At 38.0% G+C, this 52,053-nt stretch overlaps 1 protein-coding gene and 1 pseudogene across 1 annotated transcript; both read left to right on the forward strand.

The window, feature by feature from the left end:
• Nucleotides 1-9,063: 9,063 nt before the first annotated feature.
• On the forward strand, nt 9,064-51,187 carry Ace2 (angiotensin converting enzyme 2). Its single transcript, XM_048336789.1, has 18 exons — nt 9,064-9,511; nt 18,586-18,744; nt 21,634-21,727; nt 22,140-22,283; nt 23,905-24,017; nt 24,651-24,756; nt 26,703-26,800; nt 31,114-31,283; nt 33,371-33,597; nt 35,924-36,068; nt 37,766-37,864; nt 38,564-38,686; nt 39,342-39,514; nt 40,633-40,691; nt 44,438-44,538; nt 45,833-45,949; nt 48,127-48,321; nt 50,343-51,187. The coding sequence occupies exons 1-18, from the start codon at nt 9,326-9,328 to the stop codon at nt 50,449-50,451; spliced, it is 2,418 nt and encodes an 805-aa protein (XP_048192746.1). The 5' UTR covers nt 9,064-9,325; the 3' UTR covers nt 50,452-51,187.
• LOC125344175 lies at nt 13,921-15,114 on the forward strand (annotated as a pseudogene).
• Nucleotides 51,188-52,053: the final 866 nt, after the last annotated feature.

Below are 52,053 nucleotides of genomic sequence, written 5' to 3' on the forward strand. Positions count from 1 at the left end.
TATGGTAGAGTCTGAGGCTACAGAAAATTCTTGCAAATCCAAGAGCATATATCCATGTAGGCATGGATACAAATCAATTTTTAGATACTTTCAATGGATGTCTTCAATTTTTTACTTTGAGATGAGTCCTTAAAAGTTCCAATAATAGGATCTTACCAAATGATATATCCACTCTTGTGGACAAATGAGGTGATACTGTTACCTCATAGTTTTTCAGTCTTTCCCACTTGCTTCGGTGTGAGAGAGAGAACAAAGGAGTCCTACATTCTAATAAATGTTAACATCCTTGGGGACAGAACCAGTCTTACAGGGTAATCTAGAAGAAACTTTCAAAGCCCCAATTAAGATTCCTTCTCTGGTACTACAGACTAGACGGGCAAGTTTCACTGTGGGCCTCAACCTGGTCCTACAAGCTCTCCAAAGATTCTGCTATCTTCTAGCCTTGAAGTTTATATCCTCTCAATTAGCAGTGAGGTTAATACATTCTTATCTGTAGGAGGAAAATGTCAAACATGGGCACAAATGGGCAAGAGAATTCTAAGTAATGTTGAGTCATTATCATATACTCTGTGCCATTCTATCGTTGCAATAAACATTTATCTCTCAGGATGTTAGCAATATTCATTTTGTAATGAATAAAACTCTTAACAGTTAAATATTAGTGTCAGAGATTAATTTTGAATTTGTACTATATTAAGCATATATTCTACATTGAACCAGTCATTCAACCATTGATTATGAATCAAATGTGATGCATTTAAACCTGGGATGATATAATTATCTCATGGAGCACAGAAATGAAACAATAAGGGCTGGCCAGAATTCTGGGTCATATAAGTTAGAGATTCCCAAAGGTCTTGTGATTCATAGTCTTACCTTATATTTCTGTAATTGATGTTAATTAATTTATTCTGAAGTAAACACACCCATACCAGACTTGTTGGTAACAGGTGTGGTATCTATACCTGGGGCCTTCAGCTCATACTTATTTCATCATCATTCTCTTGATACATTGTCACTGTAAAAATGAATGTATCCAATATTACTGCCAGAGTATCCTACCCTCTTGGTGTATGTCTGTGATTATTTGGCTGTCTCATCTTTGCTGAAGTTCATAGCTGGCTATGAAGACCATAGTTAAGGAATAGTGGTGCCTCAAGCAATGATATGAACTCTTTATCTTATTTTTTTTAATTGAAACTAATACTTGTATATCTTTATACTCTTAAATAATCTAATCAAAAAACTAACAATTTCTATCTCCTCAATCACTATTTACTTCTATGTGTTAGGACTTTTGTCCACTTCTATTTATTTTGAAACATGTCGTAGATTACTTTAACTAATGGTTTCCTAAACTCTGTTTTCTTGCTCTTTATTGAATTTCTTTCCATCCTACCAGGCCCTTCCCAGCACAATTTCAATCCAGTCTTCCCCAAGAGTGACCTTTGTTTTCACAGGTGCGGTGAAAAGATACGGGTTTTGTCTTTCTGGATCTGGCTTATTCCACTCAACATAATGACCTCCATGTTATACACTCTTGATGACATTCTTACATTACCTCTTGAATTCGGAGTACCAACAGATTGTGAATAAATTGGCAATGCTATAATTAGCAGGCTCATTAAAAATAAAAGTAATGACATAAGCAAAAAGAGTTCTATTGCTGTCATTTCATTCATTGACACCTCAGTTTCATAGTCATCAGTGAGCTTAGGGATCAAAATAGTTGTAACATGAAGATGGTTACACAATATCAGTCTCCTCACCTCTGTTGCTATAAAACATTTATTTTACCCTGAACTATCTGGGTCAAGGGAATGACTAACCAATATTGAACACTTAACTTTGTTACACAGAAATAGTATGATTTTGGAAGAAGTGGCTTAATGGAGGCAATTATTTTCTTCATCTAAAAAAGTAGTAACAATCTTTTACAGTGTCATTTTGTAGGCATCTAGCTATCTAACTCAATGCCTCACGTACAATAATCATGCTATTTTTTCTCATCTTCACCAATATTAACTGGAATCATGCTCCAAATCTCATCTTATATAGAAAAAATAATGTTTTTTTTCAGTTGATACTAAACTAATTCCATCACCTCCTGCGGGTGGACCAATAAATACATAGTATGTTACATTAAAAATGAATTATATCTCTGGGTGCTGGTGGCTCATGCTTGTGACCCTTGCTACTCAGGAGGTTGAGAGCTGAGGATTGCAGTTTGAATCCAGCCCAGGAAGAAAGGTCGGTGAGACTCTTACCTCCAAAAAACCAACTCAGTGCTAGAAGTGGCACTGTGGCTCAAGTGGTAGAGCACTAGCCTTAGCAATAGAAGCTCAGGGATAGTACTCAAGCCCTGAGTTCAAGCCCAAGGACTGGCAAAAAAATAAAAATTACATATTTATGTCACATATACAGTACACAACTGAGCTACTTTCCTCCTCCTCATTTCTACTGAGTTTATATACAGTGTCTTCATTCAACAAATATTTATTGTTTGCCTGTTATGTTATTATATGACAGCCATTTTTCTAAGCAGCTAGGGATATAGTAGTGAAGAAAACAGAGAAAAATCTCTGACTTTTTGAAGCTCATATTCTAGTAGAAAGAGTCAGATGGGAAAAATAAATTGGTGGAATGTAATTATCAGCATAAGGTAGTAGATGGTGATATCTGCCATGGAATGAAAGATAGGAGTTGTCCAAACAGAGCTAATATATGTGCCTGTGCTTGATGTGGGGGAGGGAGCCAGTTTAACAAGGTCATCAGATAGCTTGAGCTCTGTGCCTTGACTTATTAAAGAAGAAATTCATACCATTAAAAAATCTGATTTGTCCCATTGGCAAAAGTAAAAGCTAGAGTTAGATAAAGTTGAGAAGTTATAGCCATTGCCAGCATTCCTAGGACTGACCTTGGAGTTAGTGCAGCTGGCTTTATCTGGGACTGTTCCATTAGGTCACTGTAAGGTCTCCTCTTGTAGTGAGGTAGACAGAGTCTAAGTAAGGAGGTTGAGAATGAAGTCAGTAAGTAGATCTGACTAAGACCTACGAGTGAGATGAACAGGACAAATCTTATATATGAAGAGGGACATAGACAATGAAAGCTCCAAAATGTGTCTTCTAGACCTCAAGATACTTTCTGTTGATCACTCTCGGTTGGATTGTAAGGCATGACTCTTACACTTAGTCCCTAGGTAAAGTAGGCATGATGTATGATTAGTTCTGTGTAAAGAGGCCAGTAAGTGAAAGCTTATTCTAAGATATCTGGCAGCAATTAAGCACTGACCAACATATAAAACCCTTTTTTTTGTCCATCTTTAAACTCCAGCTGAGAGGTAAAATCTGGTTTCAAAATGACTTCTATGCTTTGAATGCCTGCCAATGCTGCATCCTTGACCTGTTTTAGGTCTAAGCCATTTGAATGTGGCTATCTTTCATGTTAGCTTCCTTCCCTGCACCTGCACTTTACTTCAACTCAATCACTCTGTGTTCCCAAGACATTTTTTTCCTACTTAGTTGTAAACTAGTGAAGGCATATGATGCTCTGGCCAAGTTTCTGAAATTCAGCTGTATCACACCTTCAATTCATTTCACAGATGGTTTGATTATTTCAGCAGCTCATCTTCTCTTTTTTTCTCGGCTAGTACTTGAGCTTGAACCCAGGGCCCCACACTCTTGCTTGGCTTTCTTGCTTATTGTTAGCAAGGATTGACCACTTGAACCACAAATCCAGCCTGGAATTTTGCTAGTTAGTTGGAGATGATGTCTTGCAGACTTTTTCTCCAGACTGGCTTCAAACTGTGATCCCCTAGGTCTCAGTCTCCTGAGTAGCTAGGATTGCATCCCCCCCTCATCAATATATCCCACTTCTCAGACCTCGACTAAGTAATAATTTTCATTATGAGGAAGTAAGATATTTTCCTTTTGGTTTTAATTGTAAAGATATTTGCCTAACCATCTCTACCTGACAATTCTCAAATGCATTTCTCCATCCTTGACTTCTCGATCTCCAGACTTGTCTACTCAGATAATTTCTCAACATCTTTATTTGGGTTTCTAACAGGTATCACAAATACTGAACTCCTAGTCTTTCCACCAAACCTGTTTTATCAGTATTCATCCCCATCTAAATTGATATCAAGCTCATCCTTCTATTTGTTTAAACCATAAACACTGGCATGACCCTTCTATTGTTTTAAATATATTCAAATCCATCCAGGTCTTAGCTCCACTGCCAGCACCAAGCCACTACCATCTCTCCAGGGGATAATTGCACTAGTCTCCTCATACTATTCTCATTGCTGTGGTATCACCCCGTTTGTAGTTTATTCTCCATACAGAAGCCAAACTAATTCTTAAATATGAGATCATGTCACTGTTCAATTCAAACGCTATTGTAGATTCTATCACTTAGATAAACCTTTCAAATTTTCAGAAGCTAAGTGCTTTTATTTAAACTTAAGAAGAAACAAGCCTAAGAAATTTAACTTAGAAGCTTAGGGCTTCTAAAGTCTGAGGTAAGAATTTACATTAGCATCTCCCTTTCTTTACTATTATCTGATATTTTGTAGAATCTAGGTAACAGAATAAGTTAGGAGTACTGTGGCAAAAGATGAACCATCATAAATTCTGGCCAGTCATAATCAGTACAACCCCCATGGAATGCACCATTTATCCTTACAAATTTGATCTCTGTTGAAAATATTTGTCAAGTTGGTTAATGAGATTGCTTTGTGGTTAATCAGGTGAACAGGAAGGAGCTTCCAGCTTTCCTTTAAGCAGAAAAGCCAACTTGTTTATTTATTTATTTTGGAAACCACTTATACATTCACTACACTGTGATAAACATATAGTCAAAATCAATTGTAGTAAATGTAAATAATTCTTGGCCACATAAACTATAAAAATTCTCTATGCTTTGTATTCTTGATATCTAGAAGTGTTACTCAATAAATTTTAAGGCAAAAATTGCACAAAACCTCCTTTCTTCTTCAATGTTTGCAACTTGGGGAACTGGAAGAGGTATTTGCTATAGCTATTTGGCAACATCACCATTTGTGACTCAGTTGGAAGTACAAAAAAAGATGAGCAGTAAGGGAAATATGGATCTCAAAGTCTGTGCACTTTGGTCAGAGAGGGGAAAACACCCTTGGATTTGAGCCTATGAAAATGGAGCTTTCTGATGGAATTCTATGTTTATCTAGTTTCTATTTATGTCTTAGCAGAGAGATAGCTGATGGAAAACTAGGAGAGGATTTGTGGTGGGCAGGGCCACTAGAAGTTGATACTCTAAGAAGTAATAGTGAACTTAAAGTGTGCCTAGACAGCAGAACTAATAGCAATAAAACTATTTGGAACAATTTAATATAAAGCTTTATAGTCAGTGTCATGCTATATAGTCTAGCCAGTAAATAATGTTCAAGATGGAGACTGAATCATCTGAAAAAGTAAAAACAAAACAAAATAACATCCAAGCAACAATCCATTCTGATTAGGATGGATTCTATTTTAGAAAAAAATTGACTCGAAATGTTTTAAAAAGGAAAACTGGCTCAAGCCTGTAATCCTACCTACTCAGGAGATGGAGATCTGAGAATCCAGGTTCAAGGCCAGCCCAGGCAGGAAAGTCCGTGAGACTCTTACCTTCAATGTAGCCACCATAAAACTGGAAGTGGCACTGTGGCTCAAATGGTGGAGTGCTAGCCTTGAGCTGAAGAGCTCAGGGACAGCGCCCAGGCCCCAGAGTTCAAGCCCCACAACCAACAACACCAACAAAAAATGTAAAATTGGTGTAATCAAAGCAGTGAATTTTAGTTTTGCTTGTTTAGGTCTGCTTATTTTCAGAACACTGAATACTGATGAAGACTTACTAGTCCTACATGAGATTAGCAGGCAACTGCACCTGTAACATCACAGTGAGAAGGTATGTATCTCTTTATAACCGGGAATTCACATTACTTATTAGTTGTAGAGATTTAGGACAATCAGGAGAAAACTAAGCACTCAACTTCCTTAGTTAAAAGGACCTAATTAGTTCTACCTATACATGTTTTTGTGAAGGTTCCATATATAGAGCCTGGTACAAACCATATGCAGTAACAAATACAGTATTTGTAAGAATTATGAGCTTAGAGGGAGTCGCTTACATTCATGACATTTTCTTCTCCTTCAAGACAGCAGTGATAGACTAGGTTTTCTTTCTGTATATAAGACATTTGATACCAAGATCTGTCCCTAATTAGGTAATCAGTGCACCTGCCATTTTCCCCAGGGCTAAGCTCAAGCAGACCATCTGGCTGACTCTCCTTTCCTTTAATAAATGACTCTGCTCATTCTATTAGTCAGTTCCTCCATCCTATAATTTTATCCCAGGATAACAGACAGAACACCGCAGTACAAGTGTGTGTGTGTGTGTGTGTGTGTGTGTGTGTGTGTGTGTGTGCCAGTATGAGGTCTTGAAATCAGTGCCTCATGCTCCTTGCTTGCTCATGGCTGGTGATCTACTAAATTGCCATATCTGACCTATTTCTGGTGTATTTCTAATAGGCCAGACATACATTTTCCCAAGTATATAGTACTCAGGGCCTCATGCTTGCTAGGCAGATACTCTAGTACTTGAGCTATGTCTCCAGTCCTTTCTTCTCTTACTCTTTTCCCTCCTCGTAGTGTTTTGCCAGGAGCTGGCCTTGGATGGAATCCTCCTACTGATACCTCCCCTATAGTGGGGAATACAGACATGTATTATTATGCCCAGCTCTAAATATATAAATATATAATATATATTATAGTTTTGTCAAGTGTCTCAAAGATGAGCTCTTCCTTGTGTGAAACACATCCTTACCTCCAAACCTTTTGAATATTCAACAGCTTTCTTGTATGTCCAGTCTTCTTGTTCTTTTTTGAGGGTCCTTATTTCTTTCCCAGAGATATAGCATGCTTTCAGGGCAGTTGTTTTTCTGGGTCCCATCCTGTAAGTCTTTTTTTTTTGTCACTCATGGAACTTGAATTAGGGTCCAGGGTGCTGTCCATGAGCTCCTTTCCTCAAGGCTAGCTTTCTACCACTTTCACCACAGCACCACTTTTTGTTTTCTGGTGATTAATTGGAGATAAAGAGTCTCACAGGCTTTGCTGTCACCGCTGGCTTTGAATCGTGATCCTCAGAGCTCAGCCTCCTGTGTAGCTAGGATTATGGGCATGAGCCACCGGCATCTAGCCTCTGTAGGTCTTCAGTGGATTTTTTTCCATTCTCGTAATGAGCTTAGAGATCATTTCCAGGTTACTATCAGAACACTGGCATGTTCTCAATAGAGAGCAAAGACAAATTCTAGCAAGTCAGTTCTTGCAGTTGGCAATCATGAGCTGGTTTTCCTACAGAATCACTGTAAGAAATTCTCTCACTTCCTTGCTTCACAGTTTCCTGGCTTTCAGTATTTTGTTGCCTTACTGCTATTGCAGGCTTTGTGTCCATCTATTTTTCGCATGGATTATACTTTCTACATTACAATTTGATCATATCCATCTTATTTTGTAATTCAGTGAGTTAGATTTGGAGGATTTCATTCACCTTACCTGTTTACTCCACATATTTTATCCAGAAAGTTATCTGAATAAAGCTGCGTTTCAGGTTTTATTTATGTAACATCTTTCTTCTAATATTCAGGTTCTGTTCCCCTTTTTGTTGCCTATTTTTCTCCTAATGTGTGTGAGCTGTGAGTGGATTTCAGCACCCTTGAATATGTAAGGAATCTTACTGACATTTCTGGACAGATGTTCCTTATTTTATTTTCTTTAAACATTTGTTTATTATCATCATCATCATCATCTTAAAATTTTTTTAACTATTTTATTTATCCAAAGGTTAATGAATATTAAATTACATTTGAGGAATGAGGCCACACCTATCATTTTTACTAGAGCATCAGTACCTCTGCTGTCTTTTAGCTGTGGCTCTATTATTGCTTTTAAACTACTATGCTATTACTTAGCTAAGGGCTAATCAGTCTGTATGGATCCATGTCCTGGCTCAACCATTTAATTACTGAGTGATATCTGACAATTTATATAAGCTCAGTTTCATAATCTGTAATATGACAGTGAAATATATGCCTATACATTTGTTGTGCTACTTAAACAAACTATTATAACACAAAGCATTTTGAACAGTTGTTTTTTTTTCCTCTTCTATAATATATACAACTTTGCAATAAAATTTAGTGCATTAGTAGACTTTTTAAGGCTTGGTTATTACCATTTCATCTGAACCTGGAAGACTTGTTTTACTAGGTGAGGAAATGTTTTCTCTGTGTGAAGGTTTCATAATCACAATGAAGCAGGCCTATGCACCTTGCCATTTAAAGTGGCTCCTTTCTTTTCTCTCAGACATATTTGCACTTGGGGATCGAGGACACCAAGCCAGCACTTGAGCTTCATCAGGATAAGCACTAAACTTGCTTTGCATTCTATATTGCCCTGATGGCATGAGCGTGGATGGCCACATGGATACTCTTCAGATTTCTTACCATGTGGGGCACTATTATTTTCTTAGGATCTTGACTGAGTTTTAAGCAGGTAAGTGAAGGGGAAGGTGGTATTCATGAACTCAACCATAGAACCAATGTTTAACATGGTCATTTCAGAAATAGAAAATGAGCCTTTTTCATGTTTTCCAAAGCCAACTTAAGAGAGTTAACCTGTAAAATGGATAGAGTCTTATACTTAAAAAATGGCCACAGGAATTAGAATTGATCAGAAAAGAAAAGGAAATTCCATAAAGACTAATAAAGTCATTTATTTGGAAGAGAAATTTTCCCAAGTGACAAGTTTCTGTAAAAATATGCTTGAAATAAAAATAAGGGAAATAAAACTGATTATTAATGGAATTGTCAGAAAAACATATAAATGACAACATTACCCCCATAATCCTTATTTCTAACCTCCTTACATTACTGTAAAATCATAAAACCCTCAGTGTATCTTTAACAGCTTTTTAGGAACATATTAACCAAATGTCCAAGTTTTGATTTGGCCATAAAGTGCTTGGAGAGCTAAGGTTTTCTAGGATTAATGAATAACATGTCTTTATTTGATTTACTTAAAACTCTTTCTAAAATGTTTATATATCTGTCATTTCCAGGATTAACTTTGTATTGCTTCCATGGATGGTTTAATACTTTGTTGTTCCTTTCTTTCTTTCCTTTTTTTGTCTTTCCTTCTCAGTCAGTGCCCAACCCAAGTTCAAAGGCTGATGAGATAGCAAAACTCACGAGATTTTACTCTAGGGAAAGTTGTTCAGTGGATGGGATCTTGGCGCTCGGAGAAAGATGTCACGCTCCTCCTGGCTCCTTCTCAGTCTTATTGCTGTAACTGCTTCTCAGTCTTCCATCGAGGAAGTGGCCAAGACATTTTTGGACAAGTTTAACCAGGAAGCTGAAGACCTGTCTTATCAAAGTTCACTTGCTTCTTGGAATTATAACACTAATATTACTGAGGAGAATGCCCAAAAAATGGTGAGTTCTCATGGCTACACAGGAGCTGTTTGTTGCTTGTAAGTGATTACTGCCTATAAAACTAAATAGGGAAACCAAAGAACTCTTTTAGCAGTGAGGATGTATATTTACCTCTGATTTTTTTATTTTAGAATCCCAAATGACTAAACTTAATTGACCTTGGAGTTCATTTGGAAAATTGTTACAGAATAACTTACTGGTTACAGTCCAGATTCCAGAAATAAGTGAATAGCTTTTATAAAGTTAACAGATTATTCTCATCATAGTCAGTCTTTGAAAGCATTTTATGGAAATGTCATAGTTATTGAGTTAGTAATTTTCACTAGCCAGTAATGTCAACAGAAATTTATAAAGATTCCAAATAGCATGTTAAGTGAAAAATACAACCGGAGGTTTACTGTAAGCACTAGTAGACAGTTAAGCTACCTGTGGGTTAGGTGAAACTGGATTTGAAAGTTCTTGCATTGTCACAAAGCTCAGAGGGATTTCCAAAGGTCATAAAAGAGCCCTCCAAGAAAAATGATAGAAAAATCTCAGAATGCTCGGAGAAAGCACGCTACTTTGCTGGAAAAGTACAAAGGTTTAATAATTTCCTCCCACAGATCTCAAAGCAATATTTTTAATGTATTTAAGTGGTGGAAAATTGAATGATCAGTTACGATTTTTGTGTTGGCCATTCAGCAATATTTTGCTTAAAAAATATAGCTTGAAAGCTTATTTTTTCAAATGGTTATGTGTTGTATATTTAAATCAAATCACTGACATCTACTGAACAGAACAACTCAGAACTGTTGTGTCATTTTCTGTTTGTTTTTTAGCTCAAGGAAACAGGAAAATTTGACACCTCAAGATGTTTTGTTTTATCTCACATTTTGGCCTTACCTCTTTTTTTATACCATTTTGTCTCAATTTTTTAAATTTTTTTTGTTGGAGGTAACTGTAGGTAGGGTATTTGGTATTTCTCCCTATCCCCAGCTGAATGGTACATTGTGATAATAAAAGTGCTAATACCACAACTAAGAACACTAAAACCAGACCACTTATATTCACATCCCAGGTAAACTTGAACTAGTTCATTAGACTCTCTTGATTTTAGTTTCTTCAGTATTGACAAAGTAAAAAATACTTATATGTGCCTTATTGGGTTTCTTTTTTGTTGTTGTTGTTGATTGTGGTGCTTGAACTCAGGGCTGGGTCATGTCCCTGAGCTTTTTCACTCAAGGCTAGTGCTTTACCACTTGAGCCACAACACCACTTCCAGTTTCCTCCTGGTTAAATGTAGATAAGAGGTTCATGGACTTTCCTTCTTCTCTCTTTTTTTTTTTTGCCAGTCCTGGAGCTTGGACTCAGGGCTTGTGCACTTTCCCTGGCTTCTTTTTGCTCAAGGCTAGCACTCTATCACTTGAGCCACAGTGCCACTTCTGGCTTTTTCTGTTTATGTGGTGCTGAGGAATCGAACCCAGGGCTTCGTGCATGCAAGGCAAGCACTCTACCACTAAGCCATATTCCGAGCCTCAAGAGGTTCATGAACTTTCCTTCCCAGGCTGTCTTTGAATTGCAATCCTCAGATCTCAGCCTCCTAAGTATCCAGGATTACAGGCATGAGCCACTAGCCCCCAGCTCCTTATTGGGTTTCTGTGAAAAGTAAATATACAAAACCACCTAAATAGTGCTTCTTGCTGTGGACGCAAGAGAACAGTAAGACATCATTGTTATCAGTGATGGGGAGATCTTGTTTTTGGTGGTACTTGTTTGCTAGACAAGTACTCTATCACTTGAGCCACACCCCTCAATATGAAGATACTCATATATGAAATGAACCTTGGAAACTTGAAGAAACATGTACTATTACTGTTGGGAGCCTGATGTAGGTAGTCATGTAATGGGATGAATTGTAGAGATGTTTGTGGAAATCATTTTTGGATCATTAAAGTATTGTCATTTTTGATTAAGGTTGTAGTGCAGAGGTAGTATTTTATTTATTTTTAATGTTATCAAGCCCATGTCAGTCAGTGGCTCGTGCCTGTAATCTTAGGTACTTAAGAGGCTGAGATCTGAGGATCAACGTTTGAAGTCAGCTCAGTCAGGAAAGTCTCCAAGATTCTTATGTCTAATTAACCACCCAAAAGCCAGCAGTGGTGCTGTGGCTCATGTAGTAGAGTGCTAGCTGTGAGCAAAAAGGCTCAGAGGAAAAGTCTGGGAATGCCTGGATAATCTGGGGAAGCAAGAGGCTTTGTTGGATAAGCATGAAGGTTTGATCTTATCTTTTCTCTCACAGATTCCCAAACCAGTATTCTTACACATTTAAGCAGTGGAAAACAGAATTAGTTTAAACAAGATTTTTATGTCACTTATACAGCAATAGTTTTCTTCAAGCTCCAATTCCCAGGGCTGGCACAAAAAAGTGTTATTTATTAAATGGTATAGGAGTTCATTAAAGACCAGGAAATCAGAGCAGAAACCACTATAAATAGTTCAGTTGGAGACAAATGTGAGTATTTTTAAGGAAAAGTGAGAATATTTAAATTCAGTTAGCAGTAAGGGGCTGGACATCTTCCTCAAGAAGTGGTGAATGGTCCCGTACTTATTCAGGAACACTTGCATGCTAAGAGAGAAACAGTGCAAGACAAATGACTTCTTCTTCTATTTCTGATTATGTGTATTAATATTATGTAAGGTACTGGACTGTGCAGATGTCACAAGAGGTACCAAAACGAGCAGGTTTCTGAGATATGGTATTCTATAAGGGTGGCTAGTGCATTTACACTGTGATTGTGTCTGATTTAGTAAGTGTAGACTTCAGGGGCAGCCTGGGTTCAAATGCTAGCTCTGAATATAAGCTGAAGGTTCATTTGCCTCACCTGTAAACCAAAGATTATTATAATAGTACTAGTAATATAGCATATAGTATACAGGAATACTGAGGTTAATGAATGTGTGATGTGTGTGCATGTATATTGTGTGTAGTCATGACACTTGATGTGGTCTGGCATTTAGCCTTCTCTACCTTGCTAGTGGCAATAATAATATTATTGTTCAAGAGTTTTCTATTCTACAAAGTCCACAGTCTCCCTGCCATTTCAAGTGAGCACCTTTTTTTGTAGTTTGCAATGCTCAGGATGGAACCCAAGGCATTGTATATGCTAGGCAAGCACTCTCCATCCTCAGATCTGGTGTAGTTGTGAATAAAGATGTCCCTTTTGAAAAAAGCCAAATATAGGAGGATCCGGAATCTCCTACCTCTGAAACATTTCTGAAATTCACAGAAGAGCTGCTGGGAGCATATGAACTTGGGGGCCATGTGGTTCCCAGAAACAGCCATAATGTTCCTTTGCCTGCTTGTTGGCTTGTAACCAGCAGAGAATTCAGGGTCAAGAATTAAGAAATATCAACCTTTTGTGTATTTTGACAGTAAGCCTTTTCCTGCACAAAGGGGAGAATTTGTTCCCATAAATTTACATACTGCTGACTTTAACCCTACGTTTTATTTACAGAGTAGCATCTGTTGTTATAAGACATGTACTGACTCATTAAATTAAAACAACAATGTGGATTTATTTTAATAAGACTATCTGTTGAGCTAGCTAATCTTCTTTGGAGTTAACTATAGATGAACTCATTAGGAAGAGAAAACAACTGAAACTCTGATTCCCAGTGCTTTATATCTTTTAAGCAATAACTCACTCTGAACGGAAACAAGATATTTTGAAATTACTATTGATATTTAAATGCCATATTGTGTCTATAATCATGATTTTGTTCTAGGTTTATTGCCTCAAAGAAGTTTTACAAACCCTGAAAAAGTAGGTTTTCCCATATCATTGACACATAGGCAAGTATTCAAAAAATAAGATACCCCAAATTGTAACCAAAGAATAATTTCACCATAAAATGTGAAAAAATGGTGTATAGTAAAATTACATAAATTATGGATAGTCTAGAAAATCCAGGTTTATGTTTATGCTGGTTGTTTCTGGTAGCTGACAAGTCATCAGAAATCTCTTTGAGCAAAAGATTTAGAGCTCAGGATTATCTCTTAAAGATTTTAGGTTGGGTTTTTTTTTAACTGTATTTTTTTGTGTTTTCTTTTTTGGTACTGGGGATCGAACCCAGGACGTTGCACTTGCTAGGCAAGCGCTTTGCCACTGAGCTACATCCCAGCCCTTCTTAAAGATTTTAGTTGGATAATGACAGCAGTAGTTAACATTGTTTAGAAGGTTGTAGAAATAAAACAATGTTATTCCATACCTTTGGAAACACAATCCTGGTGGTCATGTTTATATCAAAGGATAATTTCAAATGTGTACACTGTTCCACCAAAAACATCAGTCAGAATGATTAAAGGGTTTCAGAGAAATAGAGAGCTACACAAAACTTCACTCAAAAAAAAAAGAGAAAAGGAAAAAGTGTCTGACTTGGAACGAGAAAGGAGACTGTTCCCAGTTATATTGACCTAATCTGTATTCTAGAGAGAAAAAAAACAGGCGAAAGCTCTACAGAGATCAAGAGAGTAAATAGAAGGAAGTGATATTTATACCACAGGTGGTAGAGCTGATAAGACTCATAAAATTGGACCATTTTTTAATAAAACGTGAAACATTTAAAACTAGAAAGAGGGTTTTGAAGTATTTAAGTAAGCGTGTGGTTTGTAGATTCACTGTGAGTTAAGGAAGTATGGCCAGTTTCACTGATGGACTCAGTTCTTCATCCTTTCCCATAATAATGTGTGAGGTCGTGTCACTCTACAGTGCCATCCCACTGTAGGCCATGTGACTGTGCCCTTCATTTATCTTGCTTTGTGTTAGAGGATATGATGAAAGAAGAGGCTTAATGGACTTGAATTATGGGGCTTGTCCTATGGACCTTTGCCTCTGCCAAGAGAACTTGCCTGGGCTAGCTAACTAAAAATGAGAGACACGTGGAGCAGTTGCCCAAGCAGAAGCCAACATCCAGAGTTGTAAGCAAATCCAGCCAAGATAAGCAAAGTTACCTGCCAACCTCCAGTGATTCTGGGCACATAAGTAGTAAACACTTCTGCCATTAAGAGGTTTGGTTACTTATTGTACAATATTATTGTAACAATAGATAACAGACACAAAGGGAAATTTGAGCTGTATGACATGTCTATGATCATATGCTATCAAGGTAACATTATTGAGGACAATCTGCTATTCTCATATTGTCCTCTTAATGTAAATTTCAGGAATCAGGATATTGGGCTAGACAGCCTACAGTCTGACTTAATATGGTAATCCTTAGATTAAGTTGTTCAAATGTACCTAAAAATGATAAAGGACATCAAATTTGGTTAATATAATGACCTGAAAACTTCCTACCTAGAGTGTGGCAGGGACCACTAGATAGGAGTCAGTACAAAAAGATTAGTTTGAAACAGGTTTCCAATGCTCTCTGCTATTGTGGAATGTGTGGTTGACTCAGTGCTTGTCTTCTCTTCTTATGAGACTTTGAAGTTAAAACAATTTTTAGCCAAGGAACAAAACCAAAATCATCCCTTTTTCTAATAGATTTGGATGAAAACTGGTAATAAAACCACATACAACTCCAAGAGAAGATGTTGGAGAAGAAACAAGCTGGGTCTATAAATATTTGAATATGACATATCACACATATTTATACACTGTTGGGTCACTATCACTTTAATATATCAATCTGAAACCATAACCACTGTCTGGACAGTTAGACATGTTTTATAGGAAAGATGATTTTTCTACTTGTATTAGTGCTTCTGCATTCTTATATTGTTTCAATAATACATAAAACTTTTGTTTGAAAAAAACCCAGATATCAAAGAATTCAGAAGTGCAGTGAAAATTAATTACCAAATTCTTATCACATGCTACATAATAAATTGTTCTCTTCCTTTATAACAAATGCATATAGAATATTCACCAATTAAACTGTGACTAACTTCTCAGTTACATAATACTCTTTTATATGGATTACCCCTTTAAAAATCTTTCTAAAGGGTAAATACATTGGAAATTTGAAATTTTAGTTCTATTAAGCAAAGAGAAAGATAATTAAGCATTTCTTATTTGTTAATCCAACTCAAATCTGCCCTTAACTTGCAAAAAGAGAAACTCAGTGTTCTCAGGAGAAATTGGAGCCTCCTACAAGCAGCTTCAGATACTGTTGAAATAAATACATTATTTGCAACAATGAAAATGAAACAAGGAAACCTGTTGGGAATGCTTCTAGGGTTGGGAGGGAAGCAGGGAATATAACAGATAAAGTGAGATTGCTTGAAATACAGTGTAAACATGTATCCCAATGATGTAACAATGAACCCCCTTCATATAACTAATACAAGCGATTTAAAAAAAGCAGTTTCCAAAAGACAATGACTAATTCTTTCAGTAGCAAGGCCATAAGTTCTCCAGCAACATATGAAGTCTCTGGATCATTCTTATCCCTGGAGAAAATAAGAGGATCCCATTACTAATACAGGCATCATGGTTTACTGTTCTAGTATTTAGCAGTGACTACTATAGCTACCCCAAACTATTGCAGTGAGTGGTGCAGACAGTCCTATAACTATTTCTTGATGAGTTATCAAAAGCTATAAAGAGAGATCAGGAGGCCAACGTTTATTCTCTTGATGGCCTTTAGGGCTTCTTCAGTTCCTTTGAGCTGAGGCCAACAGGGTCTTCAGGCATGACTGATTCCTGAACCTACAGGGCTGGAGTCACAGTGAACTCAGAACTGAACTGCTATTGTATACCTAAAGAAAGAATGTTGACTTACTCCCTATCTCTGATGATCCTGTCCCACACTTCATTACACATATAACACCCACATACAAAAGCAAGAGTGCAGAAAGATTATTGTGATGTAAAATGGAATTCAGAGGTAAGCACTTTTTCCTCATAACATACAATTCAAGAAAAAAAGTGTTACTAAATGATTTAAATTTTAAAATCTTAATCCATCTATCTAAAATAGAAAAAAAATGCTGAGCACCAATGTCTCACAACTCTAATCCTAGCTACTCAGGAAGCTGAGATCTGAGGATTATGGTTCAAAGCCAGCCTAGGCAGGGAAGTCATCTCCAATTATCCACTAGAAAACTGCAAGTGGCACTGTGGCTCAAGTGGTAGAGCACTAGCCTTGAGCTGAAGAGCTCAGGGACAGCATCCAGACCCAGAGTTCAAGCCCCATGACCGACAAAAACAAATAAACAAACAAATAAGCATAAGGATAGGAATATGATATCAGTACAATTATGGACAGAGTCAGAGAGTGTTTTCATTTCTTGTGGTGGCACTGAGAAACATGTATTTTGTCCCCAAGTCCCCCAAACTAGCTGTGAACAATTTTGCTGTTACAGTTGCTTCTTTCTTGCTTTTGCACAGAGGTAGTGTGGAATGTGGCCTCTTTTATCTACTAGTTTCCATCAATCCCGAGAGCTATGGGAACTGTGGTATATGTTTCATTTCACCTATTGTTCAGGTCCAAAACTACTCATAACTACTAACCACAGTCTAATCTGATTGGTATGTTTGGATTGACTTTGATTTCCTATATAACAGGTAATCTATCTGTTTTATTAAGGCTCAGGAGTCTTAGGTAAAAATGTGGAATGAATTCGTAAGAATATTAAAAAGAAGAGCTTAATATTATGTTCTCTGGGGCCCAAATGCAAGGCAGTGTAAAGTAAATTTTTTTTCCAGTCCTGGGGCTTGAACTCAGGTCTTGAGCACTGTCCCTGGCTTCTTTTTGCTCAAGGCTAGCACTCTACCACTTGAGCCACAGTGCCACTTCTTGTTTTTTTCTATGTATGTGGTGCTGAGGAATCAAACCCAGGGCTTCATGTATGCGAGGCAAGCACTCTACCACTAGGCCATATTCCCAGCCCCGTAAAGTGAATTTTTGGTGGTATAATGTATAACATTTGCAGAGTGGTAGTAACAAACGTCAACTCAGCATCAGAATTCACATGTATAATATAATAAAACATGTTCCAAGACTGGGGCATTTGAAGAAATATGGGTTTTTCAAAATAGGCCAAGAATAAAATTATTACTATAATTTGGAATACAAATTTTATCAGAAATCTTACTTGATAGTAAATTATCTTGGACTGGAGTAAGAAAGGTGAATGATGGGAAAGATATAGTATGTTCTGTAGATCCAATTGTTCTTCCCATAGCTCACTCCTCATTCATGCAAACTAGAAGGAAGAATAAGATGTGCCAAATACATTCTATAGAACAATGGTCCATAGTATTTGCTTTAGATGTAAACACACGTACTTTGATTCCCTAAGGCTTTCATTTGCTAGATATGTGACCTAGAAAAGCCTGTCCCTTGTTCCCCTCATTTCTGAGGTAGAGATGCTACCTCTTTTATAAGGCCCAAAGCAGTATCATGCACAAAGTACTCATTCATTTAAGACTTTGATGAGTGGAAATGAATTGTTGCATTGAGAGAGGGCTGCCCATGGAGGCTGAGACATATATAGTAAAATCATGCTTCCAATATGAAAGGGGAAAAATAGGGGAGCAGGTATATCCTGGTATCCTCCTTTGCTTATTGATTTTCTTTGCTAGTAGAAAATCACCATGGCTACCAAATTACCATTTTCTGAGAAACTTTCTTTTGAGAACAAATTTAAGATCCGAATCCCTGTGCTGTCATGATACCTAGGAGTGTACTATGACCTGCGCTTCATTTCCCATGGCTCTCATGGTCAGGAGGGACAAGATTCCCATTATGTCCAATCTAGGCTTTACTGAGTTCTCCTTTTAGAGCACTCATCCTTGAATTCTTAGCCAACTCACCCACGTCATAGCACTAAGGCCATAAGTTTCAGGGCCTCACAGTGTGAGTTATCTGTGAGAATTCACTTCCAGTTCTGGGGACAGGACCCTTGGGAAGAACTAGGCACTTGGCCAGAAAGAAAGTGGCCTAAGAGTGGCCTGGTCACTCTTAACCTAAACCTTGACCTTCAGCAAAGCAGAGGAACAGGCCACTCAGGAAATGGTAGATGTCTCACCAGATGGTTCTTTAGACTAGATCTTCTTCCAACTTCAACTTTTTTTTTGTACTTTCAGAATGAAGCTGGGGCCAAATGGTCTGCTTTTTATGAAGAACAGTCAAAGCTTGCCAAAACATATCCATTACAAGAAATTCAGAACCCCATTCTCAAGCGCCAATTGCAGGCCCTTCAGCATAGTGGGTCTTCAGCACTCTCAGAAGACAAGAACAAACAGGTATGTTTGTGAACGTTTGAGCACTGGCTCCAAGAGTTAAAACGTTTGGGAAATATTGAACACTAATATCACTCATGGCCTCTTCCTTAATCGACAATGATAGTGGTTCAGACATTAAAATGAGGGAGGGGGTAACAATGCTTAAAAACAAATGTACTCATTACCTTACTTTTGTAATTGTCACCCCCCCCGTTCATCACCTTTACAATAAATTAAAAAAGGAAATCTGTGCCCATATAGGGTGATCATATAATTTATCAACCAAACTAGAATCTTTTTTATTTGTTTATTTTATTATTATTATTTTGCCAGTCCCGGGGCTTGAACTCAGGTCTTGAGCACTGTTCCTGAGCTTCTTTTGCTCAAGGCTAGTGCTCTACCACTTGAGCCACAGCACCACTTCCAGCTTTTTCTGTGTATGTGGTGCTGAGGAATTGAACCCAGGGCTTTGTGCATGCTAGGCAAACACACTACCACTAAGCCACACTCCCAGCGACCCCCCCCCCATTTTTTTTTATTTTTGAGAGTGAAAAAAGACTCTGAGTTCTTATCTGCACTGATATGAGAAGGAATATGACATTTTTCACTCCATAGTCTATGCCTACTAAGGCAGTGTAGGACTATAGATTTTCATTTTGAATTCTTTATACCCACATGTCAGTGAAGTTTCCAAACTTCTTGCTCTAATAACGCTGTATTTTTGCACATTAAAATTCTCTTCTAAGTCTGACCAAACCCAATAAGGCTTATATTCACCCCTGTTTAATCGCTAGCATCCTATCCCTCTAGCTCAGGAGTCAGCTAGCTCTTTCATGTCTACACGGGGATAGATAGAAAATACTTTAGGTTTTGCAGGACATATTGTTTGTTTCACAACTGGTCAACTTTGCCATTAAAGCAGGAAATCAGCCATAGATAATACATAAATAAATAGATGTGGCTGTCTTCCAACAAAAGCTTATAAAAACAGGCAGGAGACCACAATTTGCAGACCCCTGATATATACTACTGAAATATTTTTATCTAAAATATTCAGTTATTTCAATCAAAGTCTACTTTCTCAATTACTTGTCTTCTGGAACTCTCTATGTCCTAATCTGCATTTATAAAAATAGAAATACATGATAAAGACAGAGATAAAACCATATGGTATTTGTTTCTACAAGTTGATATTTATTATTCTACATTCTTTGGGGCTAGTTATTAATCTACTTTATCTTGTCCATTGTATATTTCTTTATCTTTTCCACAAAGGAAACCATGAGAAACCTTGTCCATTTGACTCTAGACAGTGTAACCCAGCTTAGAATGGGACTTGAACATTCTATTTTTAAAAGAATAGTTCTAATGTGTAGCCAAGATTGAAAACCACTTAACTGCAAGAAAGAGCTTAAGTACTTGAGAAGAAGGGAAACTCAAGAATGCATGGGTTCAATGGAGAGTAAGAACAGGGGAGGGGAATGAAAAAGCAGAAAGACCATGAGGGGTTTGGTGACATAGTGAAATTCAGGTTTATTGGTTGCAGTATGGGATCTTATACAAGTTTTAAGCATTAGATCTATTTCATGTCTTAGGTTAATGACTCTAACAGAATGAAAGAGTAATAAAAGAGGGTATTAGGAGAAGAGGAAACAGCACATTTAATCCAGCACTTCTTATATCATTTGTGGGATAGAATTATCCCTCCCTCTCTTTCTCCCTTTTCCTTCTTCCCCAAATTCCTTCTTCCCTCTATTCTTCCATCCATTCTTGTTTCAGTCTGTCACACACCACTACTTGGTTAAGTTCTTGATTACTGCTTAGATGTTATGGAAATATCAAATGTTTAAAAAGTTGAGAAACAGGGCTGGGGATATGGCCTAGTGGCAAGAGTGCCTACCTCATATACATGAGGCCCTGGGTTCGATTCCCCAGCACCACATATACAGAAAATGGCCAGAAGTGGCGCTGTGGCTCAAGTGGCAGAGTGCTAGCCTTGAGCAAAAAGAAACCAGGGACAGTGCTCAGGCCCTGAGTCCAAGCCCTAGGACTGGCCAAAAAAAAAAAAAAAAAGTTGAGAAACACTTACTTTCTGAATTTCTATACTTATTGCAGGATGAAAACAAACTAAAGTTAAAATTATTGTGGTATAGACTGTCCTTTGTGATGTGGCCCCTCCATACTTCTCCAGTCTCATGTTTACCATTCCCCACAACAAGCATCGACTCTCTAGTTTTATTGAACATCTCACCACCTCTTGAAAATGCCATATATTTTCCAACCTCCTCTCATCTTTTGGGCTCTGTCTTCTGCTTCTCTTATCTACCTGATCAATTCCTACTTTGGCACCACGGATCTAAGGACCCTTCCTCTTGAAGCATTCTTGAATTTCTACATTTAAGTTCCTCTTTCCCTACCTCCCAGCCAGCCAAGGTTGCCACACCACTTTTCAGTGACAGTCATTCTGTCACCAACTACTTGTTATTCTGTTACGTGGTTACTGATTTCAGGATTGCTTTACTGTGTCATGATTTTGAGGTCTTTGAGAGCCAGTGGGTTTTTTTTTTCATTTCAGAATTGTCAGAGTGAATAATGTAGTAGAGGTTCAATAAATTCTGAATTAAAAAATACATTTCTTCATTAGATAATGGATGTGGAAACGTTCTTTGGGTTTTGGTAGATCTGTTCATCTCAATTATTTAACATATATTTTGTGCTTGTAGGCTTTATCCTAGTTTACAGTAGGGGAAATGTAAGGGAGCTATTGCTTCCCTCCATACGTGAAGGTACTTAGCAAAGCAGATGAATTGTTTTGATACATCAAAAACTACATGACCAAAAGGACATGTTATATTAACATTTCCTTAAAAGATTTCCATTTCTAATATTGCTTATTATATTTATTTGCAGTTAAACACTATTCTAAATAAAATGAGCACCATCTATAGCACCGGAAGAGTTTGTAACCCAAATAACCCACAGGAGTGCTTATTACTGGAACCAGGTAAGTTATTAACTTGGAGTAATGAGTATGAGAGTTAGGTTTTACTCTCAAGTTTTAAAAATGAGATTGACTTTAGGTGATTACATTGTGCTTTTTGTATAGGTAATCCAAAGATGATAAGACTTCAAATATGTGTGTCAGCACACAAATGTTTTTAACTTTGAAAAACCACATTGTAAATTCTATAACATTCAAGTTAGTAATTAAATTATTTCAGTGGTACATTTGCTCCACAGACATATTTGGACTTATAGTAAGAGCAAGGAAATTAATCACAATATTTTAATTAACTACTTTATGACCTGGTGTCGGCCAAACTTACTTTTAATTCCTTAAAGTTCCTATAATTGCATATAAATGGATGCTTTGCAAGTTCAAATTTAATTTTCTCTTGGGGGCTTTGCGGTAACAGGTTTGGATGACATAATGGCTAAGAGCACTGACTACAATGAGAGGCTCTGGGTATGGGAAGGCTGGAGGTCTGAGGTTGGCAAGCAACTGAGACCGTTGTATGAAGAGTATGTGGTCCTGAAAAATGAGATGGCAAGAGCAAACAGTAAGTGTGCTGGTCTGTCGACATTCTCTAGCTCTCTGTGCAGTTATTGCTCAAGCATTACCACGCCTTTCCTTTCATGGATAAACAACAACCACTTGTTAAACAACTCAAGCTACCTGTCTCAAGAAGAAACTACTGGAGAATAAGAAGGTCCATTGTTATGCTCTAGTTGAAAGAGCTAAGGAATAAGATTCAACCATAGGATCTCAAATGAACTATCCAGGATTATTTCTCAGACAAGATGAAGACAGAGACAATATCCTTTATCTGAACCCTGGCTACAGTTCATTCTCAAAGGTCATTTGTTTGTCGACCTCAGGGTGATTACTTTAGACTAGAAACCATTTGTTTTCTGCAAGTGTAATTATAACTCAAGCAGTCATAAAATATCTTAACATAGAAAGGAATTTTCATAGTGTTAGACTTACTCTCCTGCATTAATGAGCTGAAGTCATGATATTATGAATAACTATGTGTTGGTGATTTGGTGATTCACTGCCCCTTGGGTTTGAGTAAGAAAAGCATTTTTGCTCATTTGTTGTTTCTAATATCTCCTATTGTCACTTAAATTCATATTCATAAGCCTTAAGCAAGTTGCAGGTGATAGCTTTTATTTTTTTTAATTTAATTTTATTGTCAAGGTGATGTACAGAGGGGTTACAGTTACATACGTAAGGTAGTGAGTACTTTTCTCGTCAAGCTTTTCTTAATCTTCAATAAAATCTCATCTACCCATATATTTCGCTCATCTTCCTAATCATACATTGACAGTGTGCATGCAAAAATAAAAATGGTTAAAATACACATATAGGATTTATTAGTGAATACTCTAACACAAGCTTGTGTTTCTCGATGGTTTCAACACTAAGTGAAGCCCATAGGGGTGTGTTACATATACATACAATGCACAGACAAACACAGGCCCACTGTAACAATGTCTAAGATTAGTTTGGACCATATCTGAAAATACAAGACACTGAACAAGATGAGGATTAGAGAATGTAGTGATTCAATTACATTGGCATTTTCTGGTGTCAGTCCTGGTGCTTAAACGCAAAGCCTGTGTGCTGTCCATGAGCTGTTTTTGCTCAAGGCTAGTGTTTTACCACTTGAGCCAAAGCTCCACTTCAAGCTTTTTGGTGGTTAATTGTAGGTAAGAGACTAATGGGCTTTTCAGCCCAGGCTAGTTCTAAATGGAGATCCTCAGCTCTCAGCCTCATGAGTAGCTAAGATTACAGGTGTGAGGCACCAGCACCCAGCCCCAATTTGTTCTAAGAATTATATACATTTAAATATATACAGGTTGGAGGCATTGCTCAAGTGGTAGGGCACCGGCCTGTAAACACAAACCCTGAGTTCAAAGCTCAATACCACCAGAACAACCAAACATGTTATTCATCTGTACAATGAGGAATATAATCATGACACACGGATTCTGTGCTTATTAACTGGGGTAATTTAAACTTCTGACATAAAACATGTGCTTAACAGAACTGTTTAGTCTTGTCAATAAAAATGTGATAAACCTTTATATTTTTATTAACTTCCCAGCAAGACTAATCTATGTCATCTGTATTCTCTCTTCTTTCCCTTATGTTCTCTTTCTCATTTGGCAAAACAGATTATGAAGACTATGGGGATTACTGGAGAGGGGATTATGAAGCACAGGGAGCAGGAGGCTATAACTATGACCGCAACCAGTTGATTGATGACGTGGAACGTACCTTTGCAGAGGTAACTGAGGAACTGTCTACAGGAGAGTGACAATGGCCAGAAGTCCCCTGGATTGGTCTTAACATAAGGCTTAACCAAGCCGTATAGAATTTTAGAATATTAGGGATTGAAAATATCTTTTTAGAGTAACAGGACAGCCATTAGAGATAATCAGAATTGCTGTTTTCCTCTCAGTTACTTATTATTAATAGTAATTATAATGAATAGAGATCATAAGAAGGAATGGTATTATGATGTGAGATATCTGAGCTTAACAGTCTTTCTTTGTAAGCAGAAGTGTAGACTCTGCTTCTTTTTGTGGGACAACTGATTCAATATTTCATTGGCTCTGCTTAAGAATGTTTTTATAGGAAGAGTCTCATAAAAATAAAGTAGGTAATGCCTTAAAATGACTTTTTTGCAACTTATTCCATTTTTGAATCTCTGTTTGTTCAGGTATCCTTTTGGATGCAGTCAGTGGTGCTAGTCATCCTAATATTGGTGGAAAGGGATGCTTTCAAACCAGAATATTTGAGTGGAGAAAAATATTTTAGAGAAATTCTGCTTGTATGAAGCAGCTCTTATTTCTAGAGTTAGGCATTGGGAATTTAAATTAGCTACTGTTGGTCTTAAACATTTTTCTGGATCTTTCAGATTAAACCATTATATGAGCATCTTCATGCTTATGTGAGAACAAAGTTGATGAATGTTTACCCCTCCCGTATCAGTCCAACTGGATGCCTTCCTGCTCATTTACTTGGTAAGAAACGCTGGGAATTCTTCCTGTTCTTTACCATCTTAGTGATTTTCATAAGTAACATGATCTTTTGGAGTAAAGCTTCTAACATAAAACTTTTTTAAAAATTCCACGAGTAAAGTTAGTAACATAGAAGTCACATTTTGAGTGTCCTTCGGCAGAAAATAAACATTAAGTCCTTATTATATCACTATTTTTATGAAGGGTCATTATATTGGCTCTAATCCAAAGGATAAAAGGAAATTTGAAAGATAACTGGAAAAGGAATTCCAGGTTAAAACAAACATGGAAATAAGGGAGAAAATTTTGAGGATTCAAGCTGGTTGACTAACCTCTTTAGGAAGAGTTTTGGATTTTAGGATCATATTGTTAGATGAATGAAGCTTGATAGACTAGTGATTAGGAGTGAGCGAAGGCTTTCTAGAATAAAAGTATGATCTCAGGGAAAGCCTTACGAGTCTGTTATAAATGGTGTCAATAAGTCTTCCTGAAAAGTACTAGCTTTAGAATTACATGAGTAATAAGTAAAGGAGAGTGGTTATTCTCTCTCTGCCCATGGCATCCAAGGCCAAATAAAATAGAGATATCAGAAAAGTTTGTGCCATGAATGAAAACATAGCGTCACTTTCATAGTCGAGCAGACATTTAATGCCTTTTATCCATTTCCACTACTTCCATGCTATGAAGTTACCCAGAATATGTTCATTCTTATACAAGATGACCTTACAGATCTACATAAATAACCAACCATCATATATGACAGAGCATAGTACTAGCACAGGATATATGTATACATATATATATATATATTACACTTTAGTGACTTATATTGTTGTAATCACGTATATTATGTATATATACACTGTTTCATCAACTTCACATTAAATATACTATACAGATTTGTAGCCATTCCTTCAAATCCCACTTTTCTTATCCATTGGATAAGCTATCCTTTATCTAATTCTCATGACCAGAGCAGATATTTCAGGTAAAGCTTAACAAACAGAAAAAATGGTATCATGTCTGCCTTTATTGTAGACACTATCATTTTATCAATTTAGCTGAAGGTTTGCATTTTAGAAGCCATGGCATATGACTTGGGGGCCCTTTTGGTCTTTTACTTCAGCCTGATTTACATATTTCTATGTATTTCTATGATATATATGTTTTTAAAAATTGTTCTCTTTATTAGCATACATTAACTGTACCAAGGGGCTACATTAATAATTTTCATACAGGCTTGTAAAGTACTTCAATTATATTCAACTCCACTTCAGCCTCTCCTTTCACTATCTCTATTACCTTTTATTTATTTATTTATTTAAAATAAACTAACTGGAGTATTCATCATATAGGCATACTGCCTTTTGGTGCTCTTGATAGTAGATTGAAGTTTTCTATATCTGTGTTTCCTTTTAGAGTTTCTGACATTGGAATCCAACGTCACACTGTTAGAGATGCTTGGAAAGTTACCCAGTTAATTATGTTACTATAATAATAAAATGAAACTTAGGTTTTTCAGAATTTTTAAAATAATAACCTTATATGATCATTTTAAATCCAATATGAGACATTTGTACCACAGTGGGATATTATATAAATTTCTAATCTATAATTGCTGTGTATTCCATATACTTAATAAATTGTACCTTTGGATAGTAATTTAAGATGGAAGAAACTGGGTTGATTCACTAACAAGCTTTGCATAACCACATACTCTCTTACCATTTTAGTGATTTAGAGGAGACAGAAGAAGGAAATTCTGGAATTTAAAATAAGAGAAAGAATAAAAGGAAAACAGTTGCATTTAAAAGCAAGCAGAGAAACCAGAGTATTTAGAAATGCTGAGTGGGTTTCTTTGCAATTCAACCTCATACACCTTATAAAGTTTGGACTGTATTAATGCTGTCATTATCATATTACTAATGTGCTTTCTTTGTCTCAAATAGGTGATATGTGGGGTAGATTTTGGACAAATTTGTACTCTTTGGTAGTTCCCTTTGAACAGAAACCAAACATTGATGTTACTGATGCAATGGTACAGCAGGTAGGAAGATGCCTTTAAAACATTCTCAATTCTTAATTATATACTTTGTGTGCCTTCCTTTTGTTTGTATCTCTTGTGAGTGAAATCATGATAATAAAAACATTCAAGTTAACTTAACTGTATTTTTCTGGGAGAGTGGTTTCCAATATCAGTGACCTCAAGTACCTTGAATAATAGGTATAGTATTGATACTGTTGCTAACTCCTCAGTCCTTTGTGAATAGTAGCAAGAATATTATATTGCATGTTAAAATCATTACGGTTAAAATATTAGAATCATATAAATAATTCTCTTTCTTTTTTTCTTTTACTTTAGCAATACTGGGGTATGACTGTGAGGCCTCATGTGTGTCAGGCAGATACTCTACCACTGAGCTACACTTCCATTTGTGTGTGTGTGTGTGTGTGTGTGTGTGTGTTGCTTATTATGATTATGGGGTCTTGCTTCCCATGCAAGCAAGTGGCTGGTCTGTTGCCTATTTTTGGCTTTTCATCCTATCTAGGGTAACAGGTAAACATGACTGTGCTCAGATCTTAGTTAAGAAGGGGCCTTGTGAACTTTTTTTCTTCCAGGGCTATCCTTGATCCTTGGTCCTCCCAGTCTCAGACTCCTAAATAGATAAGATTACAGAGTTAGTCACTGGAAATCAGCTTCTTTTTTTTTTTTTTTAAGCCAGCCCTGGGGCTTGGACTCAGGGCCTGAGCACTGTCCCTGGCTTCTTTTTTGCTCAAGGCTAGCACTCTGCCACTTGAGCCACAGCGCCACTTCTGGCCGTTTTCTGTATATGTGGTGCTGGGGAATCGAACCCAGGGCCTCATGTATATGAGGCAGGCACTCTTGCCACTAGGCCATATCCCCAGCCCCGGAAATCAGCTTCTTAAAACACCTTTTATTACCACCATGATACAATTGTTTAAATTCTCTTTCCTTTCTATCAATGCAATCATCTTTTAATTTTAATTACAGCTTTCCCTTTATTCAATTGAATTCTATGTTTCTGTGTAGAATTACTATTTATACTTCCATTTGCTTTCAACATTTCTTAAGAAACTAAACATTTGTTTGTTAATAGTTTTAAATCTGTAAATAGCAATATAATAATGTACATCTTTATATAACATGTTTCAGGGAAATGTTCACAGAAGAATAAAAACTTAAGGCTGCAACTCCTCCAGATTCTTACAGCTTTCCTTGACCCTTTTGTAGTTGAACAGCATGCATACCTTTATGTCAGTCCATGCCATTTCTAAAGTGTTTTCCCATCCACCACCTCTTCTAATGTTATCTATGAAATTGTCAGGACAGGTATTATTAGAGTTCCATGCTGTAAATGAGGAAGCTGAGGCTCAAGCAAATGATTTTTTCCAAAGTTACATGGATAGTGGCAACTAACAATCGAACACAGAAATTCTAATATTTTTACTTTATATTTCTCTCTACTCATTCATTCATCAATCCATTCTTCATTCAAACTACTAGAAGAAAACAGAAGAGAAATGTTTGAGGACGTTTAAATGGGAATGTATTTGTTGACATTCAGAGGCATGGGAAAAGAAAGCAAAAAGCAAAACAAAAAATTTAAACATTCTTCCTAGCAAAGGAAACAATCTACACAGTGGAATCACCACTCACAAAATGGTAGAAAACTGTATGTGACATCAATACAATATATGACAATGTTTTTAATTAATATCCAAAATATATAAGGAACTTTAAAAAATGGGCCCTACACTTAGACATTTTTGAAAAGAAAGTATACAGATAATCAAGTTTTATGAAAAAAATATTTGTCACCAATCATCAGGGAAATGTATATCAAAACCACAATAAGATATGATGTCATTCCAGTAAGAATACCTAAGTGTCAAGTGATACTGAGAATGTGAACCAAAAATAATCCTTTCACACTGACATTGGGCTGAAAATTAACATAGCCAATTCAGAAAACAATATAATACTTCCTCAAAAAATCAATAGTAGAACTACTATATGGTCCAGAAATTGGACATATACCAAATTATGGGAATATATCCAATGGAAATGAAATCAGTGTGTTGAAGAGAAATCTGTACTTCCATATTTATTGCAGCACTGCTCATAGTAGCCAAGAAAGTGAAGCAATGTAAGTGTACCAATAGATGAATGGATAAAGAAAATGTAGCACACATACACAGTTGAATAATATTCAGTCATAAAAGGAATGAGTCCCTGCCATTTGCAACAATATGGATAAAAGTGGACAATAAAAGTGAACTAAGCTAGGCACAGTAAGTCAAGAACTACAGGTTTTCACTCATATGTGAAGCTAAACAAATGAATCTTATAGAAGTTGAGAGTTGAATGGCAGCTCCTGGAAGCTGAGGAGAGTAGAGGGGAGAGAAGGATGGGGGCTAAGTTATCAGTCACCAGAAGTCAGAATTTCTAGTATGCTATTGCACAGTTTAGTGATTATAGATAATGGTAATGTATTGTTTATTTTCAAAAGCTAAAAGAAAAGATCTCAAGAATTTTCCAGAAATGAACTGGCTAAGTTTATAGCTAAGTGGTGTTTAGCATGCATGAGGACCTGGGTTTGATCTGCAACACTGCATATAAATAAATAATAAAAAATTGTAAATGAGGAGGTAGGTATGTTTACCATGATCTGAACATTATACAATAGATACTTGTATCAGAACATCACAAGGTACTCCAGAAATATGTACATTTTAATACCTTTATGTATTAGTTAGAAATCAACTCAAATAAGATTGTCACATTCATCAGTATCAATTGCCTTTAATGCTGGGCTTTGTGAATACAGAAAAGAGTGTTATCACTGAGCTCCATCTCCAGCCTGACATTAGGCTTTTGAAATTTAATTAAGAGAAACAGTCTCATATTTTATTTCTCATTCCCAGGGTTGACACAGGAGAAAACTAACCTTGGCTGATGTTCAAGATCAGAGAAAGTTTTTCCATGTTACTAAAAATGATTTCTGAACTTCTTTTCAATTACACAAACTTAATTTTTCTGATGTAGGCCTTATGTCCTAAGCAAGGCTGGCTGATTCCTGAGGCATCTGTTTCAAGAAGAATTGCTAGATGGCAGATGCCTATTGCTGTCTTTCTCCAGTTCTCACATCCCATGAAGCCAAAGCCCAACTAATAATTGGCTTCTAGGCCACCTCTGGACCTTCTTGTTCTAAAAGCTGGTGCCTTTATGTCCACTTAAGTGTGTGTGTCTTCTATTAATGCCCCAATCCCTAATTAAACCCTTGATTTAATCAATTTTTGAAGGCTTGAGTTGAAGTCTTTAGTGAATAGAAAGTCATTGGGTTTTTTTTTTTTTTTTTGCTTGTACTTGAAATAGGACACAACAACAACAAAACCATAGCCTGGGTGTGTAGCTCAGTGGTAGAGAACTTGTCTAGAATTCCAAATAGTGGGAAAAAATTTTTTAAATGATCACATGCAATCTCACTTACTCTACTGCTAACATTTTCATGTACTTCCTCGTCAGGAGTAATACCATATAAGTAGTTTTTATATTTTATTTTCTCTTAAATTATATTTTATAATATTGATAAAATCCTTTAAATATAATTCAGGTGGCCACACAATTTTCCCTCCACAATGGTGTTATTTTATTTATTTAATCATTCTGATGATTATTTCTACAGTTTTTACTATTAAAAAGTAGTACTCAGGGGCTGGGGATATAGCCTAGTGGCAAGAGTGCCTGCCTCGGTATACCCGAGGCCCTAGGTTCGATTCCCCAGCACCACATATACAGAAAACGGCCAGAAGCGGCGCTGTGGCTCAAGTGGCAGAGTGCTAGCCTTGAGCTTGAAGAAGCCAGGGACAGTGCTTAAGCCCTGAGCCCAAGGCCCAGGACTGGCAAAAAAAAAAAAAAAAAAAAAAAGTAGTACTCAATCTAAGTCAGGTACCAGTGGCTCACGCCTATAATCCTAGCTACTTAGGAGGCTGAGGTCTGAGGATCTTGGTTTGAAGCCAGTCCAGGTAGAGAAATCTAGATTTGGCAATGTGACTCATGTGGTAGAGTACTACCCCTGAGCACAAAGAGGCTCAAGTACAGTACCCAGACCCTGAGTTCAAGTCCTAGGACCACCAAGAAAAATAGTACTCAATGTAATACTTTGATTTAACTTCTGGTAATTTCCTAGAGAAAGGATACCCAAGACAAAGAGTATAAACATTTCAAACATGTCCATATATGCTGTTAAATTTCTATATGGGCATATTATGCTAATGGATGGATTCAACAGAAATATTAAATGCTGGTATCAAATACTTTTTATTTTCGGCTTCCAGGCCTGGGATGCAAATAGGATATTCAAGGAAGCAGAGAATTTCTTTGTATCTGTTGGTCTTCCTAAGATGACCCAAGGATTCTGGGAAAACTCCATGCTAACTGAGCCAGGAGACAACCGAAAAGTGGTCTGCCACCCGACAGCTTGGGACCTGGGGAAAGGTGATTTCAGGTAACTGGTCTGATATTGATAGTGCAGATACTTAAATGGGAGTCACTGCAGTAAGGGATTACTTCTCTGATTCTCTGGGTGCAAAAGAGACAAGCTAAAGCTCCTTGGAGTAAGGCTGGGAGTCCATGAAAGTGTATTTGGTTTTCACAAGAATGATTTCTAACAGGCCCTAACTGAACCTTTAGCCAATATGCTTCATTGGAAATGCTATATGCCAATTCAAGTTGCAAAGTCATAAAGGGAGGCAAATAGGTGAATCAGAATTTGATCCTTCCCTTTATGCTTTTCCATAGTGGATGAGCTCGATAAGTGGATGAATAATCAACTAGGATCAAAAAAAGAAAAAGTGATATGTTCTAAGAGGCGAGACACAGGGATGATTTCTAGGGAGCTGGGAGAAAACACTTGACCACACGTGGAATAGGAGACAGGATCAGATCATTTTTGGTTGGCATTAGAATTGGGCTTTATATGCAAGAAGAGACTGGACAGACAACTGGGAGGAAGATACCAGAGTGGAAGAACATCAGGATCAGGTGCAGATGGTGTGTCTACTAGAGTCAGCAAGAATAATTCTAGTTAGGCTAGAATAACAAACATGTGAAGGATAATCTCTATGATGTGGCAAAGGGACACAAGCTTTGGAAACCTAGGTGTGTCTCTTAATGATTAAGCAACCTTGGACAATGCATTTAAACCTCTTAGGTTTCAGTTTCCTTATTTATAAAAATAGACCAGTAATCCCCATGTTGACGATTTGTGTCTTTAAGCTGGGTTCCCTAGCTCAAATAAGAGAGTTTTGTAAAAGAGCTTTATTGACAGAGAGCTCTCAGGCAAGTAGGAGTGAGGCTAGAGCAGGGAATGGAGATAAGTAAAGATACAATTGCAGTCCCTGGCTACGTAAATCTAGATATGAGAATGAGCCTCTATTTAAAAAAAGCTAAAGCAAAAAAGGTTGATGGAATAGCTCAAATGGTAGAATGCCTACCTAGCAAGTTTGAGGCCTCAATATCACAAAAGAGAAATTATATGTAAGTTTTATAGCATACCCTCTTACATACAGCAATCAATATACAAAAATCAAGTGAGAAAAGCAGATCGGAGTCATATTGGGTTGTATAAAGGAGGTCAAGTGTATGACTGGGCAGTGAAGGGTCCCTAAAGGATATTTATTGCTATTAAGTAATGATGACATAACTAGTATGGTAGGAGAATTAATTTGGAAACCAGGAGACTATGATGCCTACACGTACCTGAATGAAAATACTCTTACCAAGTTGAAAAAGACCACCACCATCTAATTGACAAAGGCAGTTCTTATCTCACTTGGCCACATCATTATTAGACAGTATTTCCAGTTGACTTTCAATGGTCATTTTTCACCGACTTCCAGATTCCTTTTACCTCTCGGTGTTTTCTGTGTCTCTCCTGAGACATCTTCCTTTCCCCAAACCCCAGAGACTGTACTATCCTAAGGCTTTGTCTTTGGCTCTCTTACTTCCCATTCTACTCTTGCTTCATGGGCTATAACCCACACTATTCTAATGACTCTATTCTAATGTTTTCTCAGTCTCCATATCTGGCCCCTTTTGATTATTTTTTGATCCTGACTATATAAAAGTGCTTGAAGTGTCCCAAATGTCATATTCTTTCTCAGGCCTTTATCTCTGGGCACTTCCAGGAATATAAGTTTTCCTTACGAATTCCTACACATCGATCAAGGTCTAGTTGCTCATTGCATCCCCAGTTATGCCCTTCATGGAGCTTCTAGGAGACAGTGCCTATATTCACCCATTGTTATGCCCAAAGGCATAACTTAAACAGAACTTGCCTTGGAGTTTTGTAGCAGAGGGCTCTGTTTATTTTCTCCCTATTAGCGTGTGAGCAGAATAAGAATCATCCTTGCTCATTGCTTTATATTGGGCAACCCATTCACAGAAACATAACAAGTAGATACTCAAAATTCAATTGTAGCCACATTTGGGAAAGAGAACACATGCCACCAACACCTGGTGGCACTCCGCTATAATGATTAACTTGATTCGATGAAATTCAATGATATTCATTTTTATCCTCATTTTGTGTAGAATCAAGATGTGCACAAAGGTGACAATGGACAACTTCCTGACAGCTCATCACGAGATGGGCCATATCCAGTATGACATGGCATATGCCATCCAACCTTTCCTGCTAAGAAATGGAGCCAATGAAGGGTTCCACGAAGCTGTCGGGGAAATCATGTCACTTTCTGCAGCTACACCAAAGCATCTGAAATCCATTGGGCTTCTGCCATCAGATTTTCATGAAGATGATGGTAATTGTTTCATGTTTAGGGAGTTCATTAGTCCAAGATGAGTGAACGTGTTTATTTTCATGTATATGAAAGATTTCCTTTTTGCTACAAAAAGTATGTGATGTGTACAGGTAACTGGATATTGGTGCTGGTACAATGTATCAGAACATTCCAGTTTGTACTTTTTTTTCCAGTGCTGGGAGTTGAATTTCTAGCCTTGCACATGCTAGGCAAATACGCTAACTTCACTGTACCACCAGTCCTGGTTTTATGTTTTTAAATGGGGAAGAAGAGAATCAACTGACCAAAGGTCTTGGGACTCTAAAAATATCAAATAGGAACTGGGTGAGCTTTTTGAGGATACTTAAATAATCCCCTAGAACTGAAAGGCTTTGTCCAAAGTCACTCCTCTAATCAGTGTCTGGCTTCAGAGTAGGTGATTCTTGTTCTGGGTAAAAATTTACCCCAAAGATTAGAACAACAGGAACAGATTCTAAGAAAAAACCATTTTACCCAGTAGTAAACAGAAGATAAGGAGGAAAAGTAGTTCAAAGTCAAAAGCAACATAGAGGCAGATGTAGAAGCAGAGCCCTGATATAAAGGCTTTCCTACAGTATAATGCAAAACAAAGTATGTTTTGAATTTGTGGGGTTCTTTAAAAAGGAATGATGAAAGTACTCAAAGTGATGAAAGGCACCAAAACATTTCTATTTTAGTGGAAGCCATGTTTTACCTGCAGCTTCCCCTCATACCTATGCAATTCCTCAAAGTCTTTGACCAAAGCAGTCCATTTTGCTTTCTGTGGATGGAACACAAAAATGTTCAATAGATCTAATTTTTTCTGTGAATATACTATAGTTTTGGTAAAAGGACAATTAGAGTTTAATACTTTCTTCTCTTCTGTATATTTCTTTCCTCCTATTTTTGCTATGTGTGACATAATGATCAGCTCTACTGGCTGGAACATTTGGTCGAGGAGGTTAAGGTCATGAGCTCCATCCTGTCTAGGCAGTTCACTTTGCCTTGATTACTGGCTTCAGACCCTTGGTGATCTCGAAGGGGCCTGGAAGTAGGCCAATGGAAAGTCATCATCATGTCTTAAAAGCGTTTTCAATCCTTTCTAAGGAAGATGTTAGTACATTTCAAGTACATTGCACGATTTTGGTTATCTGGCAGATGACTTGCTCTGTGGAGTTTATTTTACTGTTTTACCCTTTTGTACTAGGGCTTGAACTCAAGTCCTGGGCTTTGTCCCATAGCTTTTTAACTCAAGGCTGGCACTGTGCCACTTGAGTTCCACTTCTAGCTTTTGCTGGTTAATTGGGATTGGAGTATTACAGTTTCCTGCCAGGGTTGGCTTTGAATCTAGATCCCCAAATCTTAGACTCTTGAATAGCTAGGCTTACAGGTATGAGACACTGGCACTTGGCCTGATTGATATTTTTAATTAAATTTATTTCTTGCTAGTACATAAACTTGTACATGCTAATGGAGTAACATAATGTTTTGTTACATTGTGTAATGCTTAAACCAGAGTAAATATATACATAATGTATATATACATTATATACATATATATGTAGTATGTATGTATATATATAATATGTATATATACACTATATCTATGTAAAATCTCCCGACACAGATTTATCATTTCTCATGGTAAAAATGGTCAAATGATTTCCTATGGTTTTTTGTTGTTTTGTTTTTATAGTACTTGGGATCAAGCCCAACACTAGGTACGTGCTGGGCATGTGAGTTTTCACTGCTGTACATCTCAGCTCTCTTTTAAAATTTTGAAATGTATGGTTCATTATCCTTATCTATACTAGCCTACCCTGTGGTAGCACAATATTTTTTTCCTCTCCCTGGTTTACTGGCTTTGCACCACATCTGCTAATGTTTGCTTATTTACCAAGGGCTCACAGAGGGCATTAAGTAGCAGACACTGGACTAGATATACAGTCTTGAATGAGACATTAACAATCACTGCCTTCGCAGAGCTTTCAAGAATAAACAGAATGACTGGGAAAGTAGATAAAATAGCCCTAATTAACTCCAGTGAGGAGTTACTTTAAAGAAGACAATGGAGACTAATAAAAGACATGAGGATTAGGGTTAACATTTAGATTTTTATTTATCCATTTGGTTCCAGGGCTTCATCCTACTTCAAATCCCTTAGTGGAAAAATGAATACATACATGTTATTATGTTCACTGCCAGTATTTCTTATATAATCAAGTGTATCTTGTAGAATAATATCTTGATTTTAGGCGAGCTATTTTGGACACAAAACATCCCTTGATAGTTTCATCTTAATATTTTTGATATTGTTCCTTTTTTTTAGAAACAGAAATAAACTTCTTACTCAAACAAGCACTCACTATTGTTGGAACACTGCCATTCACATTCATGTTAGAGAAGTGGAGATGGATGGTCTTTAAGGGTGAAATCCCCAAAGAGCAGTGGATGAAGAAGTGGTGGGAGATGAAGTAAGTCTGTGACTATGGCATCATCAGTGTTTTCTCATGATTTTGCTATGTAGCTACAAACATTTGATTCTGGGGGCTGGGGACTCATGCCTATCATTTTAGCTACTCAGGAGGCTGAGAGCGGAGGATCTGAAGCCAGCTCAGGTAGACAAATCTGTACATGAGACTCTTATCACTTATTAACCGCCAAAATACTGGAAATGGAGATGTGGCTCAAGTAGTGGAACACCAGTCTTGAGCAAAAAAGCTAAGGGACAGCACTTAGGCCCTGAGTTCAAGTCCTAATACCAAAACACACACACACACACACACACACACACACACACACACACACACACACACACACACACACCTCTACCTCTATGTCGAGGCCACTAGGACCCACAAATAGCAGAAGGGGCTGAGGAGCTAATGCCCCATCAGTCTTCAACCAATGACTGATAGGAGTTGATAACCAAATACTTCAGCACCCCTGACTTCAAGGTGGCTAAGTCCTGTGGCATGTACTCTATAAAGAATCATGGAGTTCCTCAGTGGGAATAGTCTCCAATTATCTACAGTGGGACCTTCCTTGATAACACATCTTTGTGTGTGTGTGTGGGGGGGGGCTACTTTCCTTTCCTGATCTCACGTCCTTACCTCTTTGCCGGTGTTCCCTGGGATCATGTTCCAGAGAGAATATATCTAACATGACTAGGATTGGGGTTCTCAAGAAAAGCTTCATAGTCAGGATAACTAGGATCTAAGGAGGTCAATCTTGAAAGTTGGTGATTGTGGTTAAATTTATGAAAAATAGAGTTGTAGTCAAGTTAGGGGAAATGGCATCAAAACAGATAGCCAGCCCCAAACACCTAAGCTTCCTTTTAATAAATCTTCTTTGGGAGAAAGGAGTCAGCACTCTCTGATTTTAGTATTTGAGTACTATTGCAGCTTTCCACAATGATTGAAAAATTATTAAGGACAAAAGCATTTCTTTTAAACAATGCCTAATACATGGTTTCTTTACCTATTATTCTGTCTCTTCAATAATTTCTTATCCCTCTTAATTTTAAAGGAACATAGAATTACCTTTATAGTAATTAGTTAATGCATGACATCTAAATGTTCCCTTAGTCATTCACAAACAGAAGTGATGGCTTTCCTTAGTGTTCAGTACAGTTGGCACCAACTGTAAAGATGGCCAAGACACATCTCACTCTCTGGGAGCTCAAGTTTTCAGGCCAAGAAGTGCTATGGGAAAAACTACAGCACAGAGAAATGGCAAAGAAGACATAGCTAGAGAAGACTAAGGGAGGTTGAAGGTTAACCATGTTGTAAGGTGAGTGATAGCAGAGGCAGGCTTTCTAGAGGAGGGGACATTTCAGTGAGCCTTGGAGAGTAATGTTTCAATGTTACCAAGTAACAGCTTCCAGGAGCACAAAAATGTGGTAGGAAGTGTTAGAGTGATGGCGGGTGATGTGCTTTATGAATGTATTTATGTTTTGAAGATATAGTTATTTTCCATTGCTATATTTGGTTGAATTAAAACAATGATATAATCACACAGGGCCTTTATTTCTGATCTTTGTACACAGTTGTTATTTCACCTCTCCAATAGAAATCTGGTTGTAGCAAGAAAGTGCAGTCATTGTGAGCAACTCTACCTTCTCATGATGGCTGACCCACCGTTAATCTGTCTCTTCCTTTTATTCCCAAAGGCGAGAGATCGTGGGGGTGGTGGAACCTGTGCCTCATGATGAGACATTCTGTGACCCTGCCACTCTCTTCCATGTTTCTAATGATTTCTCATTCATCCGGTAAATGACCTTTTTCTTCTCTCTATCTCACGGTAGGGTTTAGGGACAACCTGTTAAAAAGAAACCAATGGAGCTCCACCAAGTGATAATGATATTTCTTTCTCCACTTCTCACTCGAAGTTCAAAATAGATAATCAATCTAAATTCAGTTTAATCCAACATGGTTAATTGAGTTAAATCAAACTTGAGTGAGACATTTCCTGCATTATCAAGGAACCAATAGGCTCATGGGGAGAGAAACAAGAGTATTTTGTTTGTCTTCTTGTTACCAGCAGAGTTCATCATGTATTTGAAGAATATTTTAACATGAAGTCTGAAAGCAGATGTTCTTCATCACCTATTAGTGCCAAATCTTGAATTTTCTGCATCTCAGTTTCTGTAAAAGACAATACAAATGTGAGCTGACATTTAACATAGTAAATAAAATTAAGAGAGTAAATAAATAAGTAAATTTTATTTAACAGAGTAAAATAGTGCTAATGCAGATGATATATAAAATGATAATCATCTGATACATAAATGCAAGTAGATTATGGTGGGTCTATAGAGTTCATGTTTGGTTATTGTGGGGAAACAGTAGTTGGTTAGTAGTTCTGTGGTCACTTGGGCACATAATTTCAATATATGCTCCAATCAGTGACCCTACCCTAGTCATTAAAGATGAGAATTTCTTGTATTGTTTCTTTGTCTCTTATACAGATATTACACAAGGACTATTTACCAATTCCAGTTTCAAGAAGCCCTTTGTAATGCAGCTAAACATGAAGGCCCCCTGCACAAATGTGACATCTCAAATTCTGTTGAAGCTGGGCAGAAGTTGCTGTAAGAAATGCCTCAAAGTGTCAAACCTCTTCTAGAACCCAGTAATACTCATTTCAATGCCTAGTTTTGAATGTGATTTCTTTGTTCCAAAAAGAAAATTCAAGGCCTCAATACTTGCTTATACATAGAACAGATGTTTAATTTGTGATTAGATGGAAACATCAGCCATGAGATGTCTCTGGATCGCCATCTCTTTTATGTCAGAACTACAGAGCTCTGTTTGTAATAATTGGAAGAGATTAAAGGCTTTGTTCTGCCCTTAGATTAGATTATCAGGTCTTTGGTTGCTCATGCCTAATCTTAGCTTCTCAGAAGGCTGAGATCTGAGGATCAAGGTTCAAAGTAGTCAATGAAGGAAAGTCCAGGAGACTCATCTCCAATTAACCACCAAAGTGGAAGTAGGGCTATAGTTCAAGTAGTAGAGTGCCAGCCTTGAGCAACAAAGCGAAGGGACTGCACTCAGGCCCTGAGTTCAAACTCCAGTATTGGCACAAAAAAGTAGAGTGAGTCTATTTGCACCCTAATTTTCTTACCTGCCAGATGAAAATTTAGCCAAGTCAAAGAAAGACAACTCTAGGTTATAGATGTAAATAAATGTACACCTGAAGTTAGTGAAAAAGCCCTGGATACTCTCTTTTTTTTTTTTTTCCTGTAGCAATATGTTGCGTCTTGGAAAATCAGAACCCTGGACTTTAGCACTGGAAAATGTAGTAGGAACAAATCATATGGATGTGAGACCACTGCTCAACTACTTTGCACCACTATTTAGCTGGCTAAAAGACCAAAACAAGAATTCTTTTGTGGGGTGGAACACTGGCTGGAGGCCCTGTGAGTACTGAGCTGACACATTTCGTATCATGCGCTGTCAGCTTCCCGAGTCTCCTTTGGCCCCAGTCTTACGGTGGCTATGACACAACTGAGTATTTGTTCCCTCTATGTAGAAACCCTTGCTGACTCTGTTTTTCAAGGTTTTATTAGTCTCAACTTTACAACACTATAATAATCTCTAGTCCACTGCACTTGAATCTTGCTCTTCAAAGATGATAGAATTTCATTACTATTACCACTTTTCTCTGGCACTTTTCTATTTCTAAATAATTTGTATCTATTGCTCTTTTGTTATTGATCAGTTTTCGACCTTCTCTTCCACCTGCAATTCGACTTCTTTTTTTGTTTCATTTCTTTCTTGTCAACGTGATGTACAGATGGTTACAGTTTCATATGTAAGGCAGTGAGTACATTTCTTATCAATTCCACTTCTATTTCTCTCTTCCTCAGTAAAGTAGTTATCATTGTCTACAGAGCCAAGCAACAATCTTTTTTGGATCATTTCTTATGTGGCCTGTCCCAGAGTTTCTACTTGCCTCATTTTTTTGTTCAGCACACCTAATTTTTCATCTGCATTGTGTTTGCTTTCCCCCAATTCTTCCAAAATTATTCTTTTCATTCTTAAGGATTTTTCCCCTAGAGATGCCTTTCTTGCAGAATTCTATCTTCCTGTCACAATATGGATCACAGTTTTCTTCCACAATCATCCGTTTTTTTGTTACCTTGAGATGAATCCACTGTTTTCTGTTCCCATATCTTCTTTCTGGAATGTCACCTTGTCAGAGTACAAGGTCTATGTGACTGTTAAGAGCAAGGGTCCATGGAGTAGCGGATTAAATGTTCCCCAAAGTGCCTGTACTCACATCCCGACCTTCAATATCATCTTCCCACTTGTCCTACACCTGAGTCTCAAACGCCTTTGTGATTCTGTATTCCCTCTGTCTACACATCAGGCCATGGCTTCCTGTTTCCTAAGAAAGCAGTTACCCATCTCCCATCACTTTCTCATTTTCCAACAGTGTGTTTATACCTTTTTAAAACATTGCTTAGTGGGATCTTGGGAAGGGAGAGTCAATCTGTCATCTATAACTAGCAGTCTATGATTTCTCTTTAATCAGATACTGACCAAAGCATCAAAGTGAGGATAAGCCTCAAATCAGCTCTTGGAGATAAAGCCGTGAGTATTCTCGGTGCTTTGTTCATGGTTTTTGGTGTATTCTTTTCCCTTGAACAGGAGACAATATACCCATTCCATGGTGAGCTAGACACAGAGGAAGTCAAATAGTTCTCTTTAAACTAAAGCCCAAGATTTTACAAAGATAGTCCACACTAACTAGGTAACACCTTTTTTTTTTTTACCTACTACCTTGAAAGTGTTATGAAATCAGTGCAACATCATCTAGGAAGATCGTTAGATATCAAATACTCATCCTTCCAATTGATAATTAGCATCATTACTTGTATTCAAGGAAGAAGTTATGGTTGTATTTTGAGTCATTGGATTTTAGAAGCATTATCTTGAGTTTTTTTAGTTTGCTTGTTAGCAAATCATATCTATATATCTCCTGGCTTTACTCACAGCATGGTCCATGGACCAACCAAAGGCACTTAAATCTATTGATCTGAATCAAGAGAAGCCTGTTACACATGTAGACTCTCAGGCCCCAGATCTGTACCTGCCTAATCAGAGTCCCAAGTGATTTGTATACAAAGACTGGGGAGCTCTGAGTTGGAATACTACTTCTCAAACTTGGCTGCACATTGGAATCACATGTAAGAATTTCAAAATATTAATGCATGTATGGGCTCCAACATCTAGTTTCTATGGGATGTAGCAGCAAGAGTTTCAAGTTTACAGGCCGAGTATAGTTAGCTCATGCCTGCAATCCTAGCTATTCAGGAGGCAGAGATCTGAGGATTGCACTTCAAAGCTGGCCTGACCAGGAGAATCCTTAAAACGATTTCTCAGTGTGTGCTGGGGCTTGACCTCAGGGCCTGTGTACTGTCCCTGTGCTATTTTGCTTAAGGCTAGTGCTGTACCACTTTGAGCCACAACTCCATTTCTGGCATTTTTTGGAAGTTAGTGGAGATAAGAATCTCAAAATGGTGAGACAAAAAACAAAGGGTGAACCAATGCAACAGCGATACTTGCAAGAATGAGGTAGGAGGTAACAAGTTTGACAAGAAATGTACTCACTACCTTATGTATGTAACTGTAATCCCTCTGTACATCACTTTGACAATAAAATTAAATTTAAAAAATCAACTTAAAAAAAAAGAATCTCAAGGGCTTTCCTGCCTGAGCTTCAAACTACTACTTTTGCCTCCAGTTAATCACCAAAAAGCCAGAAGTAGAGCTGTGGCTTAAATGATAGAACATTATCCTTGGGAGAAAAAGCAGTCAGTACTCAAAGAAATAGTTTTCAAAGCTCCTTAGGTGATTCTAATTCCAGCTAAGTTTCATGACCACTGGGTTCGTGTTATATTTTGGGGTAACAAAATGTTTTGTTGAGAATCCGATTACCCCTTTCTTTGACTTAATTTAATTAGCTATTATTCTCTCCTGAATCTCTATCTCAGGTGACCTACCCTGAGGAAGTATACTAGTAACTTGGACTGGGAAAGAAGAGAGGACAGAAAGTCTTAGACAAATAGGGATCAAAGGCCTAAATGGGGTGTGGCAACATGACAGCTTTGCACATTTCCAAGTCATCCTAGGACATTCAGATAAAGCAGTCCAAGGTGCTACAGAAAATTGTTTTCTCACTACGAGGTTCCAAAGATTGCATTTCTACCTTTTTGCTGATCCTGAGAAGTAAAATTTTTCTCAAGATTCAAAAATACTTCTAGGATAATTCTAATAGTTACTTAAGACCTGGAAATATAGGTAGCACTAGAATAGAATTTAAGAAAATAAACCTAAAAATAGAAGTTCAGTGTTTTACAAACTCCTGTTCCTATTTATTACTAATTGTTAGATGTCCTTGAAGTTATTTATTGTTGTCATACTTGTATTAGCTGTTCATTGGCCTAATGAATTTGAACTACTCCCAAAAGATCAAAATCCTTTTCAATTATCTTCTGTTTTTCTTTTGTCTATATTCATGTTCTCTTTCCATGCATCAGGGCTCGATAGTCTCCAAACAGTTTGATGGTTTGATGTCCTGAGGCCAATTTACTACCAAGCTGATGGGAACCAAACTGAACCTTCAGTGTGCATGCACATTAGGGCCAGGCTAGCTATCATTCCAACCAGATCGTGGCAGACTTCAACCTAGTCGATGGCATTATTTGAAAATTCAACATCAATTGTTTTAATATAAAAGCAATAACAAGAATATTATTAGTCACAATATCAATAGTATTATTGCTACTCTTAAAGTGACTCCATCTTCCCCACACTTGGGTGAAATCAAGCTAAAGTAAAAGTGACAATTCTTTTGTGAGACCGTGATCCTTTTTCTCTGAAAGGGAGAGTAGAAATGCGAATCTTGTGCTGCCACCTGCTGGAGAAAAGAGTCAATGCTACTTTTTCTTTGCTTTTTTTTTTTCCCCCCAATTTTTATTATCAAACTGATGTACAGAGAGGTTACAGTTTCATATGTTAGGCATTAGATACATTTCTTGTACTGTTTGTTACCTTGTCCCTCATACCCCCTCCCCCCTCCCCCTTTCCCTTCTCCCCCCCTCGAGGTGTTCAGTTCACTTACACCAAACAGTTTTGCAAGTATTGCTTTTGTAGTTGTTTGTCTTTTTTTTACCCTGTGTCTCTCAATTGGTATTCCCTTTCAATTTCCTAGTTCCAATACCAGTATACACGGTTTCCAATATACTCAGATAAGATTACAGAGATAGTGTAGGTACAACCACAGGAAGGTGATACAAGAACATCATCAATAATAGAAGAAGCTACAGATACACATGGGACGTTGAAAGTAGTTACAACTGTGATATAACAATTGTCTCCATAACATGGAGTTCATTTCACTTAGCATCATCTTATGTGTTCATAAGGGTATAGCTATTGGGCTCTTGTGATCCTCTGCTATGACTTGCTTAAACCTGTACTAATTATTCCCAATAAGGGAGACCATAGAGTCCATGTTTCTTTGGGTCTGGCTCACTTCACTTAGTATAATTTTTTCCAAGTCCTTCCATTTCCTTACAAATGCGACCTAGTGGCAAGAGTGCTTGCCTTGTATACATGAGGCCCTGGGTTCAATTCCCCAGCACCACATATACAGAAAATGGCCAGAAGTGGCGCTGTGGCTCAGTGGCAGATTGTTAGCCTTGAGCAAAAAGAAGCCAGGGACAGTGCTCAGGCCCTGAGTCCAAGCCCCAGGACTGGCCAAAAAAAAAAAAAAGTACTGTTTATTTTTCTTTGCTTTTTAAACACACAAGACCTTTGTTTAGAACTGGAAAACAAGATTACCTCTCTGTTCACAGTGCCCTTTTTTTCTGTGAACCTGAGATTTCCTTGTTCCTCTACAGATCTGAGAACTTAATATAAAATAACAAAAATCCCAGTTTATTTATCTACAAAGTACAGACATTTTAAGTAAAAGCCACAACTTGTGGGGGACTCCCACCTAGACTCCTGTCTTTAGGATGTTTATTTGAATGTATATCAAACCAAAGTGCAAGACAGTGAGCCCAATGGTTGCCGGAGGAGCAGAGTAGCCACCCACCCAGGAGCTACTTGGTGATGCTGCGTCTTCGTTCTCATCCCTGACAGTCTGAATCAGGAACTGAGTGAGTTTTAAGCAGTCCTCCATGTACTGCCGGGGCTCAGGCACATTGGAGGCCACTGACATAATAAATAGCCAGAGTCCTTGGGATGGTAACAATAAAGCTTGAAGAGTATTTAGTTTAAAACATGTCCCATGATCCTTACTGAACAGCATCTTTCTTGTGAACTTGCAGTATGAATGGGACGACAATGAAATGTTCTTGTTCCAGTCATCTGTTGCATATGCCATGAGAGAGTATTTTTTAAGAATAAAAAACGAGACAATTCCTTTTCGGTGAGTTCATTTGCTGGCTTCACATGTTCTCTAGCCAGCCATCCCCTTATTCTCAAATCTGATAGTCTACTTAAGCGTTCTTCTATGTTTAATAATAATCATTTAGACTAATAATAATGATATAAGAATTTCTCTAGGTGACATGAGGAAGCATTCTTCTTTTGCATCCTGGAATTTGGGGCTACCCTACTTAGGGATGGTTGTGGTTTTTTTGACGTGTAGATGACAAGCTCAATGTTCCTCTTAAACAGCTTTTGCCCTCAGCTCCTTAGAGTAGAAAGGAAAAAAAATTCTGCCTTCATTGTGTGTGTGTGTGTGTGTGTGTGTGTGTGTGTGTGTGTTAAAAGTGAATTCTGGGGAAATATGTGTGTTATAAGTGAATAGCTAGAATTTCATAGAAATATGTGATAGAGGGGCTGGGAATGTGGCCTAGTGGTAGAGTGCTTGCCTTGTATACACGAAGTCCTGGGTTCCATTCCTCAGCACTAGAACGGTCAGAAAAGACCTTACTAATATTTGAACAAATATTTGAAACCAGAGAGCGATCTCATGAGGCAGACAAGGGTGAGGCAGGTTCAGCTGAGGTGAGCAGCAACCATGGCCTCTGAAGGAGGGCTGCGCTTCTCTGTTGAAGGAAGAGCAAGAAGGCCGGGGGGGGGGGTGGAGAGAAGAGTCGAGAAGACAAGCAGGAGGTTGTGGGGAGGAGTGAGCAATGAAAAGTCATGTGGGCCTTGAAGCTCATTTTAAAAACCTTGTTTTTTATTCTTAGAAAACAGGACTATTGACTTAGGTTTTGGTTTTTTTTAAACTAGGATCATAGCAACTCTGTGAGCAGTGTCTTATAATATTCTATAGTAAGCCTTACTTTCACCTTCCCCATGGGTGCAAGTGCTTTTTATCCTAGGAGGGGCTGGGTTAGAGAGCATAAACACACCACCTGTGGCGATGGTACTGACCCATGTCTGTCCACCATAGCTTTCTCATGACAGTCCTGGGTTCCTTCCTGATTCTCTCATTGTTTTCACCTGGACATTTTTTCTATCATTGGAAAAAATGTGGATTTTGCATGATGGCAGAGTTACCATTTGATAGTATCACTTTTCTGTAGGTGCTTTCATGTGCTTCAAAGGGTGTTAATTTGTTTGAACAATTAAGTTTTCCCATTGTTTGCTGTTCCACGCCTCTCTGTCTCATGGGCCTCTCCAAATCTCTGTTCCATGAGCAGGGAAAGCCATCATTCTCTTTATTGTGTTCCCTGGGCCACAGGACCAAGGCTTCTTTTGTTTCTCCCCAGGGAGGAGAATGTGAAGGTGAGCAATTGGACACCAAGGATCTCTTTCACCTTCTATGTCACTGCACCTGAAAACGCATCTGACATCATACCTCGAGATGAAGTGGAAGAGGCCATCAGGTGACATTTGGTTTTCAAACAAACCAATAAGGGTACAGGGGTTAGCAAATGTAACAACTCTTGCTAGTCTTTAGTGTACCGGGGGTTGTTCTGACCCTTCTACATGTTTTACCTTATCCCCAAACTTGTGTTTCAATTCCAGAAGAATCCATTATCAGGAGAACTATGTTGCTTTACATTTTCTCAGATCTAGACCCTTCAGACAAGGATTTAAGTGGTTTATTTGGGAAGCAATAATAAAAATATAGATAGGAGAAAGAGAGGGAAAAGAAGACAATATATTGTACATTGGCAAGAACTTCCCACTGTCAGCAACTAGAGCTCAATCTTGCTGGGTAACTGTAGAACACTGTGTAGAATGTACCTCTGAATTATTTCTGGCCTGAAAATGGAGCAGGGTTTTCAGTCTGACAACGCAGTCAGGCAATGGGAAGTAGACGCTGGCTGATGGAAGTCTGACGAGCATGCGTGGATGTCTTGATGTAGACGGTACTTTGATAGCTAGTACCATGTTTTGTTGTAGGGACACTGATGTAGGGTTCACTTAACTGCGCAAAACTTGAAAGAAGGTATGTAAGAATAGGATTCCTTAAGCAATAGTTATCCTCCATACTTGGATGAGAGATTTAGATGAGCAGCGAGAGCGTAGAAGAGATCGTTTTCCCCCAGTTTGCCTCAGCCCTTTTGCACAAGACAGCAGAAGTGGAGATGGGATATCACTTATACATGATTCCCTCTTTTCATTCAATAAAAGGCCTTCTATACTGGGCAGCTCCTTAAATGGCACTCTTGAGTTGTATAATTGAATTTTATCCAAGACCTACTGTGCAGTGTGTGTCTAGAAAAATCTGGCTGGGTCGTGGTGTATGACACAACCATGCCAGACATTCCTGTCTTTAAAAGACTTGTGTCTGTCTTAGGAGAAAGCGCTGGCTAAGATGGTGAAAGAGCCTCACCCACCTGAATACCTGGCTGCAAACTTTGTGAAACTTTGTTTCTAGAATGACTTGTAAAACAGGCTCTTGGAGTTGCAAGGCATTACTTGGCTCATTCTCTTTTGAGCCCTTTCTTTCTCTGTTGGAATGTGACCTCTTGACCGGGATTATACCCAGGGTAGGAAGGTATGATGCCAGAGACTTCAGTCTTTAACCCAGAATGTTCTCTAGTTCACTAATTTGTCTTAAATAATCATTACTCCTTGTCTCTCCATAACATATCCAGTTCCAATCCTGGTGCTGGAGAGGTTGACAAAGTTCTTTTTGCATGTTAGTCTTCAGTGATGGCTTGACGAACCCATTATTTGGGAAAGTCTCCTACAGGGACTTGAGTATAGACATGACTTATTTGTAGTCATTATACACTCTAACCGATGAGAAAAATCTTCTAAATAAGCTAAGTTCGTTTGAAAGCACAGTAGTCACAATTGAACAGGTATTAATCATGTCCACATTTTGCAGCTCAGCCTTCCGAGGAGGCTGTTAATAAATGTCATTTAGGTTGCAATGCATGGAAGATGTCTGATCGTCTTCAAACATGGCTGTCTTCCTTGAGCCTGATGTACCTTGATTTCTTTTTCTTGTTTTTTGTACTAGCCCCGAGGCTTGAACTCAAGGCACTATCCCTGAGCTTTTTTTTTTTTTTTTTGCCAGTCCTGGGCCTTGGACTCAGGGCCTGAGCACTGTCCCTGGCTTCTTCCAGCTCAAGGCTAGCACTCTGCCACTTGAGCCACAGCGCCGCTTCTGGCCGTTTTCTGTATATGTGGTGCTGGGGAATCGAACCTAGGGCCTCGTGTATCTGAGGCAGGCACTCTTGCCACTAGGCCATATCCCCAGCCCCCTGAGCTTTTTTTTTTAAAACCTCAAGGATAGTACTTTGCCACTTAAGCCATACTTCCACTCCCAGCGTTTTGGCCATTACGTGGAAATAGGAGTCTCCGTGGACTTTCCTGCCCAGCATTGAGCCTCCATCATTACATTTCAGCCTCCTGAATATCTGGGATTATAGGCATGAACTACCAGTGACCAGCTCTACCTGGATTTCTTTATTAGTTTAGGGGTGCATTCTCATGATAAGCCTTGCAAAACCCTTCGGGAGGAATGTGAAAAGAAGTAAATGACTAAACACAGCTTCATTTTGCTTTAAGTGTCCCCTTTCCTGTGTTTTGCTTTTGTGATTAGGTTGTCCCGGGATCGTATTAATGATGTTTTCCGCCTGAATGATAACAGCCTGGAGTTTCTAGGGGTTAATCCAACACTCCGACCTCCTTACCAGCCCCCTGTCACCATATGGCTGATTGCTTTTGGAGTTGTGATGGGATTGGTAGTGGTTGGCATTGTTTTCTTGGTCATTATTGGGATCAGAGAGCGAAGGAAGTAAGTATCCTTTCTTAGACTTATCTATCTTAAAACAGGACTATTTAGGGAATACTCACTGGAAAATTTGTAACAAGGCATAGGGCCAATTTGTTCGTTGGATAATTTTGCTCCTAACTATTGTGATGCATCCCCTAGAAAGTTCCCAGACATTGTCAACATTTTGCCTTCTTAGCCTGGAGTTCATTAGCATGCTCCTGTAAATTTCACCGCAGCTACAGAGTCATTCCCCTACTGAGGAGAGGCACCGCAGCTAGGCAGGGATGAGGGGCTGGTGGACTCAAGGGATTATCCTCATTGTTTACTCCTCCATGGATGAGAGCTGGAAAGTTGCTCAAGAATGAACTCTGAGGTTTGCTTCAAACCGTTATTCCTTTTTGCTTCTTCGGATCATTCAAACTCCATGCCATCATAGTTCATGGTCAGGCCTTCTCCAACTTGGAGTTATAGTGCAATCATACAATGCCTCTTGATTAAATCCACTCACTCAATCACTCTCCTCAGCCCCCTACTCCTTGATTGAGGATTTCAATTATTACATATTTGATTTCCAGTGTTTCTTTGCCACTAGATTTTTTTTCTGACTCTGAGAAATAATTGACTCTGACTTTTGTTTATTTGTTTTGTTTTTTTTTTTGCCAGTCCTGGGGCATGGACTCAGGGCCTGAGCACTGTCCCTGGCTTCTTTTTGCTCAAGTCTAGTACTCTACCTCTTGGGCCACAGCTCCACTTCTGGCTTTTTTCTATATATGTGGTGCTGAGGAATCTAACCCAGGGCTTCATGTATACGAGGCGAGCACTTTACCACTAGGCCATATCCCCAGCCCTGACTCTGACTTTTGTTAGGCATATGAAATAGAGTAACAATATTTTATAGTACCTAACAAAGCACTATGTAGTTGCTCTCTCCTCTCTCTCCCCCTCTCCCTCCCTTTCTCCTTCCTTTCTTCCTTCCTTCCTTCCTTCCTTCCTTCCTTCCTTCCTTCCTTCCTTCCTTCTTTCCTTCCTTCCTTCCTTTCCTTCTTTCCTTCCTTCCTTCCTTTCCTTCCTTCCTTCCTTCCTTCCTTCCCTCCCTCCCTCCCTCCCTCCCTCCCTCCCTCCCTCCCTCCCTCCCTCTTTCTTTCATTCATCCACAGCACCACTTCCAGCTTTTACTGAGTAGTGTATTGAAGATAAGTCATAGGGACTTACCTGGCCGGACTGGCGTCTCAGCCTCCTGAGTAGCTAGGATTACAGATGTGAGCCACTGGTGCCCAGCTTTCTTTCATTTTTGCAATATCAGAGTTTGAACTCAGAGTCTTGTGCTTCCTAGTCAGGCAGGCCCTTTACCACTTGAGCCACACTCAACAGCCTTCCCCTTTGGCTTTAGTTAATGTTTAGATAAGGTTTCATGCTTCCATATGTTACTTTGCATGGCTACTTTGTTGACATGGGCCTCAAATCACGATCCTCCCAACCTCTACCTCCTACATAGCTGGGATTACAGGTATGAGCCACTGCACATGGCTTTATGTTCTACATATATCATCTCCTACTTAGCATGTTTTATGTTATACATTTTAATTTTACCTATTCTTATCTCTTACTTTGTATGTTTTGAGACCCTCTCATATTAGTTACGTAAAGATACTTTGTGTTTGCTGAGAAAGTACTTTCCCATTTTATAATTTTGTTAACTGGTCCTCTTCTAATTGACATTTATATGTCTGTGTCTATTTTAAAAGAGTACAATGATTTGATATAGGTCATTCCTTTTGTGTATCAATTTAGCTGTATGATAAATCCTAGCAGCAGGAAAAGTGGTTTGAAGCCAATGTGTACTTCTAAGTTTGATGAATATTATTACCAAACTGACCTCAGTAGAGTCTCAATGAGTAATACTTGTATTATCCATTCATGAGTGTTCCTGTTTTCCCAAATAGGCATCCTTAACACAGGATGCCATCAAAATTGTGATGAATCTGGTTAATGAAAAGTGTCCTTCGAGCATTATATTAAGGGGACTTTGTTTTATTTAACAGGAGAACTGAAATAAAAAGGGAAGACAATCCTTATGCCTCCATGGACATCGGTAAAGGAGAAACAAACCCAGGATTCCAGAACAATGATGATGTCCAGACATCATTTTAGAGAAACTCTTGTTTTTCCTGAGATAATTTTTACTATATCTAAATTTTAATTTCACAGGACAGAAAAAGAAAATGATAAGGATATCATGAAATATCAAAATCCTGGCTCTGTTCAGGAAACGTTGTCCAGAGACAACATGACTGAGCAGTGAGCATCATTATTGACATTGCTTTCAGTATTTATTTCTGCCTCCAGACTTCTTCTCTTTCCTATTATGGATCTTTATCTTAGAATAAAATAGGCAAAGCATATGTCTGGCCTCACAGGGCTGTTGAGGGTTAATGGATGGTGGAATAGAGGGGGAAAAGGCGATAATGGCTGCTGGAAGAAAGGAAGATGTATCATGGGAGTAACTGTTGGACCTTATTTCAAATCTGTGGTTTCAGGGATGGAGAATGGTAAATACTGTTCACATTCATTGAATCCAAGTCATTTGTTATAGTCGAATGGACCATGATTTCTTCACGATGGCAAGTCTAAAGGAGAAAGAGAATCCAGAGATCAGGTAGCGGAGATTGCCTGTCCTGGACAGCACAAACCTGACACAGGCGCTTCCATGAGCTCATGTGAGCTTGCCTGTTCGAAACTCACCACCATTACTCTCTATCTAGGATGAGTGGAAATTCCAGCTGAATGTTCCCCCTCTCCAGTGGATCTTTTGTAGTTACCCACAGTGTGTGAGGCATGCTGAGCACAAAGTAGACATTCAATAAATACTTCCTTGATTTATACACTTTGATGGATTTTTGAGCACTTGTATACTGGGGCCTCTTCTCATCTGCCTGCTTTTTACTTCTGTGGACAAAATTATAGTGTGATTATCTGTGATCTTTGACCTTCCAGATATCTTGGGATGTTTCCTAAATTATCAGATGGCTTTATTGGACAAAGCAGTTGTTAAATCATTCAAAACAACTTGTGTCCACATTCTATACATTATCACATAGGAACTAACTGAGTGCTGCTTTGTATTTCTAGAGTACCTAGCTCAGTTATGACCACAATATCTACTACATACTTGGAGGGGTTAATACTAGATTAAATAGATTAATATATCCACATCCTTCCCCTTAAGTTGCAATAAATGCTAACTTCATTGGAGTGATTTTATACTTAATAAATCTACTATGATAATTGTAATAGTCGATCAGTTAGTCACTACAGAGGAGAATGAGATCCTCCGGATAACTAAATCAGGCTGGGTAATAACTAACATGTATGAATTTCAGGGACAAAAGATAGAATTCTTTGTCTTTGTACAAAATCCATGACCCCTACAGTCAAGTTTCCATATTATCATCTACTTCAATATCTTGCTAGTTGTTGGGCCCACAGCACAGAGTAACATCAACCCCTATTTGCTCCTTTATTTACATTCCTATTTCATAACACCTTTTCCCCACTAAACACTCTTCCTTCTCCAATCCATGATGAAATTATGCCAGGCTACTATAATCTAAACAGCCCTTGAATTTGCCATTCTCTTTCTGGAGTGCTAATTCCTTGTATTGGTTTAACACAATGTAAAATACCCTCTATAGGGATCCAATGTACCATCTAACACTGCCAAAAGAGCCTCCCCAACTACGGCAGAGGAGGAAT

The sequence above is a fragment of the Perognathus longimembris genome, chromosome 28 (genome assembly GCF_023159225.1).
Source record: "Perognathus longimembris pacificus isolate PPM17 chromosome 28, ASM2315922v1, whole genome shotgun sequence".
Lineage (NCBI taxonomy): Eukaryota > Metazoa > Chordata > Mammalia > Rodentia > Heteromyidae > Perognathus > Perognathus longimembris.

Excerpts from the sequence above, each read along its gene's own strand:
- Ace2 (XM_048336789.1), top strand. The coding sequence starts at position 9,326 with ATGTCACGCTCCTCCTGGCTCCTTCTCAGTCTTATTGCTGTAACTGCT. Across the intron at positions 31,284-33,370 it reads CTGGGGAAAGGTGATTTCAG|AATCAAGATGTGCACAAAGG; the intron begins GTAACTGGTCTG and ends CATTTTGTGTAG. Across the intron at positions 33,598-35,923 it reads AGATTTTCATGAAGATGATG|AAACAGAAATAAACTTCTTA; the intron begins GTAATTGTTTCA and ends CCTTTTTTTTAG.